At 43.3% G+C, this 72089-nt stretch overlaps 3 protein-coding genes across 3 annotated transcripts in view; 1 reads left to right on the top strand and 2 right to left on the bottom strand.

Moving 5' to 3' along the window:
* The window catches only part of LOC137348731 (probable G-protein coupled receptor 139), a 3636-nt gene extending 3122 nt beyond the window's left edge, over positions 1-514 (top strand). Inside the window, exon 2 of the mRNA XM_068013984.1 lies at positions 1-514. This exon is cut by the window's left edge and continues 397 nt beyond it. Within this exon, the coding sequence (XP_067870085.1) occupies positions 1-514 (514 nt within the window).
* Positions 515-14742: 14228 nt separating this feature from the next.
* LOC137348729 (probable G-protein coupled receptor 139) lies at positions 14743-26109 on the bottom strand. The gene is made up of 2 exons (XM_068013983.1): positions 26040-26109; positions 14743-15653 (listed from the first exon to the last, which is right to left on the bottom strand). Exons 1-2 carry the CDS (start codon positions 26107-26109, stop codon positions 14743-14745), a joined length of 981 nt encoding a protein of 326 aa, XP_067870084.1.
* Positions 26110-46599: 20490 nt separating this feature from the next.
* Positions 46600-50845, bottom strand: LOC137348728 (probable G-protein coupled receptor 139). Its single transcript, XM_068013982.1, has 3 exons — positions 50709-50845; positions 50218-50393; positions 46600-47510 (listed from the first exon to the last, which is right to left on the bottom strand). Exons 1-3 carry the CDS (start codon positions 50843-50845, stop codon positions 46600-46602), a joined length of 1224 nt encoding a protein of 407 aa, XP_067870083.1.
* Positions 50846-72089: the final 21244 nt, after the last annotated feature.

Raw genomic sequence — 72089 nt, 5'->3', positions numbered from 1 at the left:
CAATGTACCTTGGTTCTGCGGCTTAAAATTAATATTTTATAAATCACCTGCATGGGCCGCATTTGATTGGATTCATTGCATTTCAACTCCTTCTCTCCCATGCATTTTAATTTTACTGCTCAATGCTCTGACCGTCAGACACATTATAGCAGCCAACAGAGTCCGCAGGAGACTCCGAGCCCACAGCAATGGAGAGACTCAGAGTGACCCAGAGATGGAGAAGAGGAGAAGATCCATCGTTTTACTCTTTGCCATCTCGGGCAGTTTCATCTTGTTATATTTGTTATATTTTATAACGATCCTCTATGTCCGAATTGCGAATCTCACTTATTTTACTGGTTCTGATTTCAGTGAATCAATATTTATTCTGGAGGAAAGTGGATATATGCTTCAGCTTTTGAGCTGCTGCATCAACCCATTTATTTATGCAGGGACCCAGAGTAAATTCAGAGAAGAGTTAAAGAATGGGGTGAAATATCCACTGACTCTAATTGTTAAATTAGTCAAGCCATGAAAACAATAAAATCCACCATGGATTACGCACTACACTGGCACATTCCCACCAGTCCCGAGTTCCTTGGTGTATCTCCACATTCATATGTTGACAGAGAGTACGACCTCTGATCTGTTATTGGATACCAAATTTTAACTGTTTAGTGAAGGAATCGCAATATCCCTGCTGGGAATGGTTTAGATCTTAAGGTTGGATTGGCTATGAAATGCAAACACATACTATCCCCACACATTGTTCTCCACTGTTAAGCATTACGTCATAACCACACTCCTGTGTCCATAAACATAGCAACAAGAAGTTGCTGAAGGAAAAACATAAAACACCATCTAGCTCACCTTACATTCTTTCCATAGGCCAAATAGGGCAACACCTACAGTGCCATCGAACAAAAGAAAATTAACCAAACAAATTCGTTCCCTTTTTAAAGGGCACAAAAATGAAGAAAATACAAAAAAGAAACTTATAAAATTAAAAGTGGATATTCTTTTTACTATCGGCTATGCACTCCAGTCAATTTGCCTTCGACCATCCTGGCAGCCCCATGGTAATGAAGTTGTTGACTAATCACAACAATTGATCTCTATCAATTAGATGCAATAGACCAAGACATGAGGTGAGGAATACCCCACTGGTAGATAACTTTAGGATCCATGGGACCAATGTCACCTGTTCCGCCCAAGCAATGCTACACTTCCCACATGTCATGTCTCAAATTACTAAGATACTGCTTCCCAAAAATGATAATCTGTGAATGAAATCCATCTAATTTGCATTGTCAGAATCAATATTAACTGCTTTCACCATATAGCTAGCGAGTCTTCTCCATAGAGTCAGCACTCAGCGAAATATTATTTTAGCAGATTGGTTTTAAATTTACCTCCTTTAAGTGCAGCCTATGATCTCTGATTGCACTGTTCTGGACAAGTTGAGGTAACCTTTCGAGTTCAACGCTATCTAGTCCCTTTAGAATCTTAAAAAATGTAAGTATAACGCTTCTCCACTTTTCCAATAAGAACATACTTAATTTAAATAATCGTTAATCAAATTCCACTCTTTTTTTTCCAAAAAGATATTTTATTTATAAAATGTGTAAACAATTACAAAATGACACAACATTACGAAACAATTCAAATTGGACATTTCAGAAAGAGCACAGAGTCTTGAGTTACAGAGCTGCTGCTCAGGGTGAACCTCGACAAAGACCACTGCATATCTTTCCAGATCTGATTTGCACATTCCAGAAGTAGGTGGACGACAGTCTCTTTCCCACCACAGTCACCTCAAGGACAGGGTCTGGAGGTGGTGAGACTTCGGGCGTGCAGGAGGATGTAATGGGCGGCCCATCTCACTGCTAGCCAAGCTATATCTTGGTGCTAGTTTGAACATTCACAATACAATCAAATCATCCCATCAATCATTCTGGTTACTCGCTTCTGTGTTGGTTCAATATCTGCAATTTTCTCTAATGGCCAGACCTATACACCAATGATTTATAAAGTGGCAGGACTATCTCACTATCTTAGATCTATATTGACCTGTTAATACATCCCAATGTCCTATCTGCTGTACACTTTCTTGCAATTGCATCAATTTATTGTAACTCAGAAACCACAGATCTCTTTGATTTTTCCAGTCAAATTAATTTATTTACATTCAAGTAACAGTCCCTTATTGAATTTTTATTTCCATGTGACGTACTTTGCATTTCTCGACATTGAATGACATCTATCGTCTGTCTGCCCAATGTCCAAGTAAGTTAATCCTCCTGTCGCTTATCGTCTTCAGCTTTGCAGTCTACCACTTGCATCAGTTTTGTTTAACCTGCAATGTAGTAGTGTTCTTGTGAATCATAGTTCCAGATCATTTATAAAGATATGAATCAAAAGCAGTCCAAAATACATCTCCCTGGAAGCCACTGGCAACATTTTCCTAGGACGATGACAATCCCTGTATCACCACCCTTTGGGTTCTATGGATCAAACAATTACAAATCCCTTTTAAAACATTTCCATTGATTCCCGTTATATTTCTTTTCAGTCCCATACTTCCAAAGGAAGTGTGTAAAAGGCCTACAGACATCCAAGCATTCTATGACCACTGACTTTTCCCTATCAAGCGCCTCTGTCTCATGCTCAAACAAAACTAGTGAACTACGTTGGCAAAAGCTTCCCCTTCATGACCATATATTGATTATATTTTAAGATTATATTTCTGTCCAGATTGTGCATGATGTAACCTTTTAATAAGTCTTTCCCCAACTTATCCCACAATGGATGTCTAACTCACTGGTCTGTAGTTTCCTTGGTCACTTTTCCAAACTTAAAAAAAAATATATGTGTAGCATCTGCCTTTCTCTAATCCACAGACAGCTCTCCAATATTCAATATTTTCTTCTGGATTTATGCCTAATGTCCTTCTATTTTCCCCTTATTTCCCTATGGATCCTCAGATACATTACATCGGGCCTCTGAGAATGATTCATCTTCAGTTTGCACAGCTCTTTGTCAACCATGCTGGTGGTGATGTGAGTACTGTTACAACGTCCTTCTGAAACACAAGCCAGATCAAATCTAATACCTTTTCCCTCCTTGATAAAAGCTGAGGCAAAACAACACTTTTTTTTTTTGCAGCCTGCTTATCTTCAGTTGTCGCACTGCATGCTTCTTTTTACTATGTCTCTTAATAAAACTAAAAATAAAATTGACCTTCTATCCTCTTGTCGTATTCAAATCCAAATTTGTCATTACCATCTTTGTGCCCTTTTTACACTCCAATGTGGTTTGGATAAGTTGAGTGAGTGGGCAAATGCATGACAGATGGTTATAACGTGGTTAAATGTGAGGTTATCCACTTTAGCTGTAAAAATATAAAGGCAGATTATTACCTGAATGGTGATAGATTGGGAAAGGGGGAGGTGCAACGAGACCTGGGTGTCCTTGTACACCAGTCACTGAAAGCAAGCATTCAGATGCAGCAAGCAATTAAGAAGGTGAATGATATGTTGGCCTTCATTGCAAGAGGATTTGAGTACAGGAGCACGGATGTCTTTCTGCAGTTATACAGGGCTTTGGTGAGACGACATCTGGAATACTGTGTGCAGTTTTGGTCTCCTTATCTGACGAAGGATGTTCTTGCCATGGCGTGAGTGCAAAGAAGATTTACTACGCTGATTCCTGGGATGGCAGGATTGACGTATGGGGAGAGATTAGGGTCGACTAGGCCTATATTCACCAGTGGTTACAAGAATGAGAGGGGATCTCTTAGAAACCTATAAAATTCGAACAGGACTAGACAGGCTAGATGCAGGGAGGATTTTCCCGATGGCTAGGGAGTCTAGAAACAGGGGTCACAGTCTCAGGTTACAGGGTATGCCATTTAGAACCGAGATGAGGAGAAAATTCTTCACTCAGAGGGTGGTGAACCTGTGGAATTCTTTACTGCAGAAGGCAGTGGAGGCCAAGTCATTAAATATATTCAAGAAGGAGATAGATATATTTCTTAATGCCAAACGGACCAAGGGATATGGGGAAAAAGCGGGAACAAGGTACTGAATTAGATGATCAGCCATGATCATTTTTGAATGGCGGAGCAGGCCCGAAGGGCCGAATGGCCTACTCCTGCTCCTACTTTCAATGTTTCTATGTTTATGCCTTTTGGCATTGAATCCATCTACACTCCCTTATTAAGACCACTAGCCTTTTTGATGTATATTTATAATTTTGTTACTTGGGAGCAGAGTGTACAATTTTGCAGATGCACAAAACTTGGAAATGTAATATACTGTGAAGAGGACAGTAGCAGATTTCAGGAGAATTTAAATAGACAGTCGAAAAGAGAAAACACGTGGCAGATGGAATGTAACGCAGAGAAGTGTGAATTTTGGTAAGAAGGATTAGCAGAGACAAGATCATCTAGATGGTACAATTTTAAAGGGGATTTTTGAAAGGAGAGATCTGAGGGTGCATGCACATAAATTTTTGACGGAGGTAGTTGATAAGATTGCTAAAAAAAAAAAATACCAGGACCTGGGCTTGAAAAATAGAGGCATAAATCACGAAAGCAAGAAAGTTATGCTAAGCTTGCATCTATCATGGGTTCAGCCTTTTAAAGGTTGAACCTAACCCATTGCCATTTACTTTATTTGACAATTATCCAGAATATTATAGAGTCCTGGATACGATTGATATCATTAATAATAGCACAATCCAACTTATGCAGTCACAGGTAAACCCTGCTATTGGTATAAAAGACTGAATCCCTTCCCACCCATGGAACAGTTAAATTCCCTCACTCCCTTGTTAATATTCTGGGGTGTGAGAAGATGGGAGGACTGTTTGAATATTTTCCCACACACGGAGAGGTGAATGGCCTCTCTCCACTGTGACTGTGCCGATGAGAGTCCAGATCAGGTGGGTAATTAAATCCCTTCCCACATTCCCCACATTTCCATGGTTTCTCCGTGGTGTGTGTGTCCTTATGTCTTTCCAGGTTGGATGGCTAGTTGGATCCTCGTCCACACACAGAAGACATGTATGGTTTCTCGCCATCATGAATAGTATGGTTTTATTTCAGATTTCCAGCATCTGCAGTGTTTTGCTTTTATGAATAGTGTGGTGCTTATTCAGCCTGTGCAACAGGTTGAATCTCTTTCCACTGTCTGTGTACTGGAACACTCTCAGCATGGTATGTGTCTGTCTTGGTGTTTTTCCAGTCACACTGATGTTTGAATGTTTTGCAAAAGACAGAACAGAAAAGCATTTTCCTCTCTGTTCAGTTCAGTAGTACATTCATGAAGTCCTTGCCTCACCTTCCCCTGGAGGTACTATCATGAAGGAGCACAGGAATGAAAGGAGGCCATTTAGGCCCTCGAGAGTGTTCTACAATCAATTAAATTATGGATGATCTGCATATTAACTCCATTTACACACCTTGCTTTCGTAATCCTTCATACCCTTGTATAACTAAAGGTTAATCAATCTCAATGATCAAAATTTTCAGACCCAACAGCTATGTGGGGAGACAATTTCAGAATTCCACTGACTTTTGTGTGAAGGAATGTTTTCTGAAATCACTCCCGAATGGCTTAGTTTGAATGGTACATTAAGCTCCCTTGTCCTGTACTCCACAACCAGAAAAAAGCATATCTCTATATCTCATAGTCATCGAATCACAGAGTCAAATAATTATTACAGAACAGAAGTAGGCTATTTGGTTAATCGTGTCAATACCAGCCCTCAGTGGAGCAATTCAGACAGTTCCATTCCCCACACTATCCCCATAACCTTGCAGGTTTATTTCCCTCAAGTGCCCATCCAATTCCCTTTGAAATTATTGATTGTCTCTGCTTCCACCACCCTCGTAGGAAGCAGGTACAGCATCATTGCCATTCAGTGCATAAAACGAGTTCTTCCTCGTACTCCACCCCCACCCCCTTCATCTCCTGACAGAAAATACCTTTATAGGATCATTTGCATCCATCTGGGAGGATAAATGGGGTCTTGGTTAAAGGTATCATCTGAAGGACGGGACCTCTGACAGGGCAGCCTACCTTTGAATTACCTGCACTGACCTTTTGAAGTCTTGTTAAAGTCTGTCTTCGAATCAACTTGCACTGGCCTGATCCAAGTCAATTGGGTGCATCCCTTTGTTACCAAACTAGTAGCCCCATAGTACAATTACTCACAATTCCCAGTACAGTATTGTCTGCTCATGGTGATTCACCTCTCGGAGCTCTGTTGGTAGTTTCTGCTTCCCTCATAGAATACCTCAGTCCGAGGGTGAATCTGTTGCGCTGCCAATTTTTGTATATTCCTTCCATGTCACTCTTTCCCAAATGCATTACTTCAAACCTCTCCGGATTCAATTCCATTTACAACTGCTCTGCCCGTCTGTCCATTGATATCTTCCTGCAGTCTTCATCTTTCTCCTTCATTGTCAACCATAAGGCCAAGGCTCCTTCGACAGTGCCTTCCAAACCCGTGGCCTCCACCACCTTGAAGGGCAAGGGCAACAGACGCATGGGAATGACACCACCTACAAGTTCCCCTCCACGGAATGCATCAACCTGACTTGGAACTGCTCTTCCACTGTCACTGGGTCACAAGCCTGAACTCACTCCCTAACAGCACTGTGGGTGTACCTACACCACATGGGCTGCAGCGGTTCAAGAAGGTGGCTCACCAACACCTTCTCAACAGCAACTATTGATGGGCCAGAGAAGCTCACATCCCATGAACGAACACAATAGGGAAAGTCTCAGAACCTAAATGATCCTGGATGGCAATCAGTTATTTGCTAATTTGAGCAGAGGTGAGCCAGAAAATACATGCAATGCAGTTTCCGAATGGATTCCAGCTTTTTGTATTCTTTCATGGATGTGAGCATCACTGACAAAGCCAAAATTTGCTCTCCATCCCTAATTGTTATTGGCAAGTGAGAGGTTTGATAGGCCATTTCAGAGGGTAGTTAAGAGTTAACCACAGGTGGAGATGTGGTAGGAATATGGGATTAGTGTAGGATTAGTATAAATGGGTGGTTGATGGTCGGCACAGACTCGGTGGGCCGAAGGTCCTGTTTCAGTGCTGTATCTCTAAACACATTGCTGTGGATCGGGCTTCAACAACAGCTCAGGATCCCTGCTCCTGAATCCAGCTGCTGTTGGTCCAGGCCTGAGCTGTTTGTGGGAGCTGACCTACTGAACGTGTCACGGAACCATATTTATGTTCTCCTCAGATTAAAACAATGTACCTTTAAGACTTTGTTAAAAATAGGGCACCTTTAAGACAGAGAGAGAAGCTTTTGGATTTCTGAGGCACAGTGTGCCAGCAGCACTTGTTACCTAGGCCACAGAAGGAGAGAGAGAGAGAGAGAGAGAGGTCACATGGTATATTGTATCCACTTAACTGTGTAAAAACAAGTCTGAAACAGTTTTGAGAGACTCACCAGCAAAGCAGGTGACTGAAGAGAAGGGAGGTCTATTTTTCTTGGCAAAAGTTCTACAGGAAGCTACAGGCCGAGTTAATTGCCTAAGGAGGAAGTAACCCTTTGAAGAGACAGTTTGTATTGCTGATGTAAAGTTTCGACTAAGTGCCAGTCGGTTTTAAAATTCAAGTTGTACTATTACTGTGCTCATCGTTGAAAGAACTGTTTGAAGCCTGCTGCAGCCGAAGTGTTTTGAATGCCTATCAACTGAAGGACTGTTTCATCAAATCCGCATGGAGACATCGTGTGGCATTTGATAATTTTTCACATTAGAAGGCCTCACCCATCAGGAACATAACCCACAAAGACATGCTTATTTATTTATTCTTAAGAAACAGCTTTTTTTCAAAACACGCCTATTTCCACCTAAGTAACAAATCACCTGCAGTTGCTGAAACCCTTGTTTATGCCTTGGTTACCTCTTGACTTTACTATTCCAAAGTGATCCTGGCTGGTCTCCCACGTTCTACCCTCTTTAAACTTGAGGGCATCCAAAACTCTACTGCCTGTATCTTAATACGCATCAAGTTCCATTCAACTTTCGCCTCAGTGCTCGCTGACCTACATTGGCTCCCAGTCAAGCAACATCTTGGTTTTAAGTTCGTCATCCCTATTTTCAAATCCCATCAAGGCCATGTCCCTCCCTATCTCTTTGATCCACCCAACCCCAGCTCAATGCCTCTGAAAAAACCACGATCCTCTAATTTCGACATCAGGAACACCCCTGATGTAAGTCGCTCCAACATTGGTGGCTGCATCTTCAGTTGACTAGGCCTCAAGCTCGGAAATACCCTCCCTACACCTCTTCAGCTTTCTACAGCGATTTCCTCCTCTAAGGCACTCCTTAAAACCTCCATTTTTGGCCAAACATTTTGTCATCTGACATGTTATCTCCTTTTGTGGCTCAGTGTCATATTTTATTTTATAATGCTCCTGTGAAGCGCCTTGAGACATTTTATTACTTTAAGAACACTATATAAATATAATTTGTTGTTGCTGCTGATGGTGGAATGTGTCTAAATCTGTTACTGATAGAGATTTAGGTGGGCAAGTAAGCGATAAGAAAGACACAAAGGTGCTGCCGAGGGATATAACCAGGTTGAGTGTGTGGGCAACGACATGGCAGATGAAATACAGTGCGGCGAAGCATGGCATTATCTACTTCGATGGGAAAAAATAAATGAATGTTGAGTATTTGGGTAATATGTGCATTCAGAGGAAATTGTGTGTCTGTGCACATGCATCATAGAACGTTAACATGCAGGTACAGCAAGCGATTAGGAAAGGAAATGGTATGTTAGCCTTTTCGCAAAGGAAATTGGAGTATACAAATAAATGCATCTTAGAACAATTGCATAGGGAATTCGGTAAATCACACCACTATGCAGTTTTAGAATCCTTACCTAAAGAAGGAAATACTTTCCCGAAATGAAATGCAACAAAGGTTCACTATACTGGTTCCTGCAATGAGTGGATTGCCTTATGATGAGAGATTGAGTAGACAAGACATATGTTCATTGGAGTTTAGAAGAACGGAGATGATCTGATTGAAACATAAAATTATTAAGGGGATTCAGAGGGCAGATGCTAGGAATCCGTTTCCCCTGGCTATGGAATCTAGAACACGGGGTCATTACCGTGGAATAAGGGGTCAGCCATTTAGGATAGAGATGACGAGTATTTTCTTCCCTCAAAGGGTAGTGAATCGTTGGAATTCTTTACCACAGAGAGTTGCAGATGCTCAGCTGGTGAGTATATTCAAGACAAGGGTCAATATAATTTCGGGTACTAAGGGAATTATGGGATATGGAGATATTGTGTGGGAAGATGCAGTTTAGAAAATCAGCCATGATTTTGTTCAATGGCAGATCAGCTTAACATCAAAACAAATAGTACAAGTGGAGTTAAAATATATTGAGGAGATTCAATTATTGCCTACATGTGTGAGTCAACAAAATCCAATAACTCAAAAAGAAAATCCAGGGATGCTTGGAAAACTGATACAAAACTCCATACATAAAGTATCAAAAAGTATTACTGAAACAGAACAGCACGCTCACTGGTCCTGGCACAACAGCTGCCGCTTTTTCGGTGCATTTTTTTCAGCTTCAGACGACAAATGGTCATAAATCTATCAAAGGGGAAAGTGACTGTGAAGCAGAGAGAAGAGTAGGGTGGCTGCATAGAGCCGGATGGCGTGGATACTACACACTATAATATCACGAATAAACTAACACTGAGCCAGATAACAAACAGGAATCTGCCTGAATATCAGATCGGTGGCAACAACCAATAGATCAGCCACTGCGATAGATACCAGATAACGGGGTCACATTTTACAGAGGGGTGATAGGTGAACGGGACTTGGTGCGAGTTAAAACACAGGCAGCAGAGATTTGGGTGTTCTCAAGTTTATGGAGGGAGAAATGGGAGATCAACAGGAGTGCATTGGAATAGACAAGTCTAGAGGTAACAGAGGCATTGGTGAGGGTTTCAACAGAAGATGAGCTGAGGCAGGGTAGAAACAAGTGAATAAAAAACAGAAGGTGCTGGAAGCGATAGATTCGCCACTGCCATGGACACCAGGTAGCCGAGGACACATTCGGAAAGACTGCATCTTCCGTCAGGCAGGATCACAATCATGTTCACTGTAATGAAGAGGGAAACAGAACTTACATTTTATACTGAAAACAACAGCAGCATTCTTATAGAATTCGGATAAAATGTGCAGTGTTACCTTTTAATCCAGGGTCAGAATCTCATGACTTTATGAGTGACAGAGCATTCTGCTGGAGAGAGGGGTTTTATAGTAAAGCACCATCCTGGTATATCAGGAAACGAAATCCACCATCTGGCTGTCCTCAGTTCCATTCCCAGGCCTCTACTTGGTTGGCAGTCGGAAGCTGCATCCTCAATGACTTTGAGGGACATCACTGCACACGTGCTTCCTATATGAGAAAAACCTTACAACCACCCCCAGCACCCTCTCCATTTTTTAATCCATTTGTTAAATCATCTTTGCCTGACCCTATTAGCCTTTTACAAAACCTTGTTGGCTGTCACTTATCAATCCATGTTCTTCCAAATTACAATTAATAGTGTTACATATTTTTCTCAACAGAAATGTTCCAACCACCGATGTTAGGCTGACTGGCCTCTGTTATCGTGTTTCTACCACTACCCTCCCCCCCCCCCCCCTCCCCCCACCCCCCTATTGTTGAACAGCAGTGCAACATTTTCAATCCTTCAGCCTTCTGGAACATGGTGGGTAATGGTTTCAGAAGAAAATAATCAGGAAAAAAAATCAACAGGCACTTGAAGAGTTTGCATTAATTAAGGCAGATTAATCCAATTATGTTGTTTTGATGAAATAACAGGAAGCAATTAATTCATGTCGATGAGGGAATGTGGTGGGTGCTGCCGATATGACAGAAGATAGAATACCAGGGTAAAGAGAGGGTTACAGGGTGACAGAAACGATGCAGGAGGCATGAGTGGTGGAGCTGGGCAAAGGATGAGTTGCCATGATGCCACGGTGGGACAGGAGATCTCACAAAACAACCTGAGCAAGGATTGGGAGCAGGCGGCCATGGAGGTTAAAGCCCAGTGTCTGGGCCCAAGGACATGGCAGCAGTCCCATAAGGAGTCCAATGATCTCACGTGGGTGGACCAGCAAAATGAAGACATGTTCACATTTCAGCTCCTACCTACACACCACCAACCTCTCACATTGCTTAATGCATCTCATTCCCATCAGCATTATCTGGCACTCAGGACTCACACCTAGCATCCAGATACTCAGCCACAGTCTCAGACCGACCTCCTAATGCTACCAGATTCGCACCCACGTCTCTCTGCCTCCAACGCCTCCCCTCCCCCACCCCCGGTGTATTAGGCGGTGGCAGGAACTTCACCAAACATAGTGCTGCAGAATTACTGACATTTTGCTCTCTCTCTCTTTTTGGCTCATTCATGCGATGTGGGCGTCTCTGGCTAGGCCAGCATTTTTTGCCCATCCCTAATTGCCTTTGAGAAGATGGTGGTAACCTGACTTCTTGAACCGTTGCAGTCTATGTGGGGTAGGTACACCCATAGTGCTGTTAGGAAGAGAGTTCCAGAATTTTGACCCAGCGACAGTGAAGGAGCAGCGATATAGTTCCAAGTCAGGATGGTGGTGGCTTGGAAGGGAACTTGCAGATGGTGGTGTCCCCATGCTGGCCTCGTCCTTCCAGGTGGTAGAGGTCAGGTGTTTGGAAGGTGCTGTCGAAGGAGCCGTGGTGCGTTGCTGCAGTGTATCTTGCAGATGGTTCACACTTCTGCCACTGTGCGTCGGTGATGCAGGGAGTGAATGTCTGTGGATGGGGTGCCAATCAAGCGGGCTGCTTTGTCCTGGATGGTGGCGAGCTTCTTGAGTGTTGTTAGAGCTGCACCCATCCAGGCAAGTGGAGAGTATTCCATTACATTACTGAATTGTGCTAGGTATATATGGTGGAGAGGATTTGGGGAATCAGGAGGTGAGTTACTCGCCTCAGGATTCCTTGCCTCTGACCTGCTTTTGTACCCCTGGCATTTATATAGCTACTCCAGTTCACTTTCTGGTCAATGGTAACCCCCAGGATGTTGATTGTGGGCGATTCAGCGATGGTAATGCCATTGAATGTCAAGGGGAGATGGTTAGATTCTCTCTTGTTGGAAATGGTCATTGCCTGGCACTTATGTTGCGTGAATGTTACTTGCCCCTTATCAGCCAAAGCCTGGATATTATCCAAGTGTTCTTGCATTTCTACACAGACTGCTTCAGTACCTGAGGAGTCGTGAATGGTGATGAATAGGGTACAATCATCAGCGAACATCCCCACTTCTGACTTTATGATTGATGGAAGGTCATTGATGAAACAGCTGAAGATGGTTGGGCCTAGGACACTACCCTGAGGAAGTTCTGCAGTGATGTCCTGGAGCTCAGATGATTGACCTCCAACAACCACAACCAGATTCCTTTGTGCGGAGACTTTTACCACTGATTTCTATTGACTTCAGTTTTGCTGGGGTTCCTTGATGCCATACTCGTTCAAATGCAGCCTTGGTGTCAAGGGCAGTCACTCTTACGTCACCTCTTGAGTTCAGCTCTTTTGTGCATGTTTGAACCAAGGCTGTAATGAGGTCAGGAGCTGAGTGGCCCTGGCAGAGCCCAAACTGAGCATTACTGAGCAGGTTATTGCTAAGCAAGTGCTGCTTGATGGCACTGTTGATAACACCTTCCATCACTTTACTGATTATTAAGTGTAGACTGATGGGGCGGTAATTGGCCGGGTTGGACGTGTCCTGCTTTTTGTGCACAGGACATACCTGGCAATTTTCAACATTGCCTGGCATATGCCAGTGTTGTAGCTGTACTGGAGCAGCTTAGTTAGGTGTCCAGCACGTTCTGGAGCACAGCGATTCAGCACTATTGCCGGAATACCTTCAGGGCCCATAGCCTTTGCAGTATCCAGTGCCTTCAGTCATTTCTTGATCTCACGTGGAGTGAAGAGAATCGGCTGAAGTCTGGCATCTGTGATGCTGGGGACCTCAGGAGGAGGCCGAGATGGATCATCAACTCTTGTGGACACAATATAATGTAGCAAAGCAGAACCAGTTGGGTAAAGGTCAATTGCATTTTCTGAGTCCTATGGAGGAGAGGCTTCTCAGCATCATGGGACCAGTAGCAACAGAGCTCGTGGTATCTGCTATCTCTAGGAACAATGAGGATGATGGTATCTTCCTGCCTTCACAAATCCCAGTTGACGGTCGTCCTGCTATCTGACATGATTTACAAGCTGCAGATGGTGAAATCGGAGACCTCCTGTTTGAAACCAGACTCTGGCACCCTCTGATCCATCTCACCTGTCGTTCTGCAGATCTGGAGGGACTGTAATCACTACCCCATACCTTTCCAGCCTTTGTGTGGACTGGTCACCAGATCCATGATCCTTCCAGTGAAAATACAGAAACCACTCCAAAAATATCCCAGATGTGCTTCCAGTTACTTTGCAACAGCAGAAGGCTTTCAAAAATTATATTATCTGCAGTGAGGTTGTCAATCCTGTTATGAAACGCGAACGCTGGGCCCAATCTGCATCTCTTTATCTATTGTTTGAAGAGTGATGCACCAATACGTTGCTTGGATGTGCATAGTGCAAATTTGGAACCCTAGCATCACATCTGCTGTTCGGATATGTGGCACCTGGATAGCTTCCTATTCACAACCTTGTGGTGTAAGCAGGGAACCCCCGCCCCTCCCGTGCGGCCCATTATGAATAGGACACGAAGTTAGCCACGCAGAAAGCATCCTGTGGTGCATTGTGCCAAAACAAATCGTGCTAGGCGTCTGTTAAGCAGTTCAGTTAAATTATTTCCCCTAGTTCCTACAGGTCTGCAGGACTGGAATTTGCCTCATCTCATGTCTGGCTCTGTTTTATAAAAGTTGACATTGATTGATTGCTATGATCAGTCAACAACTCCATTATTGTTGCATCATGCGGCTATTAGGATGGCAAAAAACGAGTTAAACTGAAGTGCACAGTGCACAGTGAAGATAATATTCCAATTCAATTTGATCAGTTTCTTTTTTTTATTTGGTTGCTGATTATATGCACCTTTTATAAAGCTAATTTTGTTAGATTCAATTATAATGTTTGTTAACGCTGAGGACATCATCCAAACTGGGCAATGGAAAGTGTATGCGAACCAGATGATCTTTTCTCTTTTTACTCCAACAATTCCTCTCTGGCTATATTTATGGACAGAGGAATGTGGCAGTGGGATGGTTCCTAATGAGCGACAGCAATGCGTGAGGATATTACGTGTTCCTACTTCAGAGGAGATCATATCTTCAAGATCCATACCATTCCCCGTAGGAATATTGAGGTGCTTCCATCAAAGAGTTAAACTTGGTATCCAAATAACAGATCAGAGGTCAGAGTCCCTGTCTTCCACATGAATGTAGCCATACTCTGGAGCCCTCAGGACTGATAGGAACGTACAAGGCCTGGTTAGCACGGGGAAAAGAACAGGAAACTAACTGCAAACAGACTGTAGCACTGAATTATGTGCAGATGTAGCATTCCCTATGCATTCTTAAATTCACATCGTGGGTAAGGATCCCAAAGCGACTGACTATGTGTCTGGGAGGGGAGGCCGTGTGTGACATGGACAAGAAGAGTAAAGGATGGGATATAGTGTACACTTCATGGTGGATTTTACTGTTTTCATAATTTAACTAATTTAACAATTAGATTCAATGGATATTTCACCCCATTCTTTAATTCTTCTCTGAATTTTCTCTGGATCCCTGCATAAATAAATGGGTTGATGCAGGAACTCAAAAGCTGAAGCATATATCCGTTTTCTTCCAGAATAAACGTTGATTCACTGAAATCAGAACCTGAAAAATATGTACCGTTCACAATTCGAACATACAGGATCGTTATAAAATATAACAAATGCAACAGGATGAAACTGCCCGAGATGGCAAAGAGTAAAACAATGGACTTTCTCCTCTTCTTCATCTCTGGGTCACTCTGATTCTCTGCATTGCTGTGGGCACGAAGTCTCCTGCGGGCTCTACTGGCTGATAGAATGTGTCTGACGGTCAACGCATTGAACAGTAAAATCAGAATGAATGGGAGCCAAGGGGTTAAAATGATAAGAATCCAGTCATATGTGGTCCAAGCAGGAGACGTATAATATGTTAATTTTATGTTGCAGAACCAGGGTATATCTTTAATTACATACAAAGGTTCGAATATAAAATAAAGTAAGGTATTCTTTGAACAGCTCAATGCAGACATGGTTCCTATAACGCGAACGACTGTTTTCTGGGTGCAATATTTAATTTTCAGCTTCTGACAACAAATGGCCACAAATCGATCAAAAGTGAAGGCGACCGTTAACCAGACAGAACAGTCTATGCCTGTATAGATGAGGGCAATACGGAGGCTGCATACTGGTGTGATGGACAGGAGACTGAGTGGGAAATAAATACCAGCAATCCGGTTTAATACCACAGAAATGATAATAAGCAGGAGATCCGTTACCGCCATGGACACCAGGTAGTAAGTAATACATTTGGAGAGACCACATCTTCCTCGGGACAGGATCATAATCACTACCAAGTTAGCTGTAAGAAATACGAGAGAGAGAGGGAGAGACTGAGATTTTTTAAAAAGGGAGAGTGCATGTGTGTTCCAACAAAATCAGCCATTTTACAGGATTCTTTGCGAAATGTACAGCTTTGACACATGATCCTGAGTTAAGAACTAACGCTTAAGTTATGGGGACTTGGTATTGTGTTCAATAGAAACGTTTGTGTTAAGAATACAATGGAGCAATTACATCAGAATGTAAAATAATACAATGAAGCCTAATCGAGATTAAAAAGGCATCGAAAGCACATTGGAATCAATAGGGGAGCATCAAATATACACAAGAACAAATTACAGAAAATATTGCAGAGGTAAATTACAGAACAATACAACTAACAATAAGTATAAGGAAGCAGTGATAAGCTCAAGTTCTTCTTTTGACAGTAACTTGGGATCATCGGTTTCATTCTGAACCAAAATGAGGTCTCATTCGCAGCAAGGTATCTTCTACCATGAATCACTTCCTTAGTACTGCGTTGTACTATCGGAATAAATGATCGGCCTAGACCTATAGTGGATACTGAATTGAAATGTTTTTGCTTCAGAACGGAGAGTCTTCAACCAATCCAATTCCCTCCACGTGACATCAAGAAACGGCTGAAGGCACTGAATCATGAAAAGGCTATGGCAACATTCCAGCAATTGTGCTGAAGACCTGTGCTCCAGAACAAGCTGCGACCTAGCCAAGCTGTTCCAGTGCAGCAGCTACTCAGAAATGTGGAAAATTGCCCACGTATGTCCTCTACACAAAAAGCAGGCCAAATTCAACCCAGCCAATTACCGCCCTATCAGTTTACTCTTTGTCTTCAGCAACGTGATGGAAGGTGTTGTCGACCATGTTATTAAGTGGCACTTGCTGAGAAAAAACGGCCCACTGACACTCAGTTTGGATTCCGCCAGGGCAGTTCAGCTCCTGACCTCATTGCAGTCTTAGTTCCAGCAGGAATAAAAGAAATGAACTCCAGAGGTGAGGTAAGGTGCGAGTGACTATCCTTGAACTCAAGCCAACATTTGACCAAGTACGGCATCAAACAGCCCTAGCAAAACTGGAGTCAATGGAAATCAGGGGGTGGGGGAGAATCCCCGTTGGTTTAAGTCATACCTAGCACAAAGGAAGATAGTTGTGCTTGTTGGAGGTTAATCATCTCAGTCCCAGGACATCACTGCAGGGACTCCTAGTGTCCAAGGCCCAACAATCTTCAGCTGCTTCATCAATGACCTTCCTTCCATCATAAGGTCAGAAGTGATGATGTTCACTGATAATTGCACAATGTCCATTTGTGACTCCTCAGATACCGAAACCGCCCATGTCCAGATGCAGCAAGACCTGGGCACCATCCAGGCTTGGGGTGATAAGTGGCAAAGCAACATTCGCGCCAGAAAAGTGCCTAGCAATGACCATCTCAAACAAGAGAGAATCTAACGATCTCCTTTTGATGATCAATGGCGTTACGATCGCTGAATCCCGCACTACCAACATCCTGGGGGTCACCATGGACCAGAACCTGAGTTGGATCAGCCAAATAAATGCAATGGCTAAAAAAGCACGTCAGAAACTGGGAGTTCTTCGGCGGCTAACTAACCTACTGTCTCCCAAAAGACTGTGCAAAATCTGCAAGGCACAAGTCAGGAGTGTTTTGGAATTTTCTTCTGGGTGGGTGCAGCTCCAACAGCACGCAAGTTGCTCAACACCACCCAGGACAAAGCAACCTGCTTGACTGGAACCCTATTCACCACCTTCAAAATTCATTCCGTCCACCACCAACGCACTGTGGATGCAGTGTGTACTGTCACGGTCTTATTTTTTTTTCTCTTCGGAAGCATTGCTTGTGCCTTTAAAACTGTAAAAAGATCAGTTTACCTTTAAGACAGAAGGTTCCAGAGACACAGTCTGCCAGAGTGCATTCTGGTTGCAAAGCAACAGCAGCAACAGAGAGGTCACGTGATTAAATTTTGCAATTTCACTTTTGAAAACTAGCTGCACAGATTGGTTTGAGCAGAGAGAGTTGTGAGATTTGAACCGAAGGAGCTGTGTTATTTCTCTCTCAAGATTCTATCAAGCATCAAGCCAAATCAATTCCCTAAGAAAATAAGAAAACCTTTTCTTTCCTCACAAAGTATTGGTATTGCATGTTCATCACTGAAGGGACAGTTAAGCCGACAACAGCCGAACTGCTAAATTCCTATCTCTGAATGGCCCTTTTTTCCCCCATAGGACCACTGTAAAGACTGCAAGAAACCTTCGATTGTTTCTGCATCAGAAGACTCCATTCGTCTGGAACGTAACTTGCAAAGACTTTCTTTTTATTTTTTCGTTCAGCTAATTGAAAACTGGCTTACTGTTAATTTTAGTATATGCATGCGAATGCATGAGTTAGATTTTTAAATAGGGACTTATAAGGTCTTTAGATATTGTTTTATCTTACTAGTGTTTAAGAATTAAGTTTTTAAATGAATAGTTAATATGTTGTTCTCTAAAGGTAACTGGTTTGATCCGCTTCATTTAGGGAATACTAGAGTGTTCAATTTGGGCTGCTTTTTTCCGATTTGGAAAGCTGAAAGAAATATGCCGTGACCTGTGGAGCAATGAGACTGAATTGACAGTGTGTTGCTCCCACCGTGATCAGAATCATATATTTTAATTGGGGGATTTGTCCTGGGGCTTGTCCTAATATTTAATTAGGCAGCTTGCGTCTGGGATCAGAATCAGACTAATTTGGAAGGGTCGCATTTGGAATCATATTAATTGCTCATCTTTGGTGCAACATACAAATTGGTCTCTCATGTCTGGGATCATATAAATTCGAACTTTTTTGAATGTTGGGATCCAAATATAACGCCAATTACGAAAAATAAAAGGAAGCAGAATTCTTGTATAATATGATACTATCTATTACATTGTAATGGCATTAGCGGTTACAGCAGAGTTTTGGGAGAGCTAACTGTTTCCCTCAGTGACTTGATAACTTTAACAAAGAATAAACGAAAAGAATTGGCAGCAAAATTGGGGATAGAATTGAAATTAGGTGCCAAAAATGCAGAGATAATTGACATAATAGTCCAACATCTGGAATTGGAAGAAGAAGAAGAAGAAGCAGAGAAACAAGAAGGTCGTAAGTCAGAGAGTGATACAGTAGAATTGGCTAGAATTCAGGTTAGAAATAAGTAAAGTGGAAGACAAGAGAGGGAATTTATGTTAAAAGAGACAGAACTAAGACAACGGGGTTGTCCTGACTCCAGGGAATGTTTGGGTCAGGAAGAACTGAATTCAGCTCATGACTCAGCGAAAACCTATTTAAATTTAAACAAGCTCTTGCTAAGTTTAAAGAAAGGCAACTAGAGGTATTTTTCATTTATTTTGAAAAAATAGCCAAGCAGATGAAATAGCTGAAGTACTGCTGATCACTGCTTATGCAAACCAGGTTGGTAGGCAGAGCTCATCAAGTTTATGCCATGCTTCCTGAAGAGGCTTCTGCAGATTATGAGATGGAAAAAAAGCTATTCACGCTGCGTATGAGTTAGTCCCTGAAGCTTGCCGACAGAAGTTTTGGAACATATGGAGATTGGCTGGACAGACATATGTGGAATTTGAAAGGGTGAAGCAAATTAATTGCGAACGTTGGATACAGGCATTAAAGATAGAAACCACATATGAGAACATTCGAGAGTTGATTCTCTTAGAAGAGTTTAAAAACTGGATTCCTTCACTAGTGGGAACTCATGTAGATAACCTGAAAGTTTGAAAACTGGATGAGCAGCAGAAATTATGAATGACATTGAGCTTGTGAATAAGCCAAACTTTTTGTTCGTCGCCCCCTTAAACCATAGAAGGATAGCCAGTGGGAGAGTGGAAGGAATGAGATCACCTCCTCAGGTTGGAGAGGAAGTTGCTGAGGATAGAAATGAGATTCGCAAGCTGAACTGTTGTCTTTGCCACAAAAGAGGTCATCTTCGTTCAGAATGCTGCAAATTGCGAGGTAATCACATCGGACCTGTTGTAGTACAGAAAGCTAATGCAAAGGAAAAGACTCTGACTGACAGTATAGCAGACCAGGCTACAGCTTTAACGACAATTGTAAAACCTGATACTAAAAGTAAATGAGTGCAAAGGTTAAAAATAAAATAAACAAGTGGTACAATGAATTTTTGTCAAAGGGGAGAGTAACTCCATATTCTGTAACTGAGGCAGGTAAATCTATCATTATACTCAGGGATGCAGGAGCAACCAAACACTCTTATTGGGGCAAGATGTACTGTTGCCACCAGAGAGAGACTTGAAGGCTGAAGTTTTAGTTAATAGAATTGGCATGGAGTATATGCCCGTACCTTTGTAAAACTTACACCTAGAGAGTGACCTAATATCTGGGATAGTATCTGTAGGTGTTGTCCACAGTTTGGGAGCAAAGATCTACTCCTAGGAAATGATTTGGCAGGATCAAAAGTATCAGTTTCTCCTATAATTACAGAGGAACCAAGTGAAATTAAGGAAACAGAACAATTAAAGGAACACGTTCTTGGAATATTTCCTGCGTGTGTCGTCACTCAAGCAATGGCTAAACAGGATCCATTGTTGGAGCTAGAAGGAGCACCATAAACAGATAGCCAAGTCTCTGAAACCTTATTTGAGGATTGAGATAATCAACTGAGATGTTCAACAGATCTTCTATCATTGCATCACAACAAGCTGGTCCAGCGATATACCAAATGACACAGATGGCTCTGACAGAAGCTGAGGCAAAAGGAATTCTGGAAGCTATTCTATGGCCAAAGGGGTTTTGAGGAGGAAATGGAGACCGCCTCATCGACCTGCTGATGATGACAGGACAATTGTTCAACAGGTTTGGGTACCAGGTAAATATCACCAGGGATTATTATGGTTATCATATGACATTCATTTTGCAGGACATAGGGGAATTCGGAAGACAAATCACGCACAAGCCAACATTATTACTGTCCAAGTCTTACAAAGGATGTGAGACAATTTTGTAGAACCTGCCACGCATGTCAAATGGTGAGAAAACCACCACATTCAATAAAACCGACACCACTACTTGCCATTCCAGTGGCTGAGGAACCATTTAACAGGGTATTAGTAGACTGTGTAGGACCCTTGCCAAAAACAGAAGTGGGACATCAATACATACTTACTATCATTGATAAGGCAACTCGATTGTCGAAGGCTATTCCTTTAAGGACGATTACTGCTAGAATAGTACTGGAAAAGTTAACCTAATTCTTTATGAGATATGGGTTGCTATTTGAAGTTCAATCAGAGCAAGGTTCTAATTTCATGTCAAAGATATTTGAAGAAGTCATGGGCAATTTGGGTATTAGATATTTGAAAACTCCACCAAACTCTCAAAGCAATGATTAGAACATAATGTCACGAATATCCATTTGAGTAGGAGAAAGGACTAGACTTTCTTTTACTTGCCACCAGAGGCTAACAGCATGAGTCTACCATCTTCAGTCCTTTCAACTTGGTTTACAGACATGAAGTAAGAGGTCCTCTAAAACTTATAAAAGGCAGATTCTTGGAACAAAGGCATGACTCTTCGATGCTGGACTATGTGTCCCTGTTCCGGGAAAGGCTCACGGAAGCTTGTGGTGTTGCTCAGGAACACCTTAAAGCATCCCAAGCCAATATGAGAAAATGGGAAGACAAGAATGTAAAAGCCCGCGATTTTCGACCAGGGGATGAAGTATTAGTGTTGCTACGTTGCAGGGAGAACCAGTTAAAGCACAGCGGCCCATATAGAGTGATCAAAAAGGGGGTAAGGTAGATGACTTGATTTACACTCCTGATAGCTGGAAGAAGAAACGGTTGTGTCACATCAATATGCTGAAGCAATATTATCGCAGGGCAGAGGAAACACCAGGACAGGTATGTCGGGTAATCAGGACTGTTCAGAAGGAAAGGGATAGTGAGGATGAGGCAGAAGCAGGCCTCGGAAATTCTCAGACTGAACCTCCAACTATCAGATTAGCGAATATAGAATGGCTAGGAAAATTAGACCACATGCTTTTGCACTTAGAGGCAGAAAAATGTGAAGACATAACCAGGCTTTTCACACCATTTGAAAGAGTTTGTAGGGAAAAGCCGGGTTGGACAATCTTAGCCACACATGTTGTGGATATAGGGTAGGGGGCGGGGGTGGGGGGTGGGCGGTGTGGGCGACCGTTCCTTTAAAACAACATCCTTACCACTTAGTCCAAACAAACAGGCCCAAGTGAAAGCAGAGACCCAGTACATGCTGGAAAACAATTTTATCGATCCTAGTCATTTAGCTTGAGTTCACCCGTTGTTCTAGCACATAAACCTGATGGATCAACCCGATTTTGTATAGACTATAGAAAAGTCAATGCAGTAACGAAAGCAGACTCCTATCCACTTCAGCGTTTAGAAGACTGTGTCGAGAGAATGTGCAGCGTTAAGTTTCTTACCAAGATCGACTTGTTAAAGGGATACTAACACATTCCTTTGACTCCACAAGCCAAAGAAATGCTTTTGTAGCACCTTTGGTCTTTATTAGTGCCGGGTGATGCCAAAAGTCCGAGTGTTTCAAGCCTGTGTCCTCAGTACCTTGCTCTATGGCAGCGAGGCCTGGACGACGTATGTCAGCCAAGAGCGATGTCTCAATTCATTCCATCTTCGCTTCCTCCAGAGAATCCTTGGCATCAGCTGGCAGGAATGTATTTCCAACACAGAAGTCCTCGAGGTGGCCAACATCCCCAGCATCGACACCCTACTGATTCAGCGGCCTTGAGATGGCTTGGCCATGTGAGCTGCATGGAAGATGGCAGGATCTCCAAGGACACATTGTACAGCGAGCTCGTCACTGGTATCAGACCCACCGGCCATCCATGTTTCCGCTTCAAAGACGTCTGCAAACGCGACATGAAATCCTGTGACATTGATCACAAGTCGTGGGAGTCAGTTGCCAGCGTTCGCCAGAGCTGACGGACAGCCATAAAGGCGGGGCTAAAGTGTGGCAAGTCGAAGAGACTTTTGGCAGGAAAAAAGAAAGAGGCGCAAGGGGAGAGCCAACTGTGTAACAGCCCCGACAATCAAATTTTTCTGCAGCACCTGTGGAAGAGCCTGTCACTCTAGAATTGGCCTTTATAGCCACTCCAGGCGCTGCTCCACACACCACTGACCACCTCCAGGCGATTACCCATTGTCTCTCGAGATAAGGAGGCCAAAGAAAAAGATGCCATTTAGGCTAAAAGAAAAAATGCCCCAGCCACTTTCAAAGATTAATGAATCTGATGGTAGTCAGTCTTCCCAACTGTGTAGTATATCTCGATGATGTACTACTATGTTGTAACACTTGGCAAGAGCACTTAAACCAGATAAAAATTCTGTTTAAAAAGTTGCAATCCGTGGACTTAGTGATAAATTTGAGGGGCAAATCGAATTCGGAAAAGCAAGAGTAACTTACCTCCCACACATAGTGGAGCAAGGACAGGTACTGCCAAAAACGGCAAAGGTACAAACCTAATGGAGTTCCATATCCCTAAATGTAAACGGGAAATAATGATGTTTTTAGGGATGTGCGGTTTGTACCGGAAATTTGTACGAAATTTTAGTACTGTGGCTGCTCCATTAACGGACTTGCTACAAAAGAAAGAAAAAACAAAGTTGCATGGTCAGATGAATGCCAGGCAGCTTTTGAAAAGCTAAAGAATATCCTAATTAATGAACCATTGTTGGCAGCTCCAAATTTCGTGAAACCCTTTAAAATAGCGATCCATGCTATCACCTGGGGGTTGGTGCAGACGATTGCAAGATGATGGATCGGGCACAGAGAAACCGGTAGGGTATTTGTCCAGAAAATTAAGTTGTCAAAAAAACGGTTCCACTGTGGAAAAAGAAACATTGATACTTTTACTGGTTCTCAAACATTTTGAGGTATATGTCCACCAGGGCTATAAAGAAATACTAATATACACTGACCACAACCTATTAACGTCTTTGGAAACGACTAAAATCCGAAATGCTAGAATCGTTAGATAGAGTCGGTTCTAGCACCCTTATCATAGAAGGATCGTACATATCTTGGGGAAAAATAATGTTATCGCAAACGCTTTGTCACGGAATTAACTAGGTTAATTTCTGTAGATGATGATGGTATAAAGAAAATGCTGTAAATTATTAGTAGAGTGAATGGTGTGTAAATGCGGGAAAAAAATGTTGGTGCTGTTCCAATTTCTATTTTTTGCGTTGTAATGAAATGTGTTTCGTGAATGGCGCTTCATTTTTCCAGGGCCAGAGGTGTCACAGTCTTGTTTTTCTTTCTGCTGGGAAATGGTGTGTGTGCCTTTAAGACTGTAGGAAGATCAGTGCACCTTTCAGACAGAACGTTCCGGGAGTCAGTCTGCCAGAGTGAATTCTGGCAGCCAAGCAACAACAGCAAGAGAGAGGTCACGTGATTCAATGTTGCCATTTCGCTTTTGAAAACTAGCTGGCACAGTACTGGTTTCAGAAGAGAGCGTTTGAGAATTGAACTGAAGGAGATGGAATATTTCTCTCTCAAGGTTCTACCAAGCAACAGACCAAATTAATTCTCTAAGAAAATAAGAAGGCTTTTCTTTCTTTACAAATTTCAGTATTGCTTTGTTCATCACTGAAGGGACAGTTAATGCTACAACAGCCGAACTGCTAAATTCCTTTCCTTGAAGGACCCTTTTTCCCATCGGACCACTGTGAGGATTTCAAGTGACCTTCGACTATTTCTGCATCCGATGACTCCATTCATCTGGAACGTAACTTGCAAAGACTTTCTGTTATTTTTTTTTTTGGTCAGCTAACTAAAAACGGACTTACTGCTAATATTAGAACATGCATGCGAATGTGTGAGTTAGATTTTTAAATAAGAACTTACGAGGTCTTTAGACATTGCTTTATCTTAGTAGTGTTTAAGAATTTAGTTTTTAAATGAATAGTTAATATTTTGTTCTCTAAAGATAACTGGTTTCGTCTGCTGCATTCGGAGATACTAGAGTGTTCAATTTGGGCTGCTTTTGATCTGCTTTGGAAAGCTTAAAGAAATATGCTGCGAGCTGTGGAGCTATGGGGTTGAATTGACAGTGCATTGCTCTCACCGCAAACAAAATCGTATATTTTAATTGGGGGCTTGGTCCTGCATGGTCATAGCAGTACCAGCTACAAGATGTGCTGCAGCAACTCACCAAGGCTCCTTCTACAGCAGCTTCCAAACACGCAAACTCTACCACCTAGAATGAGAAGGGTACCGATGCATGGGAACACCACCACCTGAAAGTCCTCCTCCAAGCCACACACCATCCTGTCTGGGAACATATAACTGTTCTTTCACTGTCGCTGGGTCAAAATCCTGGAACTCCCTTTCTAACAGCAGTGCTGATGTACCTACAATCCAAAGATTGTGGCAGTTCAAGAAGGCAGCTCACCGCCATCATCTCAAGGGCAAATAGTGATGGGCAACATATGCTGGCCTAGCCTGTGAAGCCAACGTCCCAAGAATGAACAAAAATGCCATATTAATATTATGATAATTACCCATAGTAATAGTGTCAATAACACAATAGAACTGCATCTATACTGTGATAACAGTGTGACAAGTCAACCACAGTACGAGTGTAAATAAATACAATTGAACTAAATCTACACGATGATGACTGTGTGATAATTCACCCACAGTCCCAGTGTCAATAACACAATAGAACTACAATTAGGTCTATGACACCGCTGTGACATTTCACCCACAGTAACAGTGTAAATAACACAATTGATCCACATTTAAACCGTTTTTATAGTGTGATAATTCAAACCACAGTAACCTTGTCAATTACACAATGGAATTTCATTTAAGTCGTCAGATGATGGGAGAAATTATATCATTAAGGGGAGGAAATTTTATCATTCAGTGGAAGATAATATCACATAGGAGAAATTATACCTGCAATGTGAGGAGACTATACCGGTAAAGGCGAGAAATGACACTCTTAAAGGAGGGAAATTACAGAATTAATGGTGGGAAATTATATCAGTAAAGGGAAGGAACTATGTTGTTAAAATGGTGAACTATTACCTTTAAAGTGGAAAAAGCATATTCTGAAAGGGGAGAAATTAAATCAGTTAAAGGAGAAAATTGTCCCAGCAAAGAGAAGAAATTATTCTGTTAAAGGGGAGAAATGTTTCTGTTAAATGGAATTAATTACCACATTAAGTGGGAGGAATTATCCAGTTAACATGAAGAAATTATGCCGTTAGTTGAGAGAAAGGATATTGGCATGCTGAGAAGCACAACGTGCAAATGGGAGTAGTGACACAGCTAAACAACAATATCCTTAATTAATACCTAAATACAATACTTTACCTGGAATCCCGATAGCTGCAAGGATGGGATAGTAAATGGCAAACACCAGACCTTGCGGTGCTCCGTGCATTTCTATCAGAAGCTCTGAGCGCGTTCTGCACTGTACTCGAAGATTGTCACATTTATACCTGATGTCAGGCGTCAGGGAGATAATTAGATGGTTTGTTCTTTTACATTAATTACACTAATTGAAGCAAATACATTAGTGAAGCTGATGTCAAGATCATGTTTTGATGGAATGGAATGTTTTTTTTTCCAAGCGCTCTGACACGGCTTTGAAGTGAAATACCCAGAGAGTGCAGAATGATCCCAGTTGTATTTTGTTGTGGAATGTGGGCATCACTGGCTAGGCGAGCATTTATTACCCATCCTTAATTGCCCTTAAACTATGTGGCTTGCTAAGCTATTTCGGAGGGAATTTAAGTGTCAACCGCATTGCTCTGGCTCTGGAGTCACATGTAGGCCAGACCAGGTAGGGACAGCAGATTTGTTTCCCAAAAGGATATTAGTTATAAAAGTTACAGTTCTTCATAAAAGATAATGAAAAGATAAGTAGGCGGTTGAAATGGTGAAAGTGAACGTTTTACAAGAGGAATTACAGGGTTTAATCCCTCAATGCAACTAAACACAAGGCACAACTAACCTGCGATATTCTGGTTCTGAAGGAAAAGGCAACCAAGTAATGTCTCTGATCATTGTTCAGTCCGTGTGATCACGGGATCACAGGCAACGTGGTTCCAAATCTCTCTGAGACTGTACACTCACTTTAACACAACTGTCAGTGTATTCAGTGCGGACAGGTCCAGTTAGTGTGGTTACATTTGCTGTGCACAGGCCCAGTTCTTCACTAAAATAAAAGCAAAATACTGCGGATGCTGGAAATCTGAAATAAAAACAAGAAATGCTGGAACCACTCAGCAGGTCTGGCAGCATCTGTGGAAAGAGAAGCGGGGGTAACGTTTCGGGTCAGTGACCCTTCATCAGAACTGACAAATATTAGAAAAGTCACAGGTTATAAGCAAGTGAGGTGGGGGTGGGGCAAGAGATAACAAAGGAGGTCTAGATTGGACCAGGCCACATAGTTCTTCACTATTGGTTTCATTGCGGACTTGTCCAGGTTATTGCCATTATCGTCAATGTGGCCAGGTTCGGTTCAGAGTGAACAGTTCCAGTTCAGTACACATATATTTGGGCTGAAAATGCCCAGTTTAGCGTCATTGCATTCAGAGTGGACAGATTCATTCCAGTAAGGTTACATATTGCCTGGGCTGGTTTCTCTTTAGTATGGTTAAATTCAGAGTGCATGGGTCCAATTCAGTACGATTATACTCAGTTGGGACATATCCAGGTCCAGGTCAGGGTGGTTATATTCAGTGTGGAATGGTCTAGTTCAACATTGTTAGCTGCAGTGTGAACAGATACGATTCAGAAAAATTAAAGTCAGTCTGGACATGTTCAGGTCAGTGCCTTTATAATTTTGGTGGACAGGACCAGTTCAGTAAAATTAAATAATATAATAGCAAAATACTGCAGATCCTGGAAATATGAAATAAAAACAAGAAATGCTGGAAATGCTCAGCCGGTCTGGCAGCATTTATGGAGAGAGAAGCAGAGTTAACGTTTCAGGCCAGTGATCCTTCATCGGAACTGATGATTTGAAATATAAAAGGTATTAAGCAAGGAAAGCGGGGGTAGGGCAAGAGATAACAAAGGAGAAGGTGTTGATAGGACAGGGTCACAGGGAATAACTGACTAGGAACAAAGGCAAACGGTATGTTAATGGTGTGCTGAAATACAAAGCGTTAGTACAGAGAGGGTGTGAATTGACTGCAAAGCACAAAGCACTCCAAGCACTAACATTAAGAAAACCAAAACAGGGGGTAGACACAGTAGAAACAAACTTAAAAAAAACTTTTTGAAAAACTAAACTAAAATAACCAAATAAAAAAAGGAAAAATAAAAAAAATTAAAAATAACTAAACATAAATGGGGGGTCCGTCATGCTCTGAAATTATTGAACTCAGTGTTCAGTCCGGCAGGCTGCAGCGTGCCTAATCGGTAAATGAGGTGCTGTTCCTCGAGTTTGTGCTGATGTTCACTCGATCACTGCAGCAAGCGCAGGACGGAGATGTGCGTATGAGAGCGTGGGGTGGGGGGCGGGGGTGTTGAAATGGCCAGCAACCAGAAGCTTAGGGTCATGCTTATTGACTGATTGGAGGTGTTCCACAAAATGGTAACCCAATCTGCGTTTGGTCTCCCCAATGTAAATGGGCAGGTATTACACCTCATGCGATTGCAGGGGAAGGTGCTGTGGGACGGGGACGTGGTGGTGGGGACAATGGAGGAGTGGACCAGGGTGTCGCAGAGGGAAAGATCCCTTCAGAATGCTGACAGAGGACGGGAGAGGAAGATGCACTTGGTAGTGGCATCACGCTGGATGTGGCGGAAATGGTGGAGGATGATCCTTTGTATGTGGAGGCTGGTGGGGTGGAAAGTGAGGGCAAGGGGAACCCTGTAGTGGTTCTGGGAGGGAGGGGAAGGGGTGAGGGCAGAGGTGTGGGAAATGAGACAGGCACGGTTGAGGGCCCTGTCAACCACAGCGGAGGGGGGGGCGGGATCCTCGGTGGAGGAAAAGGAAGGCAGATGTGTCAGAGGTGGAGAAACTGCGAGAATAGAAAGGAGTCCTACAGGAGGCCGGGTATGAAGAATTGTAGTCGAGCTAGCTGCGGGAGTCAGTGGGCCTATAATGAATATTAGTAGACAGCCTATTCTCCGAAATGGAGACAGAGAAGTTGAGGAAGGGAAGGGAAGTGTCGGAGATGGACCATGTGAAGGTGAGAAAAGGGTGGAAATTAGAAGCAACGTTGATAAAGTTTTCTAGTTCTGTGCAGGAGCAGGAAACGGCACTGATAGAGCCATCGATGTACCTGAAAAAGTGTTGATGGAGGGGGCCTGAGTATTTATTCATTTATTTAAAGATACAGCACTGAAAAAGGCCCTTCGGCCCACCGAGTCTGTGCCGACCAAGAACCCCCCCATTTATACTAACCCTACAGTAATCCCATATTCCTTACCACCTACCGACACTAGGGGCAATTTACATTGGCCAATTTACCTATCACCTGCAAGTCTTTGGCGGTGGGAGGAAACCGGAGCACCCAGCGAAAACCCATGTGGTCACAGGGAGAACTTGCAAACTCCGCACAGGCAGTACCCAGAATTGAACCCGGGTCCCTGGAGCTGGAGGTTGCGGTGCTAACCACTGGACTGGAACAAGGAATATTCGACATATTCCACAAAAAGACAGGCATAACTAGGACCCATGCGGGTACCCATAGCAACACCTATTACTTGAAGGAAGTGAGTGGAGTTGAAGGAGAAGTTGTTCAATGTGAGAACAAGTTCAGCCAGGCAGAGGAGGGTGGTGATGGATGGGGACTGATTGGTCCTCTGTTCAAGGAAGAAGCAGCGAGCCATCAAACCATCCTGGTGGGGAATGGAGATGTAGAGTGATTGGATATCCATCATGAAGAGGAGGCGGTTGGGGCCAGGAAACTGGAAATTGTCAAAATGACACAGGGCGTCAGAAGAGTCATGGATGTAGATGGGAAGAGACTGGGACCAGGGGAGAAAAGATAGAGTCAAGATAGGAAGAAATAAGCTCTGTGGGGCAGGAACAGGCTGACACAATGGGTCTGCCAGGACAGTCCTGTTTGTGTGTTTTGGGAAAGAAGTAGAAGCGGGCTGTCCAGGCTTGTGGGACTATGCGGTTGGAAGCTGTAGAGGGAAGTTCTACAGAGAAGATGAGATCAGTGACCGTACTATGGACAGTAAAATTACATTCTTTATTAACAGGTCCAGTTCAGCTCAGCACGGTAACATTCAGTGTGGTAGGGTGCAGTTCATCATGATTGCATTCAGTTTACAATTTATATAAATGGTTTGGAGGAAAGTACTGAAGTTATGGTTGCTAGATTTTCTGATGACACAAAGATAAGTGGGAACGTAGGTTGGGAAGAGGGTTATAGGAGTCTACAAAGAGATATAGATAGGTTAAGTGAGTGGGAAAAGATCTGGCAAATGGAGTATAATGTGGGAAAAAAGTGAAATTGTCCATTGTGGCAGGAAGAATAGAAAATAAACATATTATCTTACTGGTGAGAAATTGCAGAGCTCTGAGATGCAGAGGGATCTGGGTGTCTTACTGCATGAATCACTAATAGTATGAATGTTCAGCAAGTAATTAGGAAAGCTAATCGAATATTATCATTTATTGTGAGCAGAATTGAATACAAGAGTAGGGACGTTATTCTTCAGTTTTATAGGGCATTGGTGAGACCACTTCTGGAGTATTGTGTACAGTATTGTTCTTATTTAAGGAAGGATGTAAATGCGTTGGAGGAAGTTCAGAGAAGACTAATACCTGCAATGGGCCTATTGTCTCATGAGAAAAGATTGGACTGGCTAGGCTTGTATCTGCTGGAGTTTAGAAGAGTAAGAGGTGACTTGATTGAAGCTTACAAGATCCTGTGGGGCCTTGACAAGGTGGATGTGGAGAGGATAATTCCTCTTATATGAGAATCTAGAACAAGGAGTCTCTTTTTAAACATTAGGGGTCGCCAATTTAAGACAGAGTCGAAGAGATCTTTTTCTCTCTTAGTGAGCTGTGAGTCTTTGGAAATCGCTTCCTCAAAAGGCAGTGGAACAGAGTCTTTAAATGTTTTTAAGGCAGAGTTGGATAGATTCTTGATAAGCAAAGGGGTGAAAAGTTATTGGGGGTAGATGGAAATATGATGCTGAGGTTGCAATCAGATTAGCCATGATCTTATTGAATGGTGGAGCAGGCTCGAGGGGCTGAGTGACCTACTCCTGCTCCTAATTTGTATGTTTGCATGATTGTATGTTGACAAGTTGACAGAAAGTGGTTACATTCACTTTAAGCAGGTTCAGTTCAATGCGATAATATTCAGTCTGCACAGGTCCAGTTCCGCAAGCTTACATTCTGAGTTAACAAGATCCTAACAGAACGGTTACATTCAGTGTATGCAGGCCCAGCTTAGCACAGTTACTTCTAAAGTAGGCTGGTTCAGGTCAGCTAGTTATATTTAGCCTGAAACAAAAACATAAATTGCGGAAATATTCAGCAGCTCTGGCTGCATCTGTATTCTGCTTTGAAATATCGTGTGTACAGAACAAGTTCAACAAGTTTTCATTTATTGTGAACTGCTTGTAATATTGATGTGGCTATATTCGGCTTGCACAGGACCAGTTCTCTATTTTTACGTTCTATGTGGGGTGGTCCTCTTCAGCATGCGAATGTGTACTGTGAAATTGTTCCATTCATTCTCTTCCCCTTTACATCCCTGACTCTTCTGATGCCCGCCGTAATGCTGAATGTTTCCACTTTACTGGCCCAAACCCTTTCTTTTTCAGCATGGACGCCTAATCTCTCTGCACCTCCATCCCCCACCAGGATGGTCTGAGAGCTATCCGATTGTTCCTTGACCGCAGACCCAATTAGGTCTACAGGCATTATCACCTTCCTCTGCCTGACTGAACTTATTCTCACTTTGAACAATTTCTCCTTTAATTCCACTCACATACTTAAAATGCAAGCTGTTGCTATAAAATCTCGTCCGGGTCCTCGCTCTACCTGCTTTTTTGTGGGGATATGCAGAACATTTGTTGTTCCAGATTTACTCATGGCTCTCCCGCTCCCTTTTTCTGCTACATTGATAACTGTATCAGTGCCGTTCCCTGCTCTCACCCTGAACTGGAAAATGTCATTAACTTTGTTTCCGAATTTCAACTTTCCCATGCCTTCGCTTGGTCCATCTCCGAATTTTCGCTTCCCTCTCTCGACTTTCCTGTATCCATTTCTGAGGACAGACTATTGACTGATATTTACTACAAACCCAGTAACCCCACAGCTACCTGGAATAAACTTCCTCACATCTTACTTTCTGTAAGGGCTCTATTCCATTCTCCAAGTTTCTCCATCTTGCTAGCATCGATGCATCCTTCCATAGTAGTATATCTAATGTGTCTTCCTTTTTTCACCTCACCCGACGATTTGCACCCCATCGTGCTTGACAAGGACCGAGACCATGCCAATCCTATTTCCTGCACTTCTGCTCTCACCTCTTCCCCAGCCCAAGAAACACAACAGAGCTCCTCATGTCCTCACCAACCACCACTCCAGCCTGCACAATAAATAGATCATTCCCTGAATTTTCCACCACATCCAACATTATGCCAATACCAACACAGCTTCCCCTCCCCTCTCTTTTCAGCAGTCTGACGGGACCATTTCCTCCATGCCACCCTGCTCTACTTCTCAATCATCCCACCATCTGCTCCCTTTCCCGTGGCACCTTCCCAAGCAATGGGAGGAAGTGCAACACCAGCCTTTTTACCTCAGCCTTCTTCACTATCTGAAACCCCAAACAGGTGGCCTCCGGCCAGGTGAAACAATTATTTACTTGCAATTCTTTCCATTTGGAATACTGCATTCACTGCTCACAATGTCGCATCCTCCACATTAGGAAGAACAAACACAGATTGAATGATTGCTTTGCACAGCACCTCCATTTATTCTGCAAATGTGACTCCGAACTTCCAGTCACTTGTCTTTTTCATTCTCCGCTCCATCCAGACTTTCACCTCGCTGTCCTTGGCCTCCTGCACTGTTGCAATGAAACTCAATGTAAGCTCAAGAAAAAACACTCACCCTGAGAATTAGGTATTTTACAGCCTCTGGACTCAACATATAATTCCACAATGTCATTCATAGCCACTGCTCCCATTTTCTTTTTTTCTCTTTTATTGTATTGTCTTTGTTTCTTCTTTTGCATTTCGGCAGTATTAGTTGGCGATGGTTTACCTTTTCAATTTACACTTCTTTCAGATATACATTTCGTGTCTTTACTTGTCCTATTAGCACCCCCTATTGCCTTGCAGCACCATTCCATTTGTCATTTAACCTCTATTGCCTTTCTTACAGACTTCCTCTTTTGTTCTTTCCTTCCCTATCGTTCCTGTGCATATTGTTTAAAACCTGTTGCATCTCTTACGTGTTTTAATTCTGGTGAAAGGTCAGCAACAGATAGCGTTTACTCAGTTTCTCTCACAACAGATGCTGCCTGGCCTGTTGAGTACTACGAGCACTTTGTGTTTTCATTCCGTTCATTCGGGTTACATTCAGTGTGGAAAGGTCCAGCTCAGCACGATTATATTCAGGGTGCACAGGTCCAGCTCAGCAGAGTTATAGTCATGGTGCATAGGTCCAGTTCTGCCTGTTTACTTTCAGTGTGGGCTTGCCCAATTCAGTTATGTTCAGTGTAGACTTGTCAAACCCAGCTACAGTGAGAGTGCGTGGGTTGCACATACGTACGTTTTGTGTGGAAAGACCTAATCCAGCCTGGCTGCATTTAGTGCTGACTTGTCAAGCTCATTACACTTAATTTCAGTGGTGACAGTTCCAGCTGTGGACTGCTCTAGGTCAGTGTGGTTACATGCCATGTAGCACTGAGCAGGGCATCACTTTTACATTCACTGTTGATGGGTAAAATGTGGTTACATTCAGTGAGCAGGCCCAGTTCAGCAAAATTGAATTCAGTGTGTCCAGGTCAGATCGTGTGCGATTGCAATGAGTATGCACAGGCCAGTTCAGTCATGTTACATTCTGTGGACACAGGTCCCATTCTGTACTATGACTTTCAGTGTAGATGGGTAATGCCTGGTAATATTCTGTGTGAACATGTCCAAATGATTATATTTAGTGTGAACTTGTTCAACTTTGCACGCTAATAATTAGTGTGAATATGTCGAGTTTAAGATACTTACATTCAGAGTGAACTTGTTCAGTTCTGCATTGTTACTTTCTGTGTCAACTGCTCCATTTCAATCCAGTTGCGTTCAATGTGGGCCGGCCCAATTCAGCACGGTTACTGCCAGTACAAACTTGTCCAGGTTATTAGTTATATTTACTGTGTAGATGGCTAGTTGAGCACGGTTATATTCCGTCTGCAGAGGTCCACTCCTGCATGTTTTCTTTCAGTGTATTGACCTTTTTCAGCAGGGTTGCTTTTATTGTGGCACTGTCCAGTTTCGCACATATCCATTCAGTGTGGAGTGGTCCAGATCGGCATGGTTACATTCAGTATTGTGTCAGCCACGGCTCAGTTGTTAGCACTTAAACCCCTGAGCTAGAAGATTGGGAGTTCACATTCACCTCCAGGACTTGTGCACAAAAATCAAGGCTGATTCTTCAGAAGAGTGCTGCACTGTTACATACGAACATACGAATTAGTAACAGAGTAGGTCACGTGGCCCCGTCGAGCCTTCTCTGCCATTCAACCAGATCTTGGCTGATATGATTGTAACCTCACCTCCACATTACCGCCAATCCACAATAGATTTCACCCCCTTGCTTATCAAGGATTTGTCTAGCTCTTCCTTAAAAATATTCAAATGCTCTGCTTCCACCATCTTTTGAGCAAGATAGTTCCAAAGACTCACCACCCTGAGAGAGAAAGAAATCTCCTCATCTATGTCTTAAATGGGCAACCCCTTATTTTTAAATAGTGACCCCTAGTTCTAGATTATCCTACAAGAGGAGACATCCTTTCCCGTTACACTCTGCCAAGAACCCGCAGGATCTTATATGCTTCAATTCAGTCACCTCTTAATCTTCTAAACTCCAGCAGATACACGCCTAGCCTATCTAACCTTTCCTCATAGGACAACCGGCCCATTCCAGGTATTAGTCTAGTAAACCTTCTCTGAACTGCTTCCAAGGCATATGCATCCTTCCTTAAATAAGGACAGTAATACTGTACGCAGTATTCCAGATGTCTTCCACCATTTCCCTGTATAACTGAAGCATAACGTCCCTACTTGTGTATTCAATTTCCCTCACGATAAACCATAGCATTCTATTAAATTTTCCAATTGCTTGTTGTGCCTGCATAGGAACCTTTTGCTATTCATGCAGTAAGAGATCTAGATCCCAGAGGGGTCGAGGACAGAATCAATTTGGCTAGAGCTAAGAAACAAAAAAGGTGCCCTTACATTCTCGGTGTTATCTATAGACCACCAGCTAGTAGGAGGGACGTGGAGGAACAAATTTTCAAGAAAATTGCAGAAAGGTGCAAAATCTATAGGGTAGTTATAATGGTGTCTTTAATTATCCAAATATAGACTGTGATAATGGTGGTGTAAAGGACAGTGAGGAGTAATAATTCCTAGAGGGTGTTCAGGAAAATTTTCTACAACAGTGTGTTTCTAGAAAGGAGGCACTGCTAGACTTGGTTCCTGGGAATGAGTTGGGCCAAGTGGATCAAGTATCTTTAGGAGTGCATTTAGGGGATAGTGATCATTATATCATAAGGTTTAGGTTGACTATAGAAAAGGACAAAGGGCAATCCAGGATAAGAATAATTAACCGGGGGAAGGCTAACATCAATGGGGTAAGAATGGAGCTGGGGCGAATAAATTGAAGTCAAAAGCTAGCAGGAAAACTGGCAGATGAAGAATGGGCTACCTTCAATGAAGAGATAGTTCAGCACAGTTAAGCTATGTTCCCTCGAAGGGGAAAAGTAAGACAAAAAAACATCCAGAGCTCCCTGGATGACAAAAGAGATACAGAGTAAGATAATGAAAAAAATGTATGCTTATGATGGTGCCAGGTCGAAAATATTATTGAGAATCAGGCTGAATATAGAAGGTCCAGAAGGGAAGAGAAAAAGCAAATAAAAGAAGCAAAGAGAAAGCATGAAAAGAGACTGGCAGCTGGCATTGAAGGAAATCCCAAAGTTTTCTATCAGCCGATAAATAGTAAAAGGCTGGTAAAAGTAGGAATGGGTCCCATTAAGGACCAGAAAGGGGATTTATACGTGGAGACAGAGAGCGTAGTTATGGTATTAAATTAATATTTTGCATCAGTCTTTATCAAAGAAGGAGATGCAACTCAGGCAATGTTGAAAGAGGAGGTAAGTCAAACACTAGAGGGGCTTGAAATTGATAAAGAAGAATATTAGATAGGCTGTCTGTACTTAAAGTAGATAAAGGACCAGGGTCGGATGAGATGCATCCAAGGATACTGAGGGAAGTGAGGGTGAAAATGGCAGAGGCACTGGCCATAATTTGTCAGTCTTCCTTGTACACGGGGGTGGTGCCAGAGGACTGGAGAATTGCAAACGTTACACCCTTGTTCAAAAAAGGGTGTAAAGTAAACCCAGCAACTACAGTCAGTTTAACTTCGATGGTGGGAAAACTTCTAGAGAAAATAATTCAGGACAATTTCAGTGGTCACATGTGCAAATGTGAGTTAATTAAGGAAAGCCAGCATGGATTTCTTAAGGGAAAATTATGTTTAACTAACCTGTTGGAGTTTTTGAGGAGGTAACAGAGAGGGTTGGTGAGAGCAATGCTGTTGGTGTGGTGTACCTGGACTTTCAAAAGGCTCTTGATACAATGCCACACGATAGACTTGTGAGCAAACTTGCAGCTCATGGAATAAAAAGGATGGTAGAAACATGGATACGAAATTGGTTGAGTGGCAGGAAACAAAGAGTATTGGTCAATGGATGTTATTCAAGCTGGAGGAAGGTTTGCAGTGGAGTTCCCCAGGAATCAGTGTTGAGACCCTTGCTTTTCCTGATGTATGTTAATGACCTGGACCTTGGTTTACAGGGCACAATTTCAAAGTTGGCAGATGATATGCAACTTGGAAGCATTGTGATCTGTGAGGAGGATAGCGTAGAATTTCAAAAGGACATAGACAAGTTGGTGGAATGGGCAGTCAAAGTTCTGTGCAGAGAAATGTGAAATGATTCCTTTTGGTAGGAAGAAAATGGAGAGACAATATAGAATAAAGAGTACAACTCGAAAGGGGGTGCAGGAACAGAGGGACCTGGGAGTATTTGTGCATAAGTCAGTGCAGGTGGCAGGGCAGGTTGAGAGAGCAGGTGATATAGCATACAATATCCTGAGCTTTGCTAATAGGGGCATAGAGTTCAAGAACAAGGAAGTTTTGTTGAACTTGATTGACACACTAGTTCTGCCTCAGCTGGAGTATTGCGTCCAATTCTGGGCACCACACTTGAGGAAAGATGTGAAGGCATTGGAGAGAGTACAGAAATGTTTCACGAGGATGGTTCCAGGGATGAGTAATTTAAGTTATGAAGATAGATTGGAGAAGTTAGGACTGTTTTCCTTGGAGAAGAGAAGGCTGAGAAGTGATTTGATTCAAAAACATGAGAGGTCTGGACAGAGTAGAGAGGGAGAAACTGTTCCAACTCGTGACAGAATCGAGACGAGAAGGAACAGATTTAAAGCATTTGGTAAAGAAAAGCAAACGTACATGAGGAAAAGCTTTTTCACACAGCAGGTGGTTAAGATCTGGAATGCGCTGCCTGAGAATATGCTGGAGGCAGGTTCAATTGAAGCATTCAAAAAGGAATTAGACCGTTATATGAAAAGGAAGAATGTGCAGGGTTATGGGGAGAAGGCAGGGGAATGGAACTGAGGGAGTGGCTTTTTCAGAGAGCCGGTGCAGACAGGATGGGCCGAATGGCTTCCTTCTGTGCTGTAACGATTCTGTGATTGCATGATTCTGTGATTATCTTTTGTTTCCTTTTCTCTTTTTTACATTTAAGTTTTAGACTGTGCTTAACATCAATGGAACTTTGTATCACTGTCTCGAATTTGTAGAAAAGTCCATTGAGCTCTAAAATGGACTTTTTCTAATTGCCCATCCTGGGCTGTTTGAGTGTTCCAGCAGATGAGGCCAAGGTTACTATCATTGAGGCAACGATGGATGTGTTTGGTGGTGGCATCACACTGGAGGTGGCGAAAATGGTAGCGGATGATTAATTGAATATAGAGGCTGGTGAGGTGGGAAATGAGGACAAGGAGAACCCTATCATGGTTCTGAGAGGGAACTGAAAGGTTGAGATTAGATGCACATGAAATAGATTGAACATGGTCGAGGGCCCTGTCAACCATGATGGCGGGGTGTGGGGGTGGGGGGCGGTGGGTGGGCGGGAATTCTTCGTGAAGGAAAAGGAGGACATATCAGAAGCGCTAGCATGGAAGGTTGCAACATATGAACAGATGTGACGGAGAAGGAGAAACTGGGAGAACAGAATTGAGTCCTTGCAGGACATAGGGTATGAAGACATGTATTCCATGTAGCTGTGGGAGTCTGTGGGACTAGTGTGAATATTGGTTTTGCATGCAGTTGGTGTAAATATTCTGCTGGGAAGCGATGGCCAAGTTATTCAGCGATTGTGTGATATTCATTTGACAGGTTGGCAAACTGTAACCGAAAGGTTGTTGCTTAGATGCCATCCAGGTGTGAAAGTATTCCACATTTTCACCTCTTCACCATTCTTTCACTTGTGGATGCGCACTTTGACTGCGAGAAAATATTCCCCAAAATGTGCTAACTCTGCTGTTAGCTAATAAATTCCCACACAAATATTTTATTGAGAATTATTCCAAAGCATCACATGAAATGCGACAAATCACACATTTGAAATCAATATTGAGGATTTGCAGTTCAGTGAATAGACTAGAGATTACTTGTTTATTGTCTTTCAACCAAAGAAGGATATGAGGTGGTGTGACAAAGATATGTGCATAGAGTAATTAAAGATGAACTATTTACAATGGCTGAAGTGTCGATAACTAGAGGGCACAGGCGTAAGATGACTGACAGAAGTACCAGAGGCGACAAGATGAAACATTGTTTTATAAGGGTTAGGATTTGAAAAGTAATGCCTGAAAGGGGGAGGAAACAGATCCAATCGCAGCTTTCCAAAGGGAAGAGGAAAAATCTCCAGGAATGTGGGGAAAGAGCAAATGAGTAGGATTAAGTGCATTGTTGGCAAAGACACGATGGGACAACTGGCCTCCTTCTGTGATTTTGCTATGATTCAACTATTCTATAAATTGTAGTGACCTATGAAAAATGAATAGAGTCATAGGGTCATAGAGTCAATTATGGCACAGAAGGAGGTTATTTCAGCCATCGAGTCCATGTGGGCTTTTCATGGATTTATCCATTCAGAACCACTCCGCCGCTCGATTTCCATAGCCCTGCGAGTTTATTTTCTTTAAATGGTCATCCATTTTCCTTTTGAAGTCATTGATTGTCTCCACTTCCACCACCCTTGTGGGCAGTGAGTTCCAGGTCATTATCACCCGCTGTGTTCAAAAGTTCTTCCCCATATTCCTCCTGCATCCCTTGCCCAAACCTTCATTCTGTGTCTCTAGGCCTTGTACCAATAGTTAATGTGAACGGATTTTCCATGTATAACTTATCTAAGTTGTCATAATCCTGCACACAATTATTACATCTCCCCTCAATATCCTTTGTTCTAAAAACAGCAACCTCAGCTTTTCCAACCTTACCTTGTAACAAAATTCTCCATCCTTGGAACAAGTCTGGCAAATCTCTCCTGCACCCTGTCAAGGACCCTCACATCCTTCCTATAGTGTGGTGACCAGAACTGGCCGCAATACTCCAGCTGGGGCCCAAATGGAGCTCGATAAAGGTTCAGCATAACTTCCCTGCTTTTGTACTCATTGTCTCTATACATAAAGCCCACGATCCCATATTCTTTACTAACCACTCTTTCACTATGTCCTGCCACCTTCAAAGATCGCTGTACATGCACCCCCAGGTCTCTCTGCTCCTGCACACTCTTTAGAACGGTGTCATTAAGTATATATTGCCTCTCCCTATTCCTTCTGTCAAAATACATCAGCTCACGCTTGTCAGCATTATATTCCATCTGCCACTTTTTTTCCATTCTGCTAGCCTGTCTATATCCTGTTGCAGGCAGTTCATATCATCCTCACTTTTGCCACACCTCCAGGTTTGGTGCCCTCGGCAAATTTTGAGATTCTAATCTGTATTCCAAGTTCCAAGTCATTTACATTGAGTAAAGAAATAACATTGGTTCCAGCACTGACCCTTGGAGAACACCACTGAATACCATGCTCCGATTTGAAAAACAACCATTTAATGTGACTCACTGTTATCTTTCCTTAAGTCAGTTTTTTATTAATCCACTTGGAGACTGACCCTCTTCCATAAGCCTCAATTTTGCTAACCAGCCTTTATTTACATTTCGGAAAGCTAAAGCAGAGTCATCATTCAGCTGCCAGCAACAATTTAGGGTCCACTTTCATCACCTGCTGCAGTTTTAAACCTACTGCTGCTGTGATTTCTGTCATTCCACCATCTTACAGCCCCTTGTAGCTGTTCTTATCTTGTGTCCTTGTCTTTTGATGTCATGTCGTTAAAGAAAGTCAGCAAGACATTTCTTGACATTTCTATCACGAGATTTGATATCAGATGTGAAATGTCACTTTGATAGGTGCCTGCCTTTAATTGCTGTTCACAGTGTCAGAGGAGCCACTTTTAGCATCAAGGTGGTATGCACCTTCTTACACTGCATCTGCTTAACAACTTTAACTTATTATAGCACAGTTTCTTTCACATTGAAAGCAACTGTCACATTTAGCACATCCTCAAACGTTGTATCATTGTTTAAAAAGGATATGAGTGATGGGCCAATTAATGATAGACCGGTAAGTCTGACCTCGGTGGTGCGTAAATTATTGGAATCAATTCTGAGGGAAAGGATAATCTCTCACTTAGAAAGGCTCGAATGAATCAGGGATAGTCAGCATGGATTTCTTAAGCACTGGGGAATGTGGGGGCTGTACCATTGGAACAGTCTGCACCTGAACCATGGTGGGACCAGTCTTTTAGCAAACCGTATAACTGGTATAATATAAATGATTTGAAGCTAAACAAGGGGGGGTGAGGGATCAAGCTTGGGTAGATGTAACGAATCAAGTTCTTGAGTCAAGGCCGGAGAGCAGAATAGTAATATGGGAAATGAAGGTCAGAGAATGGGAGGAAGGGGCAGAGTGAAAAAACTAAGAACACACCAACAGTCAAGATGAGATGTTATAAGCATAAAAGAAAGACAAAACTAAAGGCTGTGTATCTGAATACACGTAGCATTCATAACAAAGTAGACGAACTGATAGCATACATTGAAGTAAATAAATATGATCTGATAGCCATTACGGAGACATGGCTGCAGGATGACAAGGATTGGGTCCTCAATATATAACATTCAAGAATAATAGGGAGCCTATTCTGAAGCCTCTTTGCATCTTTCTCACATTGCCACCTTGTTTTGTGTCGTTTGGTCCCAACATCCATATAGTTGTGAATTGCTGTGTCCCAAGCTCTGATCCTTGCAGTACCCCACTAGTCACAGCCTGCCACCCTGAGAAGAGCCCACTTATTCCTATTCTCTGCTTTCTGTCCGTTAACCAATTCTCCATCCATGCCAGTATATTACCCCCAATCTCAGATGTTCTCGTTTCATTGACTAACTCTTGTGTGGGACCTCATCGAAAGCTGTCTGAAAAATGCAAATACATCCATTGGTACCCCTTATCTATTCTTCCCTTGTTTGATCTGATCCGATTTCAGTCGTCGGGAGTGAATATTGAGGACCACCAGGGTCTATTTTTCCCGACTTTATACATCTCTGCCGCCACCTCTGTGGGTCTGTCCTGTCTGACTAAGGTTTTCTGTGGGATCGCTCATCGAACTTTGGAACGAGTTTCCAGGTGCCAGAGAAGAATAACAGAATCATAGAATGGTTACAGCACATGAGGAGACCATTTGGCCTGTCGTGTCCCTGCAAGCAAGAGGATCGCAGCTAGTCCCACTCCCCTGTCCCCTCTGCTTTTCATGATAGACTTTTTCATATCCGACTCCGATGCCCAGGTTGACGCTCAGTGAACCACCCGAGTTTAATTTCAGCATGCTTTTTCCTAGCAATATCGTACAACTGAATGACATGCTGAGCGATTTAAGAGATTAACGAAGAGTCAAATATATTATGGTTTATTTAGAATTTCGTCTGTGGTAAAAGATTTCAAACAGCAGTGACTAGAAAAGCACCGAGACACACACACCAGAGTAAGAGTGCTCCAGTGCACTGAGTGTGGAAAAAGCTTTAACCAGTTGCACAGCCTGAAAAAATATCCCACCATTCACAGCGGGGAGAAACCATACAAGTGTTCTGGGTGTGGACGAAGCTTCAGTTGATTGTCCAACCAGGAGAGACACAAGGCCACCTGCACCACTGAGAAACCGTGGAAATGTGGCAACTGTGGGAAGGGATTCGATTACCCGCCTGAGCCTGACTCCCATCGACGAGGTCAGACTGGGGAGTGGTCATTTCCATGATCAATGTATGAGAAAGGGTTCAAACATTCTTACCATTCAGTTCTTGATAAAACATTTCAGAGTTTATCTGTGATTGCAGATGCCAGATTGTGTTATTATTAGCGATGTTAACCAAATCCTTCAATCTTTAATATGCTGGATAATTGTCAAATAAAATAAACAGTAATGGGTCTGATTCAATCTTTGAAAGGCTGAACCCGTGTCAGATGAAAGTATAGTATAATTTATTTACTTTCGCACTTTATGGCTCTATTTATAAAACCTGTATTTTTCTTTATCAACTTGTTCTGCCTCAATCGAAAATTTGTGTATACGAACCCTCAGGTTTCTCTGTTCCTGCATCCCCTTTAAAATTGTAACATATAAGTAATATTGCTTCTGCTCATTCTTTTTATCAAAATTCCTCACTTCACGCTTTTCTGTATTGGGTTCCATCTGGCATGTGTTTGCTCTTTTCGCTAGTCTGTCTATGTCGTCCAGAAGTCTGCTACTATCCTGCTCAGTTTACTACATTTAAAAGTTTTGGGCCCCTTCAAATTTTGAAATTGTGCATCCTGCACCTAAGTACCTAAGCTATAAATATGGACCAAAAAAGGCAGTGATCCTAACACCAGACCCTTGGTGACAGCAGTGTATACTTCCCACAGTCTGAAAATAACCATTCACTACTACTATTTGCGGTCTCTATAATCAGTTTTATATCCATCTTGCTATTCCCATTAGCTACAGCTTTGCCAGCAAATATATTACACTTTAACAAATACCCTTTGAAAGTTCTTACAGATATAAACCTTCATCAGTCCTGCCCATTATTTCATCACAGTACTCAATCAAATTTCCCTGATACAATTTGCCTTTTACAAATCCATGTTGGCTGCCATTTATTAACCCATCATCCTCCAAGCAGGAGTTAACTTTGTCCAGGATGTTGCGCACTAGAACATTTCCTTCCACCGAAGTAGGGTTAAAGGGCCATATTACCGGGTTTATCCCTCTCCGCTTTTTTGAACATCAGAGTAACATCTGCAGCCCTCCAGTCTTTTGGCACCTCTGCTTTATCCATATGGAAAGTTGAAAAATTGTGACCATGGTCTCCGCTATTTCCGCCCTTCCACCCCTCAATAGCCAAGGATCCATCCTGTCAAGACCCAGTGACCTTTCTATGCTGAGCACTGCCAAGATATTTATCCATTTTTGTCTTATTCAAATGCTCTGACCGTCCTTTTATTTAGCGTGCAATTGGCAGGTTTCTCCTCTTTTGTGAAGACAAATTTAAATTAATTACACAGTATCTGAATTTAATGAAATTAGTTAATGAATTTACATAATAAGTCAACGTGCAGTTGACATCAACTTATTGTCAGTTATATAATTATCTGGTATGATTAATGAATTTGTGTTTGCACCAAATGGTACACCACTCCAGAATGACTGTGCCTTGGTGTGCTGGGAAGACTTGCATGCTGCTGTGGCCTTGAAATTTGTGCTGCTATAAGTACAATGATCGAAATAATAAGTTCAGTAAGTAAAACAATATGGATTCAATACCAAAAGCCATGCTGGGAGATGAGTGAATAGTGAGTCGCATATGCAAGTTTGGTGATGATACTATTCAGTTGAACAGTAAATAGCATATTTGGATTCAATATCAAAAGGCATATCCCGAATGTAAAAAGGGCATAACGATGGCAATGAAAAATTAGGATTTGAATGTGAAAAAAGAATGGAATGCCTTTTTAGTTTCATTAAGAGAAAAAATGAAAAGATGAATGGAGTGTGGCAACTGTAGTTACACAGGTCGCAAAAATAAATACTTGTTTTTCCTCATTTTTTACCAAGGAGGGAACAGGTGATAGATTGGATCTGGAAATGGTAACAAGAGCGTCTTCTAGAAGTTAGTTTTGATATTTTTCACATTACCACCAGCATGACTGACGAAAGCTGTGCAAACTGAGGATGAATCCATCTCAGGGGATGGATGTGATGGAGCTGAGTATCCTCAAGGAAATAAGGGAAAATATAGAAGGAAGTTAGGCACAAATCTGGAAAATATATTGAATACTGGGGAGGTGTCTGGGGATTAGAGAAAGCAGATGCTGCTCTTATATTTATCTACTTAAAATTTGTAAAAGTGACCCAGGAAACTACAGACCAGTGAGTTAGATATCCGATGTGGGTAAAGTTTTGGAAGTATTTATAAACGGTTACATCATGGAGCATCTGCATAGAAATATAATCCTAAATTATAATCAATTGGTGTTCATGAAGGGGAAGCCTTTACCAACCTAGTTCACTAGCTTTCTTTGCGCTTCTGACAGAAGAGCTTGATTAGGACAAGCCGGTGGATGTGGTGCTTGGATTTTTGCAGATCTTTTACACACTTCCTCTGGAAGGAATAGATTGAAAAGATAGATATTGGGAATCAATGGAAATATATTAAAATGTATTTATAACTGTTTGATCGAAGGGACCCAAAGGCTGATGATACAAGGATTGTCATCGCCCTAGAAAATGTTGCCAATGGGTTCCATGGAGAGTTATTTTGGACATCTTTGGTTGATATCTTTATAAATTATCTGCAACTAGGCATCACAAGAACACCGACTACATTTGCACGTGAAACAAAGCTGATGAAGATGGTAGACTGAACAGGATAACCTAAAGGTGGATGAAACCACTTGGAAATTGGGAAGGCAGGTAACAGATGAAGTTCAATGCAGAGAAATACAAAATATGTCACAGGGAGACAAGGAATCAAATAAGGCACTATCCTTAAGAAGATAAATTAATTTGCATGGTAAATATAAGATCTGCAGTTTCTTATTTACAATAAATTGAAGGCATCACAATAAAGAGTAAAGCAGACAGACATTGGGATGTATAACAGGTTAATATTAATCGAGATATTGAGGTAAACCTAGCACTTTATAATTCATTGGTGCAACCGTACTTAGATTACTGTGTACAATTCTGGACAATAGAGGATGTTGTAGCTATTGAATGGACACAGAAGAGAGCAACCAGATGATTGGGTGGATGGATTCATTTGGATTGTGAGGAACAATTATATAACTTGAGTGTGTTCTCATTGGAAAAGTGGAGAAGTGGTATGCTTTCTGTTCTTTTGAAGATTGTAAAAGGTCCAGATAATGTCAAGTCCGACGTGTCACCTCAGCTTGTCCAGAACAGTAGAATCAGGCTGCACTTGAAGAGGGTAAATTCAAAATCAATCTGCTAAAACCATATTTCACTGAATGGTCGATCTATCGAGCAGGCTCCTAGCTATATGGTGAAATAAGTTAATATTAATTCCTACAATGCAAAGTAGATACATTTCCCTCATAGATTACCATTTTGGGATACAGTATGCTAATAATTTGAGAGATGACATGAGGCAAGTGTCGCATTTCTTGGGAGCAACAAATGACATTGGTCCTATGGATCCTAAATTTCTCCATAGTGGGGTATTCTCGTATTGCTGCACCCGTTTATGGGTCTATTGTATCTAATTGATAGAGATTTCTGTGATTAGTCAACATCTCCAGTATCATGGGACTGCCAGGATGGTAGAAGACAAATTTACTAGATTGCATGGTCGATAGTGAAGAAAATATCCATAGTTAATTTTAGGTTTCCCTTTTAATTGTGTTTATTTTTGTGCCCTTTAAAAAGGGGACACTTTGTTAGATTAATGTTATTTTGTTCGAGAGCACTGCAGATGTTGTCCTAATTGGCCAATGGAAAGAGTTTAAGGTGAACTAGATGGTGTTTTATCTTTTTCCCTCAGCAATTTCTTGTCCCTATGTTTATGGACACAGGAGTGTGGCTGTGGCATAATGCTTACTAGCGGAGAACAATGCATTGGGACAGTGTGTGTTTGCATTTCATAGCGTATCCTACCCTTTAGATCCAAACATTTCCTTGCAGGGATATTGAGATTCCTTCATTAAATCGTTAAAATTTGGTATCCAATAACAGATCAGAGGCCTGACTCTCTGTCACCCATACAAATGTGTAGATATTTCAAGGCCTTCAGGCCTAATGGGAATGTACCAGGCCTTATTCAGCAGCAGCAAAAGAACTGGAAACTAACTGAGAGCAGGTAATCGTACACAGAAGCAGCGTTCCTTGTTTAGTCTTAAATTCAGACGCAGAGAAAGGACTGTAAGGCGAGTGAATATATATATGGGAGGGGAGGCCATGTGTAACATGGACAAGAAGAGGAAAGGGTGGAATATGGTGTATAATTCATGGTGTGTTTTACTGTTTTCATAATTTGACTAATTTAACAATTAGACTCAGTGGATGTTTCACCCCATTCTTTAACTCCTCTCTGAATTTACTCTGGGTCCCTGTATAAATAAATGGATTGATGCAGCAACTCAGAAGCTGAAGCATATATCCATATTCCTCCAGAATAAATGTTGATTCACTGAAATCAGAACCTGAAAGATAAGTAATGTTCGCCATTCGAACGTAGAGGATTGTTATAATAGATAACAAATATAACAGGATGAAACTGCCCGAGATGGCAAAGAGTAAAATGATGGACATTCTCCGCTTCTCCATTTCTAGGTCACTCTGATTCTCTACATTGCTGTGGGCCCGGAGTCTCTTGCGTGCTTTACTGGCCACTAGAATATGCCTGACAGTCAGAGCATTGAACAGTAAAATCAGAATGCATGGGAGAAAAGGTGTTAAAATGCGGTGAATCCAATCATATGCGGCCCATGCGGGTGACATATAAAATATTAATTTTAAGCCACAGAACCAAGGCACGGTGTTAATCGTGTACAAAGGTTCAAGTGCAAAATACCAGAAGGTATTTTTTAGACAGTTGAGTATAGACACAATTCCTATAACCCGCACCACCGTCTTCTCAGTGCAATATTTTATTTTGAGCTTCTGGCAACAAATGGCCACAAATCGATCAAAGGTGAAAGCCACCGTTAACCATGCAGAACAGCCTACGAATGCATATTCTAGGACAGAACGGAGACCGCATATGGGTGTGATGTTCAGGAAACTGACTGGGAAATAAATACCAGCAATCCGATTTAATATCACAACGGTGAAAATGACCAGAAGATCCGTCACTGCCATGGACACCAGGTAGTAAGTGATACATCTGGAGAGGCCGCATCTCCCTCGGGACAGGATCACAATCACTGCCAGGTTAGCTGTAATAAAGATAGACCAATGAAAGAAAGAGGGCAAATGTATATGTTTAAGTGAGCGAGAAAAGGAAGGCTACTGGTTCAGTTCCCAGCAAATTCTGTTTTACAGGATTCTTTGTGAAATATACAGCTTTGGTACATGACCCTGAGTTGCAAATATTGTCTACCCTACGGACTCCTTTTTCTGTCTTTAAAATGATCATCAAGATTAAAAATAAAATGGCCCAATGACACCGGGATGCGAACTAATACAATGAAATATAATGGAGTACAAAAAGACACTGGAACCCCATTGAAAGCAGCCTGGGAACATCAAATAGAGCAGAAAATAACATCAATAACATATAGAAATAAAACGAGGTAAATAATAAAACAACTGACAAAGAAGTAGAAACTAGCAAGATAGTAGGGATAACTTGCATTTTAGACACACTATATCCTGCTGAGGATCTAACCTACCCTCATCTGATTAATTACTGTAAAACTATTCACCATTGGAAAATTCAGAAATCAACTTGCTCAAAAAGATCCTCAAAGAGTGAGGAGCAAACAGACAATTAACTTTTTCTGACTTTACATAACGCATATCGGTGATGATGCAATCATAACTGCAAGCTTTTCACCTGCTAGTCGCCTGGGAACTTCGGTATCGTTCTGAACCACGAAACTGGCAGGTGATGAGGTCTCCTATAATGCATCACTTCCTCAGTACTGTGCTCCACTGTCGTTATAAATTATCAGCTTAGTCTTACAGTGGATATTGAAATTAAAACTTAGAGGCTAAGATGCTAGTGGTGTCACGACTTATGTGGCCGCACTCAATATGGAGAAATAGTGAAGATGGGATCAGTACAGGACATTGCCAGGTGCGAGGGGTAGAAGGAACACCCAGACTTCACTGTAGAACAGTAGAACAGCAACAAATGTGGAAAGGGAGAGCCGGGCTAAACCTGTCAGAGTTACAGACTGAGAGCACTAACACTGCACTGTGGGATTTTGAGACAAATACAACAATTACTACTACGTTGCTCATATTTCTCTCAACAACCCAATGGGTAATAAAGGCCTTTAAATAAGTTCATTCAGTAAATTCAGTCGGGAATTATACAATGGTTCAATACTTTGAATCAATGAATCATTTGTGGGAATTACTCTGTCACTGTGAAAGTCAATATCACAATAGAACTACATTTACACTGTGATAACAGTGTGATAATTCACCCACTGTAACAGCATAAATAACATAAAAGAATTGCATTTAAACTGTGATAACAGTGTGATAATTCACGAAAGTAACAGCGTCAATAACACAATAGAACTACATTTGCATGATGAAATGGTAGCAGTAAATGGGAAAAAATTATATAATTAAGAGGATGAAATGGTACTGCTCAAGGAAATATAGTGTACCATTAAAGGGGAGAAATTATATCGGTAATGTGAAGAAACTCTGCCGTAAAGGGGAGACACGACACTGTTAAAGGAGAGGAATTATACCATTAATGATGAGAAATTATGTCAGTAAAGGGAAGAAATTATATTATTAAAATACACAACTGATACTGATAAAGTGGAAAGATTATGCTGCAAACTGGGAGAAATTGTACCAGTTATAAGGGAGAAAGTGTTCTGTTGAAAGAGAAAGGACATCAGTAAGGAACAGAAGCAGTACTGGAAAATGGAAGCAGTGATACAGCTAATTAACCATTACTGTAACAATAACTAATGGCAATACTTTACCTGGAACCCCGATAGCTGCAAGGATGGTATAGTAAATTGAGAACACCAGCCCTTTTGGTGATCCGTGCATTTCTATCACATGCTCGAAGCATGATCTTCAATGCACTGAAAGATTGTCACCTTTATACCTAATGCCAGGCTCCAGAGAGATAATTTGATGGTTTGATGTTTTACATTAATTACACTAATTGAAACAAATGGTTTAATGAAGCTGAAGTCAGACTCTTGTTTTTGTTTTGATAGATTGGAATTGTTTCAACGGCACTGACACAGCTCTAAAGTGAGATATCTAGAGACTGCACTATGATCTTAGTGACATTTCATCACAAAAGATTATTAAATGTTAAATAAGCAGCTGGAATACAAATTAGGAACAAAGTAGTAACAGAAGTAGGCTACTCGGCCCCTCGAACCTTCTTCACCATTCAATAAGATCATGGTTGACTGATTGTAAACTTAATTCAATATTCCCGCCTACCTCTGTTAACCTTTCACCCCTTGTTTATCACGAATCTAGCTACCCCTGCCTTAAAAAAAACTATTCAAAGACTCTGCTTCCACATCCTTTTGAGGAAGAGAGTTCCAAAGACTCATGATCCTCTGAGAGAGAAAAACGTCTCCTCATCTCTGTCTTAAATGGGTGACACCTCATTTTTAAACACTGACCCCTAGTTCTAGATTCTCCCACAAAAGGAAATATCTTTTCCACATCCATCCTGTCAAGACGCCTCAGGATCTTATATGTTTCAGTCAAGTTGCTTCTTACGCTTATAAATTCCAGTGCATCCTAGCCCGTCCAACCTTTCATCATAAGGCAATCCGCCCATTCCAGGTGTTAGATCAGTAATCCTTCTCAGAACTGCTTCCAACGCATTTACATCCTTCCTTAAATAAGGAGACCAATACTGTACACAGTACTCCAGATTTGGTCTCACAAATGCCTTGTATAAATAAAGCATAACCTCCCTACCTTTGTATTCAATTTCCCTTGCAATAAATGATAACATTCTTTTCGCCTTCCTAATTATTTGCTGTAACTGCATACTATAATTTTGCGATTCATGAACTAGGACAATCAGATCACTCTGCATCACAGAGCTCTGCAATCTCTCACCATTTAGATAATATGCTTCGTTTTTATTCTTCCTGCCAAAATGGACAATTTCAAGTTTTTACACATTATGTTTTTCTCTGCACAGATGCTGTCTGACCTGCTGTGTGTTTCCAGAATTTACCGTTTTTATTCTTTTCAGTTCTGTTATATTCAGTAGGAAAGGTCCAACCCGGTACTGCTTTATTAAAGGTGCACAGGTTCAGTTCTGGACAGTTACTTTTCGTGTAGACTCGTCCAATTCAGTTACGTTCAGTGTAGATGTGTCAAGCCTGGTTTTAGTCAGTGTGCGCATTTGGAAATTTGCACTTTCACGTTTTGCGTGGAAAGATCCAGTTAAGCATATTTGCATTTTCTGTTGGCTGGATAAGCTCAGTACACTTAAATTCAGTGGGCACAGGTCCAGCTGAGCATGGTAAGATTTCATATGAACTGCTCCAGTACGGCGTGGTGACTTCCCATGTAGGAAGTTCCAGTTCAGCACCATAACATTATCTGTTGATGGGTAAAGCCTAGTTAAATTCAGTGTGCAGGTCCAGTCAGCATTCAGTCCAATCAAGTGAAATTATGTTCGGGTGTACTCAGTATGCTCAGGCCTATTTCAGTCCTGTTACATTGAGTGCACACAGGCCCCGTTCTGCACAGTTGCTATGAGCTCGGACGGGTCAATATAATTGTATTCAAAGTTGACTACACAAGCTCATTACTGTGGCATTCAATGGAGACAGGACCAGTTGAGCATTCACTGCGGACTGATCCGTGTATGCACGGTGATAATTAGTGTGGACATGTCCAGTTTACGATGCTTACCTTCAACGTGAATTTGTTCAATTGTGCAATGTTACTTTCCATGTGGACTGCTCCAGTTCAACCCGGTTATATTCAATGTGGACAGGCCCAATTCATGACGATTACTGCCAGTGTGAGCGTGTTCTGATTATGGCGGTTATATTTAGTGTGCACATCGCCAGGTCAGCTAGGTTACATTTAATGTGCACAGGTTTAGTTCTACGAACTTTCTTTCAGTGTGTTCTGATCAAGTTCAGCAGGGTCGCATTTATTGTGTCTATGTGTAGATTTGCAAGTTTGCATTCAGTGTGGAGTGGTCCAGATCAGCATGGTTATATTTAGTGTTGTATCAGCTGCGGCTCAATTGCTAGCACTCACGCCCATGAACTAGACGATTGTGGGTTCAGATTTTACTCGACGACTTGAGCACGAAAATTAAGGTTGACCCGACAGTACTGAAGCAGTGCTGCACTGTCAGAGGTGTTAAACTGAGTGCTTGAGTGGATGTATAAGATAAGAGCAAGATATTTATGCCCAGACCCTTGGCAAATATTTACCCCTCGATCAACATCACACAGATTATCTGGTTATTATCACAATGCTATTTGTGGATGCTTACAGGCAAATTGGCTGCCTACCTAAGATGAGTGACTACACTTCCAAAATATGTCATTGGCTGTAAACCTCTTTGGGACTTCCTGAGTTCGAGAGTTCGAGAAAGGCGTTATACAAATGAAATTAGTCCTATTTTTACCCTTCAATTCTGCCTCTTTCAGCAAAATCCTGAGATCGTGTAAAGACAATGTTGATCAACTAATCGTTTATTGCCCTAGCATTAACCAAATATTTTGGAGTGCATGTGTGTGCATGCAAAATCACGAAGTGTGGTTCCTTAAGTTGGTGACCAGCAGACACAAATGATCACGTGAGAATATGATATTCTGGCGACAACAGAGACCTGGCTCAAAACAGGGGACCATTTAATGCTTACCCAGATAGAATGAATTTAGGAAAGATAGAGCAAACAATTACCATTTCCAAAAACAGAGATTCTAACCACTTCCCCTTGACAGTAATAGCATTACCATCACTGCGCCCCCCACGATCAACATTTTGGGAGTCAGCATTGACCAGAAACCGAACTGGACCAGCCACATAAATACTGTGGCTGCAATAACATATCAGAGTGCAGGTATTCGGCTTCGAGCAATTCACCTCTTGTCTCTCTTTCCATCTGCTATGCGTCTGGTAGGAGTGTGATGGAATACTCTCAACTTGGCTGCCTGACTGTAACTTCAACAAAACACAAGAACTTCAATATCATCCAGGAAAAAAAAAACAGCCTGCTTGATCAGCATCCCGTCCACCCTGTTAAACATATATTCTCTTCACAGCTGGAACAGCGTGGCTGTCATGTGTACTATCTACGAGATGCACTGCAGCAACTCGCCAAGAATTCTACAACCGCACCTTTCAAATCCGTGAATGCGACGCAGAGAAGAACAAAGGCAACAAGCAGATGGAACACCACCTGCAAATGACCCTCCAAGTCACACACCATTCCAACTTGAAAATATCTCACAACTCCTTTATCATTTGTAGACCAAATTCTGAAACTCCCTGCCTCAAAGCAACGTACATACACCAGAAGGACTGAAGAAATTCAGGAATGTTACTTACCACAATCTTCTCAAGGGAATTGCAGATGGACAATAAATTCTGTCACTGTCAGCGATGCACACACCCGATGCATGATTTAAAAGGGGGTGGGTAGCAGCTTAGATTGAAGACAGTATTACAGTGCAGAAAAGAATGTCTTTGGCTTATCAAAGGTGGAATCTATTTGGCTGGAGTTGAGAAAGTATAAAGGAAGTATCCCAATACTTGGTGCATTTTGTAGATCATCAGAGAGTGGGAAGGAGATAGGGAGCTGAGCAGTGCCCAAAGACAGCGGCCCAGTACTGGAGATCAACCTGTGAGTGGGAAACATAATTAATTAGGGGAATGCAAGCAGGGGGATAGCAAAGATCAGAAGTGGTGCGGGGGTCTCGCCTGGGGATGGCCCACTCCGCTGGGAGGGGCCCTGTTTTCCCAGCCCTGGGGCCAAGGATCTGAGGTTGGGGGGATGTTTTCTGGTAAATTTTGCTGAAGCCTGAAACTTTCTCACTCTCTGAAGCATCCTGAGCCTCTCTTACACACTACGATGCACGCTGACCATTTCTCACACTCTCTGATGCATACTAAGCCTCCCTTACACATTCAGATACACCCTGACAATTTCTCACACTCTCTGAAGCATCCCGAAACACCCTTACACACTCTGATATACCCTGACAATTTCTCATACTCTCTGAAGTATCTGGAGCCTCCCTTACAGACTCGGATAAATCCAGATCACGAGGGAAGTTGTTATGGAGGTGGATTTTTATTGAAGGGGGTTAGTTATTGAGGGGAGGATTTTATTGAGGGGCTTTATTGCTGAGGTGAGCTAATCTTTAGGAGGTTAGTTATCGAGGAGGATTAGTGCAGAGGTGGGAGTATATTGAGGGGATTGGTGCTGAGGTGAGTGTTCACTGAGGGATTGATAGTTGAGGTGGGGTTTTATTCAGGGAGTTTACTGCTGAGGTGCGTGCCTTACTGAAGGGGTATAGTGAAAAGTGTGAGTTTTATTTAGTGCTTAGGTGGGGGGTTTATTGAGAGGTTCAGTGACGAAGTGGGAGTTTTGCTAAGTTGGAGGTTCAGTGCTAAGGTGGGGGTTTAGTGCTGAGGTGCGAGTTTATTGAGGGATTTCTGTGTTTAATGTGATGAGGATTTGTTGCTGAGGCGGGACCTTTACTGGGGCGATTTAGTGCTGGCTTTGAGGGAGTGTTGGACGTGAACAGGTGCTGAAGGATACCAGAAAAAGAGGACAAGGCAATTCAGTGGCTATTGCAGTGAGTGGTTTGTGTCAACTCAGTGTGGCCTGCACTTTATTACATTGGCTAGCAGCTGGACACCAGCACTCAGCCTGTTTCGGCGAACAGTGTGGAGAACAACTGATGGGTTCAAGGAAAACGAAGATGATGTAGCAAAGCGACATTCCAACTCTCAAGAGCGATGGCCCAAGCATAAGCAAGCATAGGGATGTCTCTGAACGGACAGGGGGCATTCTGCAAGGGGGAGGGTGAACAGCCAGAGGTTGTGGGACACATCGGTACCAATGACATGTGCCACATGCCAGTGAGGCTAGAAATAGGAAGATAGTGCATCTAAACACGTGGCTGAGCAGCTGGTGTAGAAGGGAGGGTTTCAGATATCTGGACCACTGGGCTCTCTTCAGGGACAGATGGGACCTGTACAAGAAGGACAAGAAGAAGCATCTAAACTGGAGGGGCACTAATATCGTGGCTGCAAGATTTGCTAGCGTCACTCGGAAGGGTTTAAACTAGTGTGGCAGGGGGGTGGGAACCAGAGCAGTAGGACAGCTAGTGAAATTAATGAGGAGGACATAGTAAACAAGGCCAGCAGGACTAAGAGGAAGAGCAGGCAGGGAGATGTTGCTGAGCACAGCGGGACTGGTGGTCTGAAGTGCATTTTTTTCAATGCGAGAATTATAGCAGGTAAGGCAGATGAATTTAGAGCTTGGCTTAGTACTTGGAAATATGATGTTGTTGCTATTACAGAGACTTGGTTGAGGGGAGGGCAGTATTGGCAGCGAAATGTTCCAGGCTTTAGAAGCTTCAGGTGGGATAGAGGGGGATGTAAAAGGGGTAATGGAGTTGCATTACTGGTTAAGGAGAATATCACAGCTGTACTGCGGGAGGACACCTCAGAGGGGTAATGCAGTGAGGCAATATGGGTGGAGCTCAGGAATAAGAAGGGTGCAGTCACGATGTTGGGGGTTTACTACAGGCCTCCCAACAGCAACCGAGAGGAAGAGGAGAAGATATGTAGACAGATTTTGGAAAGATGTAAAGGTAACAAGGTTGTGGTGGTGGGTGATGTTAACTTCCCCTATATTGACTGGGAATCACTTACTGCCAGGGGCGTGGATGGGGCAAAATTTGTGAGGAGCATCCAGGAGGGCTTCTTGAAACAGTATGTAGATAGTCCAACTAGGGATGGGGCCATTCTGGACCTGTATTGGGGAGCTAGCACGGCCACGTGGTCGAAGTTTCAGTTGGGGAGCATTTTGGGAGCAGTGACCATAATTCCATAAGTTTTAAGGTGCTTGTGGATAAGGATAAGAGTGGTCCTCGGGTGAAGGTGCTAAATTGGGGGAAGGCTAATTATAACAATATTAGGCAGGAACTGAAGAATTTGGATTGGGGTCGGCTGTTTGAGGATAAATCAACATCTGACATGTGGGAGTCTTTCAAACGTCAGCTGATTAGAATCCAGGACCAGCATGTTCCTGTGAGGAAGAAAGACAAGTTTGGTAAGTTTCGGGAAGCTTGGATAACACGGGATATTGTGAGCCTAGTCAAAAAGAAAAAGGAAGCATTTGTAAGGGCTGGAAGGCGAGGAACAGATGAAACACTTGAGGAACATAAAGACAGTAGGAGGGAACTTAAGCAAGGAGTCAGGAGGGCTAAAAGGGGTCATGAAAAGTCATTGGCAAACAGGATGAAGGAGAACCGCAAGGCTTTTTATACATATATAAAGAGCAAGAGGGTAACTCGGGAAAGGGTTGGCCCACTCAAGGACACAGATGGGAATCTATGTGTGGAGCCAGAGGAAATGGGTGAGGTGCTAAATGAGTACTTTGCATCAGTACTCACCAAAGAGAAGGACTTGGTGGATGATGAGCCTTGGAAAGGGAGTGCAGATAGTCTCAGTCATCTCATTATCAAAAAGGAGGAGGTGTTGGGTGTCTTGCAAAGCATTAAGGCACAGTGGCGCAGTGGTTAGCACCGCAGCCTCACAGCTCCATGGACCCGGGTTCGATTCTGGGTACTGCCTGTGTGGAGTTTGCAAGTTCTCCCTGTGTCTGCGTGGGTTTCCTCTGGGTGCTCCGGTTTCCTCCCACATGCCAAAGACTTGCAGGTTGATAGGTTAATTGGCCATTATAAAATTGCCCCTAGTATAGGTAGGTGGTAGGGAAATAGAGGGACAGGTGGGGATATAGTCGGAATCTGGGATTAGTGTTCTTTTTCTTTTGGGCCTCCTTATCTCGAGAGACAATGGATACGCGCCTGGAGGTGGTCAGTGGTTTGTGAAGCAGTGCCTGGAGTGGCTATAAAGGCCAATTCTGGAGTGACAGGCTCTTCCACAGGTGCTGCAGAGAAATTTGTTTGTTGGGGCTGTTGCACAGTTGGCTCTCCCCTTGCGCCTCTGTCTTTTTTCCTGCCAACTACTAAGTCTCTTCGACTCGCCACAATTTAGCCCTGTCTTTATGGCTGCCCGCCAGCTCTGGCGAATGCTGGCAACTGACTCCCACGACTTGTGATCAATGTCACACGATTTCATGTCGCGTTTGCAGACGTCTTTATAACGGAGACATGGACGGCCGGTGGGTCTGATACCAGTGGCGAGCTCACTGTACAATGTGTCTTTGGGGATCCTGCCATCTTCCATGCGGCTCACATGGCCAAGCCATCTCAAGCGCCGCTGACTCAGTAGTGTGTATAAGCTGGGGATGTTGGCCGCTTCAAGGACTTCTGTGTTGGAGATATAGTCCTGCCACCTGATGCCAAGTATTCTCCGAAGGCAGCGAAGATGGAATGAATTGAGACGTCGCTCTTGGCTGGCATACGTTGTCCAGGCCTCGCTGCCGTAGAGCAAGGTACTGAGGACACAGGCCTGATACACTCGGACTTTTGTGTTCCGTGTCAGTGCGCCATTTTCCCACACTCTCTTGGCCAGTCTGAACATAGCAGTGGAAGCCTTACCCATGCGCTTGTTGATTTCTGCATCTAGAGACAGGTTACTGGTGATAGTTGAGCCTAGGTAGGTGAACTCTTGAACCACTTCCAGAGCGTGGTCGCCAATATTGATGGATGGAGCATTTCTGACATCCTGCCCCATGATGTTCGTTTTCTTGAGGCTGATGGTTAGGCCAAATTCATTGCAGGCAGACGCAAACCTGTCGATGAGACTCTGCAGGCATTCTTCAGTGTGAGATGTTAAAGCAGCATCGTCAGCAAAGAGGAGTTCTCTGATGAGGACTTTCCGTACTTTGGACTTCGCTCTTAGACGGGCAAGGTTGAACAACCTGCCCCCTGATCTTGTGTGGAGGAAAATTCCTTCTTCAGAGGATTTGAACGCATGTGAAAGCAGCAGGGAGAAGAAAATCCCAAAAAGTGTGGGTGCGAGAACACAGCCCTGTTTCACACCACTCAGGATAGGAAAGGGCTCTGATGAGGAGCCACCATGTTGAATTGTGCCTTTCATATTGTCATGGAATGAGGTGATGATACTTAGTAGCTTTGGTGGACATCCGATCTTTTCTAGTAGTCTGAAGAGACCACGTCTGCTGACGAGGTCAAAGGCTTTGGTGAGATCAATGAAAGCAATGTAGAGGGGCATCTGTTGTTCACGGCATTTCTCCTGTATCTGACGAAGGGAGAACAGCATGTCAATAGTCGATCTCTCTGCACGAAAGCCACACTGTGCCTCAGGGTAGACGCGCTCGGCCAGCTTCTGGAGCCTGTTCAGAGCGACTCGAGCAAAGACTTTCCCCACTATGCTGAGCAGGGAGATTCCACGGTAGTTGTTGCAGTCACCGCGGTCACCTTTGTTTTTATAGAGGGTGATGATGTTGGCATCGCGCATGTCCTGGGGTACTGCTCCCTCGTCCCAGCACAGGCATAGCAGTTCATGTAGTGCTGAGAGTATAGCAGGCTTGGCACTCTTGATTATTTCAGGGGTAATGCTGTCCTTCCCAGGGGCTTTTCCGCTGGCTAGGGAATCAATGGCATCACTGAGTTCCGATTTGGTTGGCTGTATGTCCAGCTCATCCATGACTGGTAGAGGCTGGGCTGCATTGAGGGCAGTCTCAGTGACAGCATTCTCCCTGGAGTACAGTTCTAGGTAGTGCTCAACCCAGCGGTCCATCTGTTTGCGTTGGTCAGTGATTATGTCCCCCGATTTAGATTTGAGGGGGGTGATCTTCTTGATGGTTGGCCCAAGAGCTCTCTTCATGCCATCATACATTCCTCTGATGTTTCCGGTGTCTGAGGCCAGCTGAATATGACTGCATAGGTGTTGCCAGTAGTCGTTTGCGCAACGCCTAGCTGTTCTTTGTGCAGTACTTCTGGCTGCTTTAAGTGCTGCGGATGTTAAATCGCTGGGGGCTTTCTTGTAGTTCAAAAGTGCAATGCGCTTAGCGGCTATGACAGGTTCCAGCTCTTCATTATGAGATTGAAACCAGTCTGCATTTCTCTTCGCACTTTTGCCGTAGGTGGTCAAAGCTGACTCATAGATGGCGTCTCTGATGTGGGCCCACTTGGTCTCAGCATCCCCTGTGGGAGTGTTTTGAAGGGCTGTTACAAGTGAATTTAGAAATTTTTGTAACAGCTGTGGGTGAGAAATTCTGCTCGTGTTGATGCGCGGGTGGCCCTTCTGCTTGGAATGATGCAACTTCTTTGGTCTGAGTCTAACCTTGCTGCACACCAGGGAGTGGTCGGTGTCGCAGTCCGCACTGTGGAAGCTGCGTGTGATTTGAACACTGTTTAAGGCGGCTCGCCTTGTGACAATGAGGTCTAGCTGGTGCCAACGACGTGATCTTGGGTGCCTCCATGAAACCTGGTGACAGGGTTTAGTGTGAAAGAACGAGTTGGTGATGCAGAGGTTATGATAGGTACACAACTCAAGCAGTCTCTGCCCGTTCTCATTCATCCTTCCAACGCCATAGCGCCCAAGGCAGGAGGGCCATGAGTCATGGTCGGCCCCAACCCTGGCATTAAAGTCCCCCAGCAGGAATAGGTGTTCGGTGTTGGGGATGCTGCTAATGATGTTATGGAGTTGTTCATAGAACTGGTCTTTAGCTTCAGGTGCGGAACAGAGTGTTGGAGCATAGATGCTGAGTAGGTGTACTGGACCAGAGGTGGTGAGCAGTCGGATGGACAGTATGCGTTCCGAGCCATTTGAGGGAGGCTCTATCATGCTGAGCAAGGAGTTTCTGATGGCGAAGCCCACTCCATGCTGTCTTGGTTCTTCAGGATCCCTGCCCTGCCAGAAGAAGGTGTAGTCTTGCTCTGCTAGAGAGCCACTCGCGGGGAGGCGAGTCTCCTGAAGTGCTGCAATGTCCACATTGAGTCTACTGAGCTCGTTGTTAATGATGGCGGTCTTCCGAGAATCGTTGATTTGTGTAAGGTCTTCCGACAGGCCAGGACACATAGTTCTGACGTTCCAGCTTGCAAAGCGAAGGGCTGGTACCTTCTTTCCTTTTTTCATGTTGTTTGGTGCGGTGTGTCAGTCCACCTTTCGGGCAATGACCCTGAGCTCCAAGCACCCATTGAAGCAGGCAGACTGTGGCGGGACAGAACCTTATTGACCGGGGGCTGCCCGGTTTGAGGCGGGCGGTAGCTGTCCAGTGAGGTGCAATGACCTCTCCCACCGACAAAGGCAACCCGTGGCGCCCAGTTTCTACGCCAATTTATCTGGACTTATAACCCGTAACTGCTGCCTTCCGTGTTGTTTCAGTCGCTGTGAGGCAACTATGGAGTGACCTCTCCATGGCGCATGCCTGGGCAAATTTATGGAGGTTGAGAGTTGCCCAGTCGTCAAAACCCCCCTCTCGGCCTTTCTGGTGGGGTCCAAAGGAGTGCAGGACACGACGTTTGGCACCAGTATGGCTGCAGGAACTGCCGGAAACATGCCAAAGGTGACACATGACCGCCTACGGGGTTCCACTCCAGATTTTCTGTTAGGGTTTACTCCCTTAGCCTTGGTCTCTCCCGAGACGCCCACAAGGCAGTGGGGTTGTTGGGGCCCCTACACAGGTGTAGGATGGTGCCGGTGGGAGGAGGGGATGCAAGGGGGAGGGGTAGAGGGAGGGGGTGGGGGGGGGGTGCAGGGGAAGGGGGTGCGGGGTGAAGATGGTGCGAGGGGGGGGCGGGCTGGGACGGGGTTGTGAGGGGGTGAGCTGAGAGGGTGGAGCAGGGAAGGGGACGGGGGTAGGATTACTATAAATGGGTGGTTGATGGTCGGCACAGACTCGGTGGGCCGAAGGGCCTGTTTCAGTGCTGTATCTCTAAACTAAACTAAACTAAAACATAAGTCCCCAGGGCCTGATGGGATCTACTCTAGAATACTGAGGGAGGCAAGGGAAGAAATTTCTGGGGCCTTGACAGAAATCTTTGCATCCTCATTGGCTACAGGTGAGGTCCCAGAGGACTGGAGAATAGCCAATGTTGTTCCATTGTTCAAGAAGGGTGGCAAGGATAATCCAGGAAATTATAGGCCGGTGAGCTTTACGTCCGTGGCAGGGAAACTATTAGAGAGGATTATTCGGGACAGGATTTACTCCCATTTGGAAACAAACGAATTATTAGCGAAAGACAGCATGGTTTTGTGAAGGGAAGGTCGTGTCTTACTAATTTGATTGAGTTTTTTTAGGAAGTGACGAAGATGATTGATGAAGGAAGGGCAGTGGATGTTATCTATATGGACTTTAGTAAAGCCTTTGACAAGGTCCCGCATGGCAGACTGGTACAAAAGATAAAGTCACACGGGATCAGAGATGAGCTGGCAAGATGGATACAGAACTGGCTCGGTCATAGAAGACAGAGGGTATCAGTGGAAGGTTGTTTTTCTGAATGGAGGGATGTGACTAGTGATGTTCCGCAGCAATCAGTGCTGGGACCTTTGCTGTTTGTAGTATATATAAATGATTTGGAGGAAAATGTAGCTGGTCTGATTAGTAAGTTTGCGGACGACACAAAGGTTGGTGGAGTTACGGATAATGATGAGGATTGTCAGAGGATACAGCAGGATATAGATCGGTTGGAGACTTGGGCAGAGAAATGGCAGATGGAGCTTAATCCGGACAAATGTGAGGTAATGCATTTTGGAAGGACTAATGAGTGTGGGAAGTATACAGTAAATGGCAGCACCCTTAGGAGTATTGACAGACAGAGAGATCAGGGCATACAGGTCCACCGGTCACTGAAAGTGGCAACGCAGGTGGATAAGGTAGTTAAGAAGGCATACAGCATGCTTGCCTTCATCGGTCGGGGCATAGAGTATAAAAATTGGCAAGTCATGTTGCAGCTGTACAGAACCTTAGTTAGGCCACACTTAGAATATTGCATGCAATTCTGGTTGCCGCATTACCAGAAGGATGTGGAGGCTTTGGAGAGGGTACAAAGGAGGTTTACCAGGATGTTGCCTGGTCTGGAGGGCATTAGCTATGAGGAGAGGTTGGAAAGACTCGGATTATTTTCACTGGAACGACGGAGGTGGAGGGGCGACATGATAGAGGTTTACAAAGTTATGAGCAGCATGGACAGAGTGGATAGTCAGAAGTTTTTTCCCCAGAGTGGAAGAGTCATTTACTAGGGGATATAGGTTTAAGGTTCGAGGGGCAAAGTTTAGAGGGGATGTGCGAGGCAAGTTTTTTACACAGAGGGTGGTGAGTGCCTGGAACTTGCTGCCAGGGGAGGTGGTGGAAGCAGATACGATAGCGGCGTTTAAGAGACATCTTGACAAATATATGAATAGGAAGGGAATAGAGGGGTATGGGCCCCAGAAGTGCAGAAGGTGTTAGTTTCGGCAGGCATCAAGATCGGCGCAGGCTTGGAGGGCCGAATTCTTTGTTCTTTGTTCTTTCCCCACAATGGACGTCTAGTTCACTGATAATGTAGTGACTGAAAGGGCCAGTTTCGATGCTCTATGACTCTATGTAGTCTCCAGTGTTACTTTTGCCAGCTTCCATTTTAAATTTGGCACAGAATCTGCTTTTGTCTGGTCCCCAACCCAGGATTCAATAATTTCCCATAGATTTATGACGAGGCCCGGATATTTTCTCCTTTATTGCCAGAAAGATGATCAAATGCATTTTATTCAGGCTCAATATTGATTCAACGAAAGTTTGCACAGCGGTTTTTTAACCATGTGGCAATGCGAACAATATCACACCTTACCTTTGAAACACCCTCTAGTTTTCAGTTCCAGATCAAATGTATTTATTACCAGTTCCCTCTTTGGTAGAAGCTGAGACAAAATATCTTATTTACCGCTTTGCAGTCTGTCTAGTACCAGTTGTCATACCCTCAGCCGATCACATTTTCAGTGGCCATACTCCATCCATGGATTTACTTTATTCTCTTAATATTATGAGAGAAAAATGACCTTCTATTCTGTTGCCATATTCAACGCGATATTTTTCATTGCTCGCTTTATGCCGGTTTTACACTCCAGGCATGGCTTTTAATATTGAATCCACCAGCAACACTCACTGTGTCCCCTAACAGTGACATTAGAAAACTTAAGTACACGGCTCCCTCTTCCTTCATGTCCAGGCATGTTATTGAATCCATCTCAATGCTGTGTCATTTTCCTTCCTGAATGTAAATGCTTTATTTCTTTCGGTGAACTCGTGGCTTTCAGGGTCATGATAACGCAGAATTCTTGCCTGTACCTCAAGGTGCAGTGATTGGGGGGAGGGGCGGTATTTGTTGGTGGAAACATAAGTTCATTAATAACGCCAGATAGTTGTATACTTGACAGTAAATTGTCAACCACCTGTTGACTTATATTGTAAAATCATTTGATGCTTACATTAAATTCAAATAGTATGAGATATATTTCAATTAGTATTCACAACAGAAGAGAAACCTGTCAATGTCACGATAAAGAAGGAAGAGCAGAGTAACTGGAGTGGGCAAAAATAGGGATATGTTGGGACTGCTTAAAGTAGAGAAGTCAACTGAGCCAGATGGGATGGAACCTAAATTGTTGATGGGAATAAGGGCGAAGGCTCCAGCAACAATCTGTGACTCTTCTGACCCCCTACATCATTTTGATAATTTCCAGTATCCTGGCACCAACTGCCTCCTCTTCACTATGGGCGTCCAATCTCTCCACCAGGACGGTTTGAGGGCTCTCCAACTTCTTCCTTGAACAGAGGCCCAGCCAGCCCCAACCACCACCACCCTCCTCTGCCAGGCTGAACGTGTTCTCATATCGAACGACTTCTCCTTTAGCTCCACTCACTTCCTTCAAGTAAAAGGTGGTTGCTATGGGTACCCGCATGGGTCCCAGTTATGCCTGTCTTTTTGTGGGATATGTTGAACATTCCTTGTTCCAGTCCCATTCAGGCCCCCTCCACCAACTCTTTTTCCGGTACATTGATGACTGTATCGGGGCTGTTTCCTGCTCCCGCCCCGAACTGGAAAACTTTATCAACTTTGCTTCTAATTTCCACCCTTCTTGCACTTCACCTGATCCATCTCCGACACTTCCCTTCCCTTCCTCGACTTCTCTGTCTCTATCTCTGGAGGTAGGTTGTCTACTAATATCCATTATAAGCCCACTGACTCCCACATCTACCTCGACTACAATTCTTCACACCCTGCCTCCTGTAAGGACTCCATTCCATTCTCCCAGTTTCTCTGTCTCCCACGCACCTGCTTTGATGATGCTACCTTCCATGACAGAGCTTCTGATATGTCTTCCTTTTTCCTCAACCGAGGATTCCCCTCCACTGTGGTTGACAGGGCCCTCAACCATGTCCAGCCCATTTCCCGCACCTCAACCCTTACCCCTTCCCCTCCCTCCCAGAACCATGACAGGGTTCCCCTTGTCCTCACTTTCCACCCCATCAGCCTCCATGTACAAAGGATCATCCTCCGCCATTTCCGCCACCTCCAGCGTGATGCCACTACCAAACGCACCTTCCCTTCCCTTCCCCTGTCAGCATTCTGAAGGGATCGTTCCCTCCATGACACCCTGGTCCACTCCTCCATTACCCCCAACACCTCATCCCCTTCCCACGGCACCTTCCCATGCAATCACAGGAGGTGTAATACCTGCCCATTTACCTCCTCTCTCCTCACTCTCCCAGGCCCCAAACATTCCTTTCAGGTGAAGCAGAGATTTACTTGTACTTCTTTCAATGTAGTCTATTGTATTCGCTACTCACAATGTGGTCTCCTCTACACTGGGGAGACCAAACGCAGATTGGGTGACCTCTTTGTCGAACACCTCCACTCAATCCAAAAGCATGACCACGAGCTTCCGGTTGCTTGCCATTTCAACACTCCCCCCTGCTTTCATGCTCACATCTCTGTCCTGAGATTGCTGCAGTGTTCCAGTGAACATCAACGCAAACTCGAGGAACAGCATCTCATTTACTGATTGGGCACTCTACCGGACTGAACACTGAGTTCAATAATTTCAGAGCATGACGGGCCCCCCATTCTATTTTTATTTTTAGTTATTTTTAAAAAAAAATGTTGTGTTTATTTTATTTTATCTTCGTTTGTTCAGTTTGCTTACCCACTGTTTTTGTTTTCATGTTTGTACTTGCAGCTGTTCAGTTTTCAGTCCGTTAACACCCTATCTGTACTAATGCTTTGTCTTTCAACAGACCATTAACATATTGTTTGCCTTTGCTCCATGACCTTCTGGTCGGTTATTCTCTGTGACCTTGTCCAGTCTACACATTCTGCTTTGTTCTCTCTTGCCCCACCCCCACTTTACTTGCTTAAAACCTTTCACATTTCGAATATTTGCCAGTTCTGAAGGAGGATCACTGACCTGAAACGTTCACTCAGCTTCTCACTCCACGGATGCTGCCAGACCTGCTGAGCATTTCCAGCATTTCTTGTTTCTTATTTCATTGAATACACGATCGGTTCCTGAAGACTGGAGGTTTGCAACTGTTACACCGTTGTTTAAAAAGGGGAGAGGTATAAACCCGATCAGTCAGCCTAAAATCGATGGCAGGAACATTTCTAGTGAACAAAATCTGGGAGAATATTAACTGTAATTTGAAAAAAAAATGAGTTAATAAATGAGACAGCTAACACAGATTTATAAAAGGCTTGATCGTATCAGGCAAGCTTGATCGAGTACTTTGATGAAATAATAGTGAGGATGGAAGTAATGGTGTACGGTGATATTTCATACTCGAAGTAAGTGTAGAGTGGTGTCTCTCAAGGGTCGTATTAAGACCATTGCTCTTTTTGAAATATGTTAATTACCTGGACGCGGGCACAGAGGGCATGATTTCAATGTTTACAGATTACACAGAAGTTAGAAATGTAGCACAGAGTGAGGAGGATAGGAACAGACTTCAGAACAATGAAAACTGGTACATGGGCCGACGCATGGTGGGTGAAATGTATGCAAAGAAGCGTCAAGTGCTGCACTTTGATTGGGGGGAAAATGTGTAATGGGCATAGTACCCAAATGGTACGATTTTAAAGAGGATGTAGAAATAGATAGATCTGAGGGTGTACTTATGCAAATCTTTGAAGGAGGAGGACAAGTTGATCCGGTTGCTAATGCATGCAGGAACCTGGTCATTAGAAACAGTGGCATCGTGTACAAGAACAAGGAAGCTTTGCTAATCATTTATAAATCACTGGTTAGGCCTTTCATTGCCATGGTTGAAATTGAACCTTATCTATGAACATTTGCATTATTTAACCTTTATCCAGGATATGAAACAGTCCTGGATATGATTAATACCATTTTTAATAGCAGAATCCAATAGTCTCACGTAAACTCTCTGATGTGTCAGCAGTTGTTATGCTCGACAGATTCCCTTCCCACCCACTGAGCTTTAAATGGTTTCGCTCCCTTATGAAGACACTGGTGTGTGAGCTGCTGGGAGGGAGGGCTGGTTGTATCCTTTTCCACACGTGGAGCAGGTGAACGCCCTTTCCTAGATATGTTTCCAACTGAGAACTATAATGAAATCTCTTCCACGATCGACATTTTCACATGTTGCGGGTGTCCTTGTGTCTCGCCAGGTTCGATGAACAGTTGAAGCCTCGTCCACACACATACAGTTTCTTCCCGATATGAATGGAGTGATGTTTTTCTTCAGACTGTGTAACTGGTTGAAGATCTTTCCCCAGTCAGAACATTGGCACACTGTCACGGAGATGCTTTCCCAGTCACACCGGCGTTTGAAATCTGTTCCCAATGACAGAACTGACAAAGATTTTTTTTCCTGTCTACTCAGTTCCATTCTACATTCACTGGCCAGATTTTACAGTGCCAATAATGGTGAACCCTGAGACGTTGCCCACTATTGAGAGTCGGAATAGAACCATTAATTCAGGCAATTGCATATATGCTGTAAACCAGAAATTGTGGTGCATCTCAATGGGCTCTGTAGGAGACTGTGATGGTGGTCCCCTTGGGTGCTTTGTAAAGCGGCAGGGGCATGTATTTCGTCAATTTAGGCGGATTGCACACAATTAGCACTGAGTTTAACGTTGATTTATTGAGAGCTGATATCAGCAGGTAGAGTCTGTTCGGGAGCGCACCCACATCCATAAACACCAAAAAATCATATTCACAGAATGCAGCGCTTCTGTTTTACTTTTACTTGGAGTCTTAGCTTGTTTCCCGTGTCCAAGGGAGAGAATTTTAACTCCTCTTATATTATGTGCCACTGTTTAAAATGTAGATGCAGGATTTGTTTTTTTATAAAGAAAATAAGCCTTCAAAGCCCTTGAAATTAGTAATTTGGGGCGTGAGAGAGGGAAACTGGTGAATAAAACCAGAGTGAAGTTCAGTAATGTTTAAGTGTGGGAGATATGGAGATTATGGAATTATTTTAGCAATCTTTAACAACGAGAGATACTGCCTTTAAATTTGGATAAAGCCATTGTTTGGAACAGTCCCTATTTCCTTGGATTTCCATGGAGAAATGCAACATTTATGAATCAGTGTCAACAAAAGCCAGAGCCGTTGTAATTGATGATGATCTACTTTCATGCCTCTCTGAAAAACTGTTAGAAGAATGTCTGACTGGAAGGCAAAGCCTGGTAAATCAGATATTTCCAATAACTCGCCTGTTGCTTGGTAACATTCTAGTGTTGTTTGACCTTTTTTGAAGAAGTTATTGATGCCCTATTTCGATTGAATCTGTTCTCGGCTGATTCTGTAATTTGTTAACAGCATCGCACTAAAGGACGATGATGAATTGTGTGTTCAAATCCGATGCTACTCATCTCATCCATCTCGGCCTCCTCCTGAAGTCCCCCACATCACAGATGCCAGACTTCAGCCAATTCGATTCACTCTGCATGATATCATGAAACGACTGAAGGCACTGGATACTGCAAAGGCTATGGGCCCTGGCAATATTCCGGCAATAGTACTGAAGACCTGTCCTCCAGAACTTGCCGTACCCCTAGGCAAACTGTTCCAGTACAGCTACAACACTGGCATCGACCTTGCAATGTGGAAAATTGCCCAGGTATGTCCTGTACACAAAAGGCAGGACAAGTCCAACCAGGCCAATTACCGCCCCATCAGCCTACTCTCAATCATCAGTAAAGTGATGGAAGATGTCATCAACAGTGCCATCAAGCGACACTTGCTTAGCAATAACCTACTCAGTGACGCTCTGTTTCGATTCCGCCAGGGCCACTCAGCTCCTGACATCATTACAGCCTTGGTTCAAACATGGACAAAAGATCTGTACTCAAGAAGTGAGGTGAGAGTGACTGCCCTTGATATCAAGGCAGCATTTGATCGAGTATGGCATCAAGGAGCCCTAACAAAACTAAAGTCAATGGGAATCAGGGGAAAAAACTTCCGCTGGCTGGAGTCACACCTAGCGCAAAGAAAGATGGTTGTGGTTGTTGGAGGTCAATCTTCTCAGCTGCAGGACATCATTTCAGGAGTTCCTTAGGGTAATATCCTAGGCCCAACCATCTTCAGCTGCTTCATCAATGACCTTCCTTCAATCATAAGGTCAGAAGTGGGGATGTTCGCTGATGATTGCACAATGTCCAGCACCATTCGTGACTCCTCAGATACTGAAGCAGTCCATGTAGAAATGCAGCAAGACTTGGACAATATCCAGGCTTGGGCTGAGAAGTGGCAAGTAACATTCATGCCACACAAGTGCCAGGCAATGACCATCTCCAACAAGAGAGAATCTAACCATCTCCCCTTGACATTCAATGGCATTACCATCGCTGAATCCCCCTCAATCAACATCCTAGGGGCTACCATTGACCAGAAACTGAACTGGAGTAGCCATATAAATACCATGGCTACAAGAGCAGCTCAGAGGTTAGGAAACCTGCGGCGAGTAACTTACCTCCTGATTCTCCAAAGCCTGTCCACCATCTACAAGGCACAAGTCAGGAGTGTGATGGAATACTCTCAACTTGCCTGGATGGGTGCAGCTCCAACAACACTCAAGAAGCACGACACCATCCAGGAAAAAGCAGCCCGCTTGATTGGCACCCCATATACAAGCATTCACTCCCTTGACCACCGACGCACAGTGGCAGCCGTGTGTACCATCTACAAGATGCACTGCAGCAATGCACCAAGGCTCCTTAGACAGCACCTTCCAAACCCGCGACCTCTACCAACTAGAAGGACAAGGGCAGCAAATGCATGGGAACACCACCACCTGCAAGTTCCCCTCCAAGTCACACACCATCCTGACTTGGAACTCTACCGCCGTTCCTTCATTGTCACTGGGTCAAAATCCTGGAACTCCCTTCCTAACAGCACTTTGGGTGTACCTACCCCACATGGGCTGCATTGGTTCAAGAAGGCAGCTCACCACCACCTTCTCAAGGGCAATTAGGGATGGGCAATAAAATGCTGGCCTGGCACCAGCGACGCCCACATCCCATGAAGCAATTTTTTTAAAATCCTCTTTTACATTGAGATGCTAAAGTTCACCAACCATAATTGCGGCAGTGACTGTTTTTAAAATAAAGTGCATTTTGGAGCTATCGTTAGTCTTTCACAAAACAGCTGGTGCCATATCATAATCAATTGAGACATTCTTTTTTTTGTATCTATATATCAACATTTTAAACTTCTAAAACAAACCTTGCAAAATCACCATGCAAGATTCGGCAGCAGGTTCAAAGAGCGTATTCTCCAACGAATTAAACTGCACTGTTATAAATATTTAAATGTTTAAAATCATTACAAGACACTCACCTGCCTTTGAAACGAAGACTGACCTCAAGAGGCGTGTCATCGGCTCGTGACGCCATTTGAAGGCGGGGCTTCGACTGCAATGCGCTTCGCTTCGAAGCCTCTCAGCGTCTTTGGTCGGTTGTACGTGCTGCAACGAACTCAACAAGTTCAAATTTCTGACAGCATTCAGCCGTGAACTCCGTCACTTCGCCGCTGACTGCAAAATCCAGGCCATTATCTCACAGACCTGTTACATTTCTGCTCCCTCTGTTGAGTTCTGTACACTTTCAAACTCAACAAGGTGTCTTTCACTGGCTCCGTTTCCAGCCCTCATGTTGCAGAAAGCTGCTGTCAAAGCTCCACATTCCAGCTGTTTTTTTTCGGGTTGAATTTGTGTGAGGTCATTAAAGGATACTGCAGCGTTACCTCTGTTCAGAACAGCAGATCTAAGCCGCATTTCAGACGCGGAAACAAACCAATGAATTATTCACTCTTCCCCAGCTTCACAGTGAGTGAAGCCGGGATGAGCAACATTTTTTAAAATCTAAATTGTACCTTGTTCTTCTGTATAGCTAATCTAAACATTGAAATACAATGGTCACTATCCCTGAGATGCTTCTCGACACTGACAATCCCGGACTTGATCCAACAAAGTTTCCTTTAACATTGTTCAGGAAATTTACTCAAAGAAAGTTCATCTGAACGGGATTCAAAATTTCCCTTCATCTCTGCGCTTAACACAATCACGGCCTTATGAAATGCTACTGGAATTAAAATCTCCCTTTATCGCTGCTCCTTTGCTCTTGTTTCTTTTATTAATTTCATAGCAATTCTGCTCCTCGATCTACTTCGCAATATTTTGCAGCTCGTAAAATGCACCAAGTGGCGTTTTTTTAAAATTCATTCATGGGATGTGGGCGTCGCAGGCCAGGCCAGCATTTATTGCCCATCCCTCATTGCCCTTGAACTGAGTGGCTTGCTGGGCCATTTCAAGGGCATGTAAGAGTCAACCACATTGCTGTGGATCTGCAGTCACATGTAGGCCAGACCAGGTAAGGACAGCAGATTTCCTTCCCTCAAGGATATTAGCTCCTTCATTTTTTTCTCAATTCGAACTAAATAGATTCTGTCCTTGATCTATCACCAGAACGTTAAATTCCCAGGTGGCTATCTGTGACTACAGCTCACCAATATTATTAAGCATATTTCGAGTTTTTACACACATGCACTCAAACACATGTGTGAGTGCTTTGATAACGGAAGATTAGGTGATCAAAGTATCGTTACCCTGTCCCAGGTATTTGTGAAGGGAACGGAGTGCTCATGGAATAGAGGAATAGCTGTTAAATTTCTCTTTACTCTTCCGAAAATGTATGGTCAATGTAATAGTTTGTACGGATAATAGAGGATTACCTGATCAAAGTATGTTTAACTGACCCAAGATGTTTGGTCAATGGGATAAAATGTACAGGTAATAGGGGATTGACTGATCAATGTAGCTTCACCCTGCCCCAGGCATTTGGTGAACGAACAGAATTCTAAGCTAATAGAAGAATAGCTGCCAAAATTATTTTACTCGGACCCCAGAGTTTGGTGAATTGGACAGTATGTCCACTATTAGAGGAATACTGATCCATGTAGCATTACCCTGTCCCACGAAGTTTGGTGAATGGGCCAGAATTTAGGAATGATAAAGGAATAACAGATCAATGCTATGATTTGAATTCGTAGCTCAAACAGTGATGTCGGAGTTGGGCATTTCTTAAGGGCAGAGGGGATATGATGGAGCTGTATAAAACGCTAGTTAGGCCACAGCTGGAGTACTGTGTACAGTTCTAGGCGCCACACTATAAGAAAGGTGTGATTGAACTAGAGAGGGTGCAGAGGAGATTCACCAGGCTTTTGCAGAGAGACTGGATAAGTTAGGGTTGTTTTCCTTAGAACAGAGAAGGCTGTGGGGGGGGAGGGGTGTACCTGATTGAGATATAGTAAATTATGAGGGGCATAGATAAGGTAGATAGGATGAAACATTTTCCCTTAGCGAGGTGTCAATAACCAGGGATATCGATTTAAGGTGAGGGACAGGAGGTTTAGAGGGTATTTGAGGAAAACATTTTTCACCCTGAGGGTGGTTGGACTCTGAAACACACTGCCTCAAGGACTGGTAGAGGCACGAACCCTCACAACATTTAAGAGGCATTTAGATGAGCAGTTGAAATGCCATAGCATACCAGGCTATGGGCCAAGTGTCAAAGAAAAATGCAGCACTGAAACAGGCTCTTTGGCCCACCAAGCCTTTGCTGACCAACAACCACCCATTTATACTAATCCTATATTAATCCCATTTCCCCAACCACATCCCACCTTCCCTTAATTCTCCTACCACCTACCTATACTAGGGGCAATTTACCATGGTCAATTTATCTATCAACCTGCGAGTCTTTGGCTGTGGGAGGAAACCAGAGCACCCAGCAGAAACCCATGCGATCACAAGGAAAATTTGCAAACTCTGCACAGGCAGTACCTAGAACTGACCCGGATCACTGGAGATGTGATGTTGCAATGCTAACCACTGCGCCACTGTGCTACCCAGTGCTGGGGACTTGGATTATAATAGATAGGTGCTTGTTGGCCGACATGGGCATGATAGGCTGAAAGGCTTGTTTCTGTGCTGTATAACTCTATGACTCTATGACAAACTCCAATACTGGGGAAAGAGGCAGCTGTTCTTTTGGGACAAGGTCCACTTAAAACGGGCTAGGACTAATGTTCAGGCGAATCCAATAACTGAGGCTGTCGTTGGGACTTTAAAATAAAATGTTGGGGAGGCTTCAAGTGATGCAGAATTTATAATTGTGAAAAGAAGAGTCAAGGGCACAGAA

Source organism: Heterodontus francisci, chromosome 34, assembly GCF_036365525.1.
Source record: "Heterodontus francisci isolate sHetFra1 chromosome 34, sHetFra1.hap1, whole genome shotgun sequence".
In the NCBI taxonomy this organism is placed as follows: Eukaryota; Metazoa; Chordata; class Chondrichthyes; order Heterodontiformes; family Heterodontidae; genus Heterodontus; species Heterodontus francisci.
The sequence above is the reverse complement of the archived record's forward strand: the minus strand, read 5'-3'. Positions and strand labels throughout refer to the sequence as shown.

Bases quoted from the DNA above. Each gene is read 5' to 3' on its own strand.
- LOC137348729 (XM_068013983.1), bottom strand. From the start codon at position 26,109: ATGCACGGAGCACCGCAAGGTCTGGTGTTTGCCATTTACTATCCCATC. The intron at 15,654-26,039 runs GTAAAGTATTGT...TATTTCTTACAG, and splicing joins TGCAGCTATCGGGATTCCAG to CTAACTTGGTAGTGATTATG.
- LOC137348728 (XM_068013982.1), bottom strand. From the start codon at position 50,845: ATGGTGCTGAACTGGAACTTCCTACATGGGAAGTCACCACGCCGTACT. The intron at 50,394-50,708 runs GCAAATATGCTT...CCATTTTGGCAG, and splicing joins TTATCCAGCCAACAGAAAAT to GAAGAATAAAAACGAAGCAT. The intron at 47,511-50,217 runs GTAGGGAGGTTA...TCTTTATTACAG, and splicing joins AAGGGAAATTGAATACAAAG to CTAACCTGGCAGTGATTGTG.